At 43.3% G+C, this 72,089-nt stretch overlaps 1 long non-coding RNA gene across 1 annotated transcript; it reads right to left on the bottom strand.

Annotated features, from left to right (window-relative positions):
• Nucleotides 1–24,776: 24,776 nt before the first annotated feature.
• Nucleotides 24,777–55,666, bottom strand: LOC119853603. The gene is made up of 2 exons (XR_006279868.1): nucleotides 55,590–55,666; nucleotides 24,777–25,417 (listed from the first exon to the last, which is right to left on the bottom strand). It is a non-coding gene; the product is annotated as an uncharacterized LOC119853603 (long non-coding RNA).
• Between the last annotated feature and the right edge of the window lie 16,423 nt (nucleotides 55,667–72,089).

Raw genomic sequence — 72,089 nt, 5'->3', positions numbered from 1 at the left:
AAATGGGCAAAATATTCAAGGGCAGCATATACCATGCATTTATATAATGGGATCACTATTATCCAGCATTGCTTTTCATTATACCACTCACCATCTTGTTTCCTTTTTTTTTAAATAATAAGCTGTCCACAATGACACTTGTGTCTTCCCCCCCCCCAGCGCGATTACAATTAATTTGTTTCTTCTCTTGTGCATCACCTTGTACTTTGCGACAAATTTCATTTGCCACCATATTTTCAAGAGGAGGAGTGAGTGCAGCAGGTGAAGACCTACCTGAGCTAGCTTTGATCTAACTAGCTTGACGAAGAAGAGCAGAGAAGCTGCAGCGGCATAGGTTAGTTGCCTGAGCACATACCCAGAATCCCAGCAGGGATTGTGCTGTCCATGCCCCTGCCCCGGCTGCTCTGGTTTCCTGCTACCTTTATTCGAGCTAGCTAATCAAAGCTAACTCGTGTAGGTCTACAAGTGCTGCCGTCGCACCTCTCATTGCAGGGTAGATATTCTGTTTGGTAAGACCCATCTGAAATTCCTTGCAAATCTCTCTAGTTTTGACAAATCTACATAATTTTATTTTAAAATCAAGTATTTATATCATTATCTTACATCTCCTTTCCTCTGCCCTGTGATATACCAGCACACAACCAGGCCTGGATCCAATGGAGAGCCTTAAACAAAGAGGAAATCCAGAGACAGACTTGCAATTCAAGACCATGAGTCACTTTTGAATAGTCTTCCAGACTTCCTACTTTTGTATGCAATAGGAGATGCTATTTCTGTTTCCATGTATTGATGTTTGTATGACTTTGCTGTTCCTCCTCAAGCCCAACACCAGTTATTCTTTCCCCTGATTTAAAATTTAGTCTTCAGAATCTATGTTCGAAAGCCCTTTCTGCTCTTACTTGTTTATTATTCTGTACTATACCATTATACAGAGATGGGCTGAACACTTCTGTAGTCTATTCAATAGACCATCCACAGTCAATCAGCAAGTCCTTGGTCATTTACCCGAGAAACCCATCAAAAATTATCTCAACATCCCTCCATCAGTTGAGGAAGTTATGAAAGCCATCAAACAACTGAACTCTGGCAAAGTCTCTGGAAAGGATGGTATTCCAGAAGAACTGTATAAAGTAGGGGAACTAAAAACTAATTTCCCCATGCTAATTTTCCCCTGACTGTTACTCACGCCTTCTTGTCAAGTGTTTGAAATGGGCCACCCTGATTACCACTACAAAAGTGATTTCTCCTCCTGTTGATAATAGCCCATTTTAATTGAATTGTCTCGTTAGAATTGGTAAGGAAACTCCCATCTTTTCATGTACTATGCATATATATCTTCCTACTGTATTTTCCACTCCATGCATCTGATGAAGTAGGTTTTAGCCCACTAAAGCTTATGCCCAAATAAATTTGTTAGTCTCTAAGGTGCCACAAGTACTCCTCGTTGTTTTTGTATAAAGTAGCAGGCCCCAAGGCCATCGAGGTGTTTCATGACATCTTGCATAGCATTTGGGAGGAAGAAGAAATGCCACAAGACTTCAAAGATGCTAGTATTGTATCACTGTTCAAAAACAAAGGCAGCAAAGCTGACTGCAGAAACTAGAGGCATTGCTCTCCTCAGTACAGCAGGGAAAATACTAGCTCACATTCTATTGAACAGACTCATTGCAAACATATCTGAGGAGAATCTGCCAGAAGCGCAGTGTGGTGTCAGACCTGGTTGTAGTACTATGGACATGATCTTTGTCATAAGACAGGTCCAGGAAAAATGTGTAGAGCAGAACATGGACCTGTATGCAGTTTTCATTGATTTGACCAATGCTTTTGATAGGGTTAACAGAAAGGATTTATCGCAGGGGTGGGCAAAGTTTTTGGCCTGAGGGCCACATCGGGGTTGCGAAACAGTATGGAAGGCCGGGTAGGGAAGGCTGTGCCTCCACAAACAGCCTGGCCCCTGCCCCCTACCTGCCTCCTCCCACTTCCCGCCCCCTGACTGCCCCCCTCAGAACCTCTAACCCATCCAACCCCCCTGCTCCTTGTCCCCTGACCACCCCCTCCCAGGATCCCATGCCCTTAACTGCCCCCCCGGGACCCTACCCCCTATCCAACCCCCCCCTCGCTCCCTGTCCCCTGACTGCCCTGACTCCTATCCACATCCCTGCCCTCTGACAGGCCCCCCTGGGATCTCTGACCCATCCAACCCCCCCACTCCTTGTCCCCTGACTGCCCCCTCCTGGGAGCCACCCCCAGGGGTCCCCCTCCAACCCCACCTGCTTCCTGTCCCACCCTCTCCCAGGACCTCCCGAGCCCCTGGAACACCACCCCCATCCAACCCCCCCTGCTCCTTGTCTCCTGACCACCCCCCTCCGAACCTCTGCACCATCCAACCACCCCCTGTCCCCTGACTGCCCCCCAGGACCTCCTGCCCCTTATCCAACCCCTCCTCTCCCCGCCCACTTACCAGGCCACTCAGAGCGGCAGGACAGGCTTATTGGAAAGCCTGGGAGGTGGGCGGGCGCAAGCTGCACTGCCGGCATCGTTAAGGAGGGGCGGGGGGCGAGTCTCTCTAGCCGAGAGCTCAGGGGCCAGGCAGGACTGTCCTATAGGCCGGATGTGGCCCGCGGGCCATAGTTTACCCACCTCTGATCTATGGACTAATCTGCATAAACTGGGCTGCCCAAGAAGGTTCATACAAATCATCCGTTTGTTCCATGACCACATGACAGTACAAGTGCTCCCCAATGGGGACTTTTCTGACATGTTTGAAATCGCGAATGGAGTGAAGCAAGGCTGCGTACTTGCTCCAGTGCTGTTCAACTTGTTTGTTGTCTGTGTCCTCAGGCATGCCACTAGGGACTTGATCAGGGGATATACATCCACTACTGACTTGATGGCTCCCTCTTTGATCTTCGAAGACTTAATGCTAAGACCAAGACACTGGAGAGACTTCTCATCAAGGCACTTTTTGCAGATGGCTGCGCCTTGATGGCCCATAGATAAGCTGAAGCATCCCAGCTCTTTGGCCTCCCCTCAGTCTCGGGAAGACAGAGGTCTTGTTCCAACCAGCACCTCATTCCAATGCCCCAGTGCCAGCCATCTTCATCCAAGGCACACAGATGAAAAATGTGGATCAATTCAAGTATTTAGGCAGCACCATCTCAAGTGACTGTTTCCTTGATAAGGAAATCTCCTCCAGAATTAGTAAAGTCAGACAGGCCCTTGGCCAACTCCAAACAAAAGTCCTTAACCAACGCAACATTCATCTCTCCACCAAATTGAAGATCTACAGTGCAGTGGTTCTACCATCTCTCCTGCATGGATCTGAGATGTGGACTCTTTATAGATGTCAAATTAAACAGCTTGAGCAATTTCACTTGTGCTCCCTCTGCTCAATAATGAGCATTCTCTGGCAGGACAGAGTGATCAAAATTAAGGTCCGTGAGAGAGCAAACACAACCAATATTGATGAAATGTTACTGAGAGCACAACTTAGGTGGACCGGACATGTCATCAGAATGGAAGACCACTGTCTCCCAAAACAGATCTTGTATGGGGAGCTGAGTCAGAGCAAAAAAAAGCAGGGTTGTATATGTAAGCGCTTCAAAGGTAATCTGAAGAGCAATCTTCAATAGACTGGCATCAATCCCAAAGAACTTGAGCAAATGGCTCAGAACAGGACTCACTGGTGATCTCTGACAAGATCAATATGTAACAGGTTTGAGCAGGATCGACAAATTAATATCCAGGCTGCACAGGAAAGGCACCACAGAGCTGCATCATCAAACACCTTAAATACAGACTTCCCATGCCCTCAGTGCGGCTGACTCTGAGCATCAGGGTTTGGACTTCAGAGTCATATGCTTGGCCATAGATGAGAACTGTGACAAGGTTGTCATCATCATCAGCGATGGACTATGAACACATATCATATACTACAAATCGTTGCTTATCTTTTACCTGGGCTTCTGGTCTCGTGTTGCCTGTTTTAGGACATATATTTAGGAAGAACATATGTTGCCCTAAAGAACACTGAAGGATCACAAAATGATCATTTACTAAGAGTCTCTCCTGGCTCTTTTCAACTGAGTGGCCCTGGTTTTTCACCAAGGCTGTTCCCGTGGCTCCTCTAGTAATGCAATGCAGCAGAGATACCGTGATCACGGTTTAGTTTGCATCACTCTGACACTCCTCTTTACCACTCTCTAGAAACAAGACCCATAGACTTGGAGGATTATAAGTAAAACTGTTATTACTGTTGAAAGAAATTTGGGATAGGAAAGATGGGTAGAGGTAGAATTGCACGTGGAGTGAAGTGTGGGGAAGGGAAATGGTGGAAATTTATTCATAAATAAATGAACGAAAGACCTGCAACCTGACTTTAATTTTAAGGTGTGAGATCTCCATTGGCATGTGCCCTTTCTTGAGACGATGCACGGTGAGGAAGAACATACGTACAAGGCTGGTGTCCTTGGACCCCAAAATAAATAAAATCTTTGCATCCTTCCTTAATCTCAGGTTGTTTTATTGGTTTCAGAGTAGCAGCCGTGTTAGTCTGTATTCGCAAAAAGAAAAGGAGTACTTGTGGCACCTTAGAGACTAACAAATTTATTAGAGCATAAGCTTTCGTGAGCTACAGCTCACTTCATCGGATGCATTTGGTGGAAAAAACAGAGGAGAGATTTATATACACACACACAGAGAACATGAAACAATGGGTTTATCATACACACTGTAAGGAGAGTGATCACTTAAGATAAGCCATCACCAACAGCGGGGGGGGAAAGGAGGAAAACCTTTCATGGTGACAAGCAGGTAGGCTAATTCCAGCAGTTAACAAGAATATCAGAGGAACAGTGGGGGGTGGGGTGGGAGGGAGAAATACCATGGGGAAATAGTTTTACTTTGTGTAATGACTCATCCATTCCCAGTCTCTATTCAAGCCTAAGTTAATTGTATCCAGTTTGCAAATTAATTCCAATTCAGCAGTCTCTCGTTGGAGTCTGTTTTTGAAGCTTTTTTGTTGAAGTATAGCCACTCTTAGGTCTGTGATGGAGTGACCAGAGAGATTGAAGTGTTCTCCAACTGGTTTTTGAATGTTATAATTCTTGACGTCTGATTTGTGTCCATTCATTCTTTTACGTAGAGACTGTCCAGTTTGGCCAATGTACATGGCAGAGGGGCATTGCTGGCACATGATGGCATATATCACATTGGTAGATGCGCAGGTGAACGAGCCTCTGATAGTGTGGCTGATGTGATTAGGCCCTATGATGGTATCCCCTGAATAGATATGTGGACAGAGTTGGCAACGGGCTTTGTTGCAAGGATAGGTTCCTGGGTTAGTGGTTCTGTTGTGTGGTGTGTGGTTGCTGGTGAGTATTTGCTTCAGATTGGGGGGCTGTCTGTAAGCAAGGACTGGTCTGTCTCCCAAGATCTGAGAGAGTGATGGCTCGTCCTTCAGGATAGGTTGTAGATCCTTGATGATGCGTTGGAGAGGTTTTAGTTGGGGGCTGAAGGTGATGGCTAGTGGCGTTCTGTTGTTTTCTTTGTTGGGCCTGTCCTGTAGTAGGTGACTTCTGGGTACTCTTCTGGCTCTGTCAATCTGTTTCTTCACTTCAGCAGGTGGGTATTGTAGTTGTAGGAATGCATGATAGAGATCTTGTAGGTGTTTGTCTCTGTCTGAGGGGTTGGAGCAAATGCGGTTATATCGTAGCGCTTGGCTGTAGACAATGGATCGAGTGGTATGATCTGGATGAAAGCTAGAGGCATGTAGGTAGGAATAGCGGTCAGTAGGTTTCCGATATAGGGTGGTGTTTATGTGACCATCGCTTATTAGCACCGTAGTGTCCAGGAAGTGGATCTCTTGTGTGGACTGGTCCAGGCTGAGGTTGATGGTGGGATGGAAATTGTTGAAATCATGGTGGAATTCCTCAAGAGCTTCTTTTCCATGGGTCCAGATGATGAAGATGTCATCAATGTAGCGCAAGTAGAGTAGGGGCATTAGGGGACGAGAGCTGAGGAAGCGTTGTTCTAAGTCAGCCATAAAAATGTTGGCATACTGTGGGGCCATGCGGGTACCCATCGCAGTGCCGCTGATTTGAAGGTATACATTGTCACCAAATGTGAAATAGTTATGGGTCAGGACAAAGTCACAAAGTTCTGCCACCAGGTTAGCCGTGACAGTATCGGGGATACTGTTCCTGACAGCTTGTAGTCCATCTTTGTGTGGAATGTTGGTGTAGAGGGCTTCTACATCCATAGTGGCTAGGATGGTGTTTTTAGGAAGATCACCAATGGACTGTAGTTTCCTCAGGAAATCGGTGGTGTCTTGGCAGATGGGTACCCGCATGGCCCCACAGTACCCATGTACCCATCGCAGTGCCGCTGATTTGAAGGCATTGGCACCCTGACAGCAGGATTGTCTGGCTATGTAGACTCCCTGCTCAGGCCCTTCGTTACCAGCACTCCCAGCTATCTTCAAGACACCACTGATTTCCTGAGGAAACTACAGTCCATTGGTGATCTTCCTAAAAACACCATCCTAGCCACTATGGATGTAGAAGCCCTCTACACCAACATTCCACACAAAGATGGACTACAAGCCGTCAGGAACAGTATCCCCGATACTGTCACGGCTAACCTGGTGGCAGAACTTTGTGACTTTGTCCTGACCCATAACTATTTCACATTTGGTGACAATGTATACCTTCAAATCAGCGGCACGGCGATGGGTACCCGCATGGCCCCACAGTATGCCAACATTTTTATGGCTGACTTAGAACGCTTCCTCAGCTCTCGTCCCCTAATGCCCCTACTCTACTTGCGCTACATTGATGACATCTTCATCATCTGGACCCATGGAAAAGAAGCTCTTGAGGAATTCCACCATGATTTCAACAATTTCCATCCCACCATCAACCTCAGCCTGGACCAGTCCACACAAGAGATCCACTTCCTGGACACTACGGTGCTAATAAGCGATGGTCACATAAACACCACCCTATATCGGAAACCTACTGACCGCTATTCCTACCTACATGCCTCTAGCTTTCATCCAGATCATACCACTCGATCCATTGTCTACAGCCAAGCGCTACGATATAACCGCATTTGCTCCAACCCCTCAGACAGAGACAAACACCTACAAGATCTCTATCATGCATTCCTACAACTACAATACCCACCTGCTGAAGTGAAGAAACAGATTGACAGAGCCAGAAGAGTACCCAGAAGTCACCTACTACAGGACAGGCCCAACAAAGAAAACAACAGAACGCCACTAGCCATCACCTTCAGCCCCCAACTAAAACCTCTCCAACGCATCATCAAGGATCTACAACCTATCCTGAAGGACGAGCCATCACTCTCTCAGATCTTGGGAGACAGACCAGTCCTTGCTTACAGACAGCCCCCCAATCTGAAGCAAATACTCACCAGCAACCACACACCACACAACAGAACCACTAACCCAGGAACCTATCCTTGCAACAAAGCCCGTTGCCAACTCTGTCCACATATCTATTCAGGGGATACCATCATAGGGCCTAATCACATCAGCCACACTATCAGAGGCTCGTTCACCTGCGCATCTACCAATGTGATATATGCCATCATGTGCCAGCAATGCCCCTCTGCCATGTACATTGGCCAAACTGGACAGTCTCTACGTAAAAGAATGAATGGACACAAATCAGACGTCAAGAATTATAACATTCAAAAACCAGTTGGAGAACACTTCAATCTCTCTGGTCACTCCATCACAGACCTAAGAGTGGCTATACTTCAACAAAAAAGCTTCAAAAACAGACTCCAACGAGAGACTGCTGAATTGGAATTAATTTGCAAACTGGATACAATTAACTTAGGCTTGAATAGAGACTGGGAATGGATGAGTCATTACACAAAGTAAAACTATTTCCCCATAGTATTTCTCCCTCCCACCCCACCCCCCACTGTTCCTCTGATATTCTTGTTAACTGCTGGAATTAGCCTACCTGCTTGTCACCATGAAAGGTTTTCCTCCTTTCCCCCCCCTGCTGTTGGTGATGGCTTATCTTAAGTGATCACTCTCCTTACAGTGTGTATGATAAACCCATTGTTTCATGTTCTCTGTGTGTGTGTATATAAATCTCTCCTCTGTTTTTTCCACCAAATGCATCCGATGAAGTGAGCTGTAGCTCACGAAAGCTTATGCTCTAATAAATTTGTTAGTCTCTAAGGTGCCACAAGTACTCCTTTTCTTTTTAGGTTGTTTTATTGAAAACTCAGATTCACAAAGAAGAAAATCCTATTAAGCTACCCATACACCATAGCAGTAAAGTTTGTTTTAAAAAATCTCCCTCTCCTACGCAGTCCCAAATCATTTAGGAGGCTTTTATTAGATTTCAATTAGATAGCTTTCTTTTGTCACACAGCCCGGGAGCACGAGACACCGGCTAGCGAGAGGGAGAGGGAAGGTGGGGAGTACTGACTGAGGAAATCAAATGAAAAACCAAGCAAAACAAAATATTTATAGAGGTCAGTTTTTAATCTGAAATCAGTTGAAGATAAATTTCTGCAAGGTAGAAGATCTTTCTTTCATCAGCAATCCTGCCTACAGACCTGCAGTATGTGAAAGACCAGAAAACAAGAGGGCAGTATATCTATAATAAATTACTGGAGTTTAATCACTATGTCAATTTACCATAACATATCTACAAGGACCAGAGCTATAAGAGCTATTGTGTCACTACACCAACATGTATTTACAGAACTAAGGCAATTATTGCTGCTGCTACTGCTGCATTGAGGCTATTAGGAGTCCTTGCTTGATGATCAATATTACTGTTTATTTTCTGGAAGACTCCATTTTTTAAGCTTATAGGGATGGATTTTGCTCTGCTACACTAATATAAATACAGAGCAACATGATTACTTCCATGGACTTACTCCAGATTTATACCAGTGTAACTGAGAGCAGAACTTGCCCTGTTGTTTTCAGGGTAAGACATCACGTTTTCTTCCTCTTTCCTCACTGAACTACTATAAACACCATGTATTATATCCCCCACAATCCTCAACAATATATCAGAGAAAGCCTTTTAATTTAGGGATGGTCTCAGTTAATTTGTTACTTGTTTCTTCATTTATTGTTTATTACTCTTGTCTGCGAGCACAAATAGCAGCATATGGTTTCCTTACAGACATCATCTCACATAAAGATTAGTTAAGGCACTGTGATAATGTTGCCTGGGCTGCACTCCAGTCATATTTAGGTATTTTGCATAGCATTCTCATTTCCTTATGGATTCAGGCACAGGCGAGTTGGAAAATAAGTCCCAAAGGAACCTACTCAAATGTATCTCATCATGTATGAGGAACTGCAGCGAATAAGATGATGTAATATCGATTGTCCATTAATAAGGAGGATGGGAATGTCAGCCAAAGGAATTAAGCTCATGAATAGCAGATGATGAGGAAATAATGAGAGAATGGGTGTAGTAAATGAAGACATAAATGCATGTAATACGAAGCAAGGAGCATTTACTCTGACCCCCAAGACTTGCTCTCACATTAGTGTACAGTGTTAATAGTATAATGATCATTAAGGTTGTAATCTCCATTACAAGAAACATAAAGATTCCTCTCACTTGTACAACACTGTGCATTCCTCTTCAGTGTTAATAAAATTGGTTCCACCAATAGTTATGATTCCTTGGTTTAATCATCTTTGAGTATATTATGCTTTCGAATGATGCAGTTGCACTCAGAACAGCGACCAGTCATCTTCATTTCAACAGCTTGTTTTTTTCCAGTGCCTCAATACAATCCCTTTTAGAATACATAAGGGCTGTCATCATGGCCCATTTAAATAGCACTTCAGAGAGGTTCAACGTGTCAGCACAGATGCACCAGTGGTTGCTTTGCTTTTTTTTTCTCTCTCTTTGATAAATACTACTACTCCTTTATAGTGGAGGACTACTTAGGAGCAAATCCATATCAAGTGAATGTATCAAGAGTCCTTCCAGACCAACACATCTGCAGCATACTTTCTTTCCTTAGTTACATACCTTATGCATTCAGGTAGATGGGGCAAGGGTCTGGTACAGCTAATGCCACATTTTAAAATATCTAAGTGCTTGCTTGGATTTTAAAGGAAAAAGAAGTGTGTGTCTACACTCTGGAACACAGCTACAGGAGAACTTCTGACCTTGTTTCTTCTTCTTACCCCACTATTAAATCAGCAGGGTTTCCTCTTTTGAGTTCTTATTGTTACTGAGAAAATGGCGCTGTGAGGAATGGCTTGAATGATAAGTGATTAGCTTCACTAAATCACACACACACACAATTCTATAAGTGCGTCTTTATTTATCTAGCTATGAGTGTGGGGGGGAAGGGTGTCTTACCTTGTCCCCTGTCTGAATGCACCCAGGTCTCTGTTTTTCCCACTCTCAGCAATTAGTTTAGCTCTCCAGCCAAACTTCAAAGTCCTCCTCCTCTGGGGTAACAAAATCCCAAACAAGAGTCCAAATGGATTGTGAAGTTCCTTTGCTGGGTCAGAGCTCTCTCAAGAGCCTGTTCATCTTCACCTTTTCACCCAGCCTCTAGTTGAAGTCTTTCCCCTTGATTGCAGGGCTCAAACTCGGCTGGGTTGTAGCAGGTGAGGGACCCTGCACTATTAATTAATTAATTTATTTAGGCTGCAGCTTGTTCTCCAGAATCTGAAATTCTGGCCCTTATGGTTGTGGAGAAAACTAAGTATAAGCCGCTACAGCAATTCCTGCCTGTACCTGCAGAAAGCCTGAAACAAGAGGAGAGAAGTGTACATTTCCTCAACCATTTCAATACATTAGCTCAGATGCCCAATTATGGTAATTTAAAAATCGACATCATTAAAATCCTGTCACTGATATAAAAGCATAGAAGGAAGGAGAGAAAAGACCACAGATATGCACAATCTGCTGTGAGTGGTGTCTCAGTTTGCTGCCAGGAGTGGATAGAGTTTGGCATCATGTTTTCTCCTTTTCATTCCCACCTGTGCGGCCTAAACAGCAGAGGCAAAGAATGGAGCCATATGGTGCACAAAGAGGAAACCAATCCCATAGAGCTCAGTGAGACATCCAAGACCCCCAACCAGCAAGCACTCCCAAACAGTCTGGAACAGGCCTGGCCAATGGTGGGCATATTGCTAAGCAGCTTTCCCTCTGGCTCTAATGGCAGCTGCTCCTCCATCTCATGGAGGGTCTCTGTACATTCATGCAGCCATCACTGCCTCTGTAATTTGATGTAATACACTTAGATTTCTGTAAGACATTTGACTTGGTACCACATAATATTTTGATTAAAGAACTAGAACAATACAAAATTAATATGGCACACATCAAATGGATTAAAAACTGGATAAATGACAGGTCTCAAAATGTCATTGCAATCGATGATCATCATCATCAACTGGGTGTGTTTCACAAGGATGGGTTCTTGGCCCTGTGCTATTTAGCAGTTTTATCAATGACCTGGAAGAAAACATAATATCACTGACAAAGTTTGCAGAGGAGACAAACATTGGAGGAGTGATAAATAAAGAAGAGGACAGGTCGCTGATACAGAGCAATCTAGATTGCTTTGTAAACTGTATGAAAGCAAACAATATGCCTTTTAATCCAGTCACATGTAAAGTTATACATCTAGGAACAAAGAATGTCGGTCATACCTATATGATGGGGGACTCTGGATGGGAAGAAGTGACTCGGGAGTCATGGTGGATAATCAGCTGAACATGAGCTCCCAGTGCAACGCTGTGGCCAAAAGTGGTGATGCAATTCTTGGATACATAAACAGGGGAAATATTGAGTAGGAGTATTTGGCACTGGCATGACCACTGCTGGAACACTGTGTCCAGTTCTCCTGTCCACAATTCAAGTAGGATGTTAATAAACTGAAGAGGGTCCAGAGAAGAGCCACAAGAACGATTGGAAAACATACCTTATAGTGATAGCCTCAAGGAGCTCAATCTTTTTAGTTTAACAAAGGTTAAGGGTGACTTGGTCACAATCTGTCCTAGACAGGGGACAGAAATAGGATAACAGAGGGCTCTTCAATCTGGCAGACAAAGTTATAGCAAGAGCCCATGGCTCGAAGGTGAAGCTAGAGAAAATCAGACTGGAAATAAGGCTTTAAATATTCTAGTTCAAACAGGAATTAATTCAGCAAAGTCCTGAAGTTATACAGGAGAGCAGAGCAGATGATTACAGCGGTCCCTTCTGGCCTTATAATACACGAACCTATGGATTAGGCTTGTTTATAACCATGGAGATTAGAAACAATTATTTGCAATGATAGCATAGATTCTGACATCTTCAAAAGATTCTGGAAGCAGGAGCCCTAGGCAACATGCTGATTGTGCGTATGCCTTAATCTAGCCTGGGCAAGGGTGTATCTGAACCAGGGGCACTGGAACAGGGGGAGCCAGAGGGCCATGGCCCCACCACTTTAAAAATTTTTACCGGCCATAAGGATGAGCAACGGGGGAGACAAGAAAGAGGAAGACACCTGATTAAATTAGCTGTAGGAAAATGTAAAGCAAATAAAAGGAAATAATTCTGCACATAGCATGCATTTAGCCTGGAATAAACTGCTGCAAGAGGTCATTAGAATCAGTATTGAAGATGGACTGTAAAAAGGACTGGATAAATTTGTAACCAAAATTATGTTGATGTTGTGTATAAATACATCTGATGCTTCTCAATACAAGGTAATTAGCATAGCTATCAGAAATAAACTCTCCCCCTTGTACAGTATTATAACACAATTTGCTAGGTCCATTTGTTTGTGCAAGTTTTTGTTGGTTTTGTTATGCATTTCCTCATTACCCTCGAAGATTGGGTATTGCCCAGTGCTGGAAGCTGGATAGAGGCACTTAATGAACCTGCTCACATTTAAAACAGCAGAAAAACAGATTTTGTGGGATATTTGTCATTTCAGGAGATAGAAATTCCATCAGCTTCTTGGTACTGAACTGTTATGATAGAACAAAATTAACTTATCACAAAAGAGACTATTCAAGAAAGTGCCAAAAACTCTTAAAACACCTCTCAGCCAAGCAGCCATCAGGAAAAGTGTAGCTGTATTAATTTGTTTCTTTCTGACTGGCAGCAGTGATTTCCAAATGTGTGCAAATGATTGCATCACAGGTACCATTTTTTATTCCCTCTGTGAAAGGCGGCCATTTTAAAAAGCTTCAGGAATTTCAAAAAGCCATTATTATTTTGAGTATTGTGTATGCTTCAAGAAGCTCTCTGAAACCAAAACAAAGCCATTGCAGTTAAAGTGGTGGCAGCTAAGTCAGCTGCATGGTTGCTTTTCATTCCCTCTGTGAGATAAGAGAATCCAAGCAATTTTAGAACCTTTTGAAACTCAATGTTATTTTTTTAAAGGTTATCTGAAAGCAAAACAAGTTTTTAAAGCAGCCACAATGGCCTTAATAGCAGTTGCCAGCTTGGGCCACTTCAGATCTGTGCACAGAGGAGAACTTTACACCCTAATCTTCTCCCATAGGGTTGCAGGTGGATCAGCGACCTCGGCAGCACTATTGCTTCCTCCCACTCTATAGAAGTCACCCTATGTGATGGAAGGGATGAAGAATGAGTGAGTTTGGGAGAAGGACTGGGAAATCTGCAGTCAGGAACAGGAGTGGCATGGGGAGGAGATGCACATTTTCCCTTTCCAGCCCCAGGGATCTCTTCCATAGACCGCTTTCCTTGGGGTTTCTGAAGGCAATTGCAGCCAGGAAGAGTGTCTGATGCAACTGGGGCTTGAGATTGGATTTGAACTGGTGACTTAAGCTATACAAGGCAAATTCTGAACCAAAGTTTTACTGAACTATAAGGTGGTATTCCACCTGTACCACACAGGCAGTGAACAAAAACATGACTGAGGAATGCAGAGACAGCTCTGAGAACAGACTGCGTTGGTACTTCTCTATGGTGCATGTTTCTTGTTTTTAGGGTATTTTTGCGATTATCTTTAACTAAGGACCACAAATGGGAAAAGATATGGAGAGAATAGGTAGCAGTTGACAAATGTGGGGGGATTCCCCAGGTGGCATAGAGCCAGCATGACAGCTACATGGAATTCCCTTAAAGCCCCCACTGCACAGGGAAGGGAAACTGGCCAAATTCCTCTGTGCTACAGCTATTCTTGGCTGCAAGAAGAGACCTTTGAGAATACAGGCAGCCAAGAGTTAAAGCAGCCCTGTAGCTCATGCCTGAGGCTGACCTGGTTCCTAGCCATCCCTTTAATGGAGGAGGCACAAAGGTGATATAAAGCCCCTTCCCCTCACCACTGTTGCCTCTCTCACACACCACAACCAGATGCTGTGCCAAGTGGAGCTCAGGTGCACAATGAATCAGGACCATGAGTTTGATAGATAATGGGGGTGCGTACCTCCCATTGTCAGAGCTCAGAACTTTTAATTTTCTGGGCATGATGCAAAGCCCATCTCTTATACTTGCAGAGAAGCTGACTTGATATGGATACAGGGTGTTTGACTTGGAGTTATTATTAATTAGTATGAGGTGTCAAGCTTGCATTAATGTTGGAGTACTGGCAATGTGATAGGTTTATTAACTCTCTTAATTTTTGTAGTGAATATTGTCAGTTTAATGACAGTGAAGGGCTTAGGATAAAAGATTGGCTACCATCTAAATGAATAAACAGCTACTAAATCTTCATAGCTCTTGTAGAACAAGGTCAAAGCAATATGTGTATATGTGAAAGAGGCAATTACTTTCACATATGAAAGATGAATAACCCAAGCCCGCGTTACTTGCACACCGAAGACTGCCATTTGACTTGCCCACAACTGATGAACTCATTTGCCGTAAGTGAAGTTTTTCTAAGTCATATCTGTCTGTGAATGTCCTATGACCCCATCATGGTAGTATCCAGGGACCCATTATTATTTTACAGTAACACTCAGAGCCCTCAATCAGGACTGGAGCCCTTTACTTTAGGTTCTGTACAAACCAGTGCTTGAAGTCCTAAAACACTAAGTGTCAGAACGGACGATTTCACCATGGAGGCGCTGGCCATGCATGCCGCAAGGTAGAGAATGAAACCAATAACCAATAATCATTCATTTACTTTACAATTATCAAAAGTACCAGAACTCCATTCCAGCTCCCCCCAGAAGTGCCAGAACAGCATTCCAGAGCATCCCAGCATGACTCAAGCACTGGTACAAACACTCACAAAGAAATAGTTCCTGCCCCAAGGACCTTGCAATCTACAAAGACAAAAGGAGTGGAGTGCAGTCAAATTATATTCAGGTTTATATACTGTGATAGACACAGGCCAGGTGGGTACAACAGAGTAGTCCTGCTGGTATTCAGGAAGTGGGTGGGCAGAGCCCACCCACTGCTAAAGGACCTCCCCCTAGTCTAAGGGGAGGATCCACTGGTCTGGGATACCATATAATTGCAGGGGACAACTAATGAGATAACAGGAACGGGAGTGAGGTCACAGGGCTAAACGAAGGGAACCAGACGGGGACACCGAGCAGAGAACCCCAGACAGTGCCCACCGCTCCTCGAAGGTGCCAAGGGAGCCAGCGGACGCCGCCCAGAGGAACTCTGCCCGGATGCGTGAACGGACTCAGGAGTGGAAATAGGCCCCACAGTCGCAGGACACCCCGTCGGCCAATCTCCTCTCCCTGGTTTTGTAGATGGCCATTTTGGCCAGGGCTAGGAGGAAGTTGACAAGGAGGTCCCACAACTTTGTGGGTACAGCAGAGTAGTCTTATTGGGATCCAGGAAGTGGGCGGGCGAAGCCCGTCCACCGCTAAAGGATCCCCCCCAGCCTAAAAGGGGGATCACAGGACCTAGATGCCCAAAAAATTCCAGGGGACATCTAATAAAATAACAGGGATAGGAGTGCGGTCAAAGGGTCAAACGAAGGGAACCGGACAGGGACAATGAGCAGAGAACCCCGGACAGCGCCCACTGCTCCTCAAAGGTGTCAAGGGAGTCAGAGGACGCCGCCCAGAGGAACTCTGCCCGGATACGTGAACGGACCGAGGATCGGAAATAGGCCCCACAGTCGCAGGACACCCCGTCGGCCAATCTCCTCTCCCTGGTTTTGTAGATGGCCATTTTGGCCAGGGCTAGGAGGAGGTTGACAAGGAGGTCCCACAACTTTGTGGGTACAGCAGAGTAGTCGAAGGCAGATACACTGGCCACTGGATAAGCAGTTTTCTGTTCCCTGACTGACCAGAGCAGGGGCTTCTCCAGGCTAACGAGAACACCTGACTCCAATTAGCCTGCAAACAGTCAGGTGAGGCTGTTAAGCTAATGTGAACACCTGACTCTAATTAAGGCGGCTCTGAGACTATAAAAGGGCTCACTCCGGTCAGGCTGAAGAGAGCCAGGGAGCCAGAGGAGAGGAAGTGCGGCTGAAGGGCTCGGTAATGAAGACACCCTGAAGCCACTGAAAAGGGAGCCCTAAGGTCAGGGTGAAGAAGAGATAAGTGGGAAAGCTGTGGGGAAGTAGCCCAGGGAAATGTAGCAGCTCTGGCAGCGTGAGGTTGGCTGCCAACAGCTGCTGCTATTAGGGTCCCTGGGCCGGAACCCGGAGTAGAGGGCAGACCCGGGTTCCCCCCCAACCCGCCACTACAGAAACACCTCCTGGGAGGGGAAGGCAGACCCCTGTCAGGACAGGAGGCTAAACTGTTCTGGAATAAGCCCATAGGGACAACAGAGGCTATGGGAGTTCTCTCACCAACCTCCTTGCTGGCTTATGATGAAAAGGGCTCCGTAGACTACAACCCTGGCCCTAGTGAGAAAAGGGCTATGTGGAGGGTCGCAGTGAGCCTCTGAGGCTAGCATAAACTGCCTGAAAGCATGGGACCCATGGGGACTAGGTCGGAGCTCTGCAACAATACACATCAGAAGCCTGATCCAAAGCCCATTGAAGTAAATGGGAAACTTTCTGTCATCTTCAGTGGGCTCTAGAGATGGCCCCAAATACATTTAATATGCCTATTTTCTTTAAATAATTAATAACACTATCTGAGCTAAAATTGATTGGCCCTCAACATGTCCGTCCTTGTATCCACATACAGGATTAGCTGGGCAATCGTTGGGCCATATTGTCTAGCTCCTTTGCAAAAAGACTTATTTCTGAGTGTCAGTCCTTGGATATCAGTTGTGGGGGTAAAAACTAAGACATGTTGCCAAGGAAACATTGTCAGACCTGCGGGCAGCCTCATTTAATTAGTATGTTTACACGTGAGCAACAATTTATGATTTTAAATTACAGAAATGTTAAAATATGCACAAAATGGTTTAACAATCCTACCTGGTATGAGCACACCCTGTTGAAACCAGCACACATCTTATAGCATTCTATCTGATAAATCAAATAGCTTCAGTAAACTCATGTACAGTAAAAGCTTTGTTATCCAGCATGTTGGGAGAATGGGGGGTGCCAGTTAGTCAAAAATTTTGTTTAACTAAGAGTTATATGGAGGAAAGGAGTTTGGGTGCAGGAGGAGGCTCAGGACAGGGGGTTGGGGCACAGAAGGAGGTGCGGGCTCTGGGAGAGAGTTTGGGTGCAGGAGGGGGCTCAGGGCAGAGGGTTGGGACATGGGAGGGGTATCTGGGTGTTGAATCTGGGTGGCACTCACCTCTGGGGCTCACACAAGCAGCGACATGTCCCTGGCTGCTCCTAGGTGGAGGTGCGGCCAGGCAGCTCTGCACGCTGCCTCCACCCACAAGCACCACCCTGCAGCTCCCATTGGCCGTAGTTCCTGGCCAATGGGAGCTGCAGAGCCAGCACTCGGGGCAGGCTGTGGGCAGCGCATGGAGCCCCCATGGCCATTCCTCTACCTAAGAGCAGCAGAGACATGTCGCCATTTCCGGGGAGCCATGTGGAGCCAGGTAGGGAGCCTGCCGGCCCCACGCCAACCAGACTTTTAATGGATATTAGAAATGCCAATTTCTAGAGCTTTCCAGTTGGTAAAGTGCTGGATAACACAGCTTTTACTGTATGATGTTTGGATTCAGAAGCTGAGTTTTCCCACTATAAAAAAAAATCTAAACAAAGTTGGCATTAATCAAGAAGCCAACCAGGTAAATATTACAACCAAAACAAAAAGCATCAAAAGCTGTAATGTTTCACATTTTTATTCAGCTGTGAAGCATGAATTATAACACTGCGGATGCAGGAAAGACAGATCTGACTCTGGTCGGCTAGTTGCATGTTTTCCATTGTGAGAGTGAATGTCGTGCTCCTGAAAATGAGGGATTAATGGCATTGATTTCAGTCAGACCTCACGCAGGCAGGTGCTGTACCAGCTTCCATCACTCATCGCTTAGAGTGCCCCTCTGTATTGATCTGCCACGCCTCTGCTATTCCACTCCTGGTTCTCTTACAACTCCATTCTGCATGCTCTTCAGTGTCTCCTGTGAGGTGCATAGTGCCCGCAGCTTACACTGATTTTACAGGAGTTGAGAGCACTCAGATCCTTGCAGGGGGTGTTCACTTCCTGTCAAAATGTGGCCCTTTAGATAGGAGACTGTCAAGCTGTACTACGTGGTTTTATCATGTGCACAAATAGGGACTCTGAAGGGACCAAAAACCTCATTTTTACATCGCCAGAGCTGGGAAGTAAGCCCAGGTCTTCAAAGGTGTAAGGTTAATGTTACATATAGGCATAGAGATATAAGCAAACACCTACATTCATTGGCTTGCATCATCCCCCCGAGATTCCCACACATAGGGAACCCTCAACTCGCAGAAGGGGGGTTCAATTGCTTCCATGGCATTACTCCCCCCAGTTCCATACCAGGGATTCATCACTGGGTCCACTCAGGAGGGGGGCATGGAGTCTTGTTGAGCCAGAGAGGACACACTGTGCGGGTCTGTAGTATCTTTTCACATAGCATGCCCTCTGAGGGCCCCTTTGGGGCAGCTGTGGCCAGGAGTTCCCAGCACTGCAGCTCCTGTGAAGCCACACTGCTGCATGTGGCAGGGAGCAGATCAGAGATGGTAAGGAGCTATTGGGCCTGTGTATGGATCTTCCCGGCCTCCAGAGGAGCCGGTGGGGGTCTGCAAGGTTTGGGACCTGCCATTTCCACTCAGAGTACATTTGTTCTGTAAAGAGAAAAAGACACAACAAAGGCACAGCAAATTCCACCACTGCCCCCACCTTATTGGGAGGTTCTACACAAGCAGATCCTCATGGAGATTTTTCTCCCCTAGAACTTCCTACTGTGGGTTTTACTGAAGAAAATGATGATCTGGTCCATTATACTTATGATCTAGGATGTATTATTGCCACTGTAATAACTGACAAAGTGCCCAGCTCAATGCATGACACAGGCCTGGTGCTGGGGAATTTCCCAATCTAAGGACTCCCAGGGGAGTTAATGGGCACAGAAGCAGGCCCCGTAAGACTGAAAAGCATCAAAGCCACACACTGCCAAAACAGGACTATGGGGCCAAATCCCATGAGGCTGAGTGCCCTCAATTCCTACTGCCTAGAGGGCACTCCGCCTCCTGGAGGATCAGAGCCCAAAACATAACTTTAAAAAAATGTAATATACAAGTACATCCATAAAATGCATTTGCTCTTTTTGGCACCTTGCTCATTCAGGTGCTTCCAAGCATTCTAAAGCTCTTCCCTCTAAGAAAAGGGCAGAACAGAAGCAATCATTATTGCAAGAAATAAAATGATTTAAATTGATTAATGCATTCAAGCACCAACACCAGCTTGCATATATATATATATATATGGATTTATCAGCACCTACTTGCACAGTGTAGGTGCAGGAAATGCAAGTAGCTCTAGTCAGTAAGTATAATATTCTCTGACTTATGTCATTATTTCTGCTTAGTTTTTCAGTTCATATTTCAGAACACAAAGTCCTGAACTACATAACCTCATGTAGATAATAAAACTGGGGGAAACAGTCTATTATTCTGGGAGGGATCAAGGAAAAAGCAATGGACAATTATCTTTTCTTCTCCTGTTTTCTCTAGAGATCATACTGCAAGACCATCTTAGCAGCCAAAGCTAGGTTTGGGGAAAGAAATCAATCAGAGCTGATATTCAACCAAAAGCAGCTCCCCGCGTTGGGAGATCCCTTCAAAATCCACCTCTGGCAGGATTCTCAGTCTATTGTCATGCTTGACCGCATGACTATGTAGCTATGCGAATGTTAGACTGTATTTTCTTTGCACTGCACTATTACCTTTCCGGAAGTCTGCTGGAGGCAGCTGCCATTTTGTGTTTAGTTGATATGCAGCAACTTACAGAGAAGACACATTTTCCTCTCATTTGGGCCTTATAGTCTTGTAGATGCTTATGCACGTGCTTGACTTTAAGGATCTGACAAGTCCCATTAACTTCAGTGGGACTAGTCACATCCTTAAAGTTCAAAATGTGCCTATATGGTTGTAGTTTTAGGACCCTGGAGACTTTTACTTTTGTTCTTTCTTGTTTTGCTTGCTTCCTCTTCATCTGCACCTGAATCGATTAAGTGACTTTCCCAACATCACACAGCAAGTGAGCATCAGACCCAGCCGTCAAGATGGGGCAGTTGGGAAATTTGCATTCAAGTCCCTGCTCCACCACAAACTTCCTCAGGTTTCTGTGTCTCGGATCACCATCTGTAAAAGGGGATAGCCGCACCTCTCAGGGTGGTGTGAGGGGAAAGACATTAAAGACTTACATATTATGTTCTGTTTCCCATGGTTCTGAGACTTTCCCCATGGGTCAACAATTTTATTTTTCCACTGGAGCAGAGCTGCTGTGGGAGGGTGTAACCCATGCCTGCTTGGTGTGGCGCTCTGTCCCCCCTAGTGGCACGTAGACCATCTAGAGATTGACAAGTCTGCTACAGCCTTGGCTGAGAGGCATATGGCTTTTAGCTCGTGCAGTAGAGGCTCATACACTAAGCTTCAGAGGTCCCAGGTTCAATCCTTCCAGCCAATGACCCCGGGGTCTGTCGGCCTTAAAAGGGCATCATAGTGGAAGGAGAAGCAATCTCTCAGGGAGCTAAGTCCAATGCCAGGCACAGCTTTGAAAATCAGTACAGTGACCTCAAAATGTTTCTCCATAACAGCATGTGAAACTTACCTAGCATCTCTCATTCCCAGACCGCAGAATGTGTTGTGAACATTAAATAAACTCATGTGAGGCATTATCCCCATCTTCCAGGAAGGGGAACTGAGGCACAGAGAGAGGAAGTGACTTTCCCAACATCGCACAGCAAGTCAGTGTTGGAGCCAGAAACCGAATGCAAGAGTCCTGACCCAGCACATTGTAACCATTGTAACCACTAATTATTCCTTCAGTGCTTGCCTACAACGCCCTCCCCGCAAGGACTGCCACTGGATCCCACTATAAGCCCAGCTCCAAAAGCCTGCCACACCCATTAAAAAATCTTTCCTTCAGCACATGGAGGAAACCACTGTATTCCAAAATGATCCCTTCCCCCCAGTTCTGGTCACCCTACTTCCATCCATCACTCTGCTGTCCTGGATACTCATCTCTGCTGATAGCTCAGCCTTCAATGAGCCACTGTTTTTTAGCTTCTTTTGCTGATGGCTGAATGTCATTGCAACATGTCAGGGGATACAATAAATATAGTAATTGACAAAGGTTCTGTCTATCGTCATGTTCCTGATTCATCCAACTTTTAAAATAACTGTTTATTTGAACATTCTGAAATAACAATCTATCTTGATGCTTCCTTCCCCTGCGCCCCCCCATCCCCCCGCCCATTGTATGAAATGTATTGTATGAAATCTCTCATTCCAAGCTGGCTCTTAGTTAATGTGTGTGATTTATGGAAAGAAATAACACACGCCTCAAACAGCTAACCAGATTCACATGTTTCCTCCCATTCTTCCCTGCTATAAAGGATGATTCTTCAAGGAGTGGACTAGCTTCTTGAAAGGTGCTGAGCATTCTCAAAGCCCACCACACCGATACCCTGGGCCCTGATCCTGTGCGGTTCTGAGTGTCTTCATCTTCTCTTTATGATTCGGGGGACTTTAAAGCACTCCGTAAACTTGAAAGATCGGGCCCATTGCAAGTATTGTCTTCGTCCCCTTTAACTGTCTGAGGGAAATGAGTGTGTAGAGTGAGATCTTTCTCAGCCCCAGAGCAGTGATGGACAAAATGGTTTGGGAGAAAAATGCATCATCCCAAATTCTAGACTCAGCTGATTAAAACATGTTCACATGAAGTATTTCATTCTTTGTCCACAGACGCCTTCCTACCTGTGGTGAAATCCATCTTGAGCCCTAACAGATCTGCTGTGCAGACTGCTCTCCATCAACCTCTCGTGCCCCAGACTCAAGGAGAGAGTGCATTATGGGCAGCCTCTATGGGGCATGACAAATTCAGACAGAACACCTGGGCATAGCTCAGCAGAAAGACTTACAGCCCTAAAGAAACCACCCCAGCTAGAACACCAAAGTTGGAGGGTCTGATGGGGTTATAGGAGAAGGTGCTATGGGGCCTGGGAGGGAGAGCTGGGGAAAAGGAGGATGATGAGGATCAGATTCTCCCCTCTCATGTGTTTCTGTTCTCCCATTCTGAGGCAGGGGGCACTGTGAGGATGTGGCGTGCATCGCATCTGCTGGGGAGTCACACTCTGAAGTCAGGAGTCTGGCAAATACTAACACCTTCAGCAGTGAGGTGGCCAGTTTCTGATTAAATTTAAAAACAGACAAAAAAACCCAAATCTTTAACAATCCAGCATTTAAATGACAGGAATGAGTTTGGGGAGCTGTTTGCACTGATGATATGCAGCCTGCGTATTCCCCATGTTCCTGTGCTCAGGTCCCTGCTGGGCTGAGACAAGGCTAGACTGGCTTTTATTAGCTGATTGTTGTAAAGTTCAGTCTCTGAACTTTACCCCTAAATAGCTGGTCATTGGGATTTTTATTTGTTAAAGAAGACATGACATATTACTACTCTGCTAATGTATGTCTTGTCAGTTTCACTTGCTGTTGCCCCAATTCTAGAAGAAGCCACATAATCAGCTAAATATATTTCTATCTTTGTCTGTTTCTGCCCAACTTGGTCTTTTATGTATAGAAGTGTTCATGCGCCACCTAGTGGCTTTTTGAGACATTGGCTCTACTTGTGTCTTCAGTGCCACAAAGAGCATGGTCAGAAGACTCCATTTTGCCCCACTTTCACATGGGCTTGCATCCGTGCTCATTTGCCTGGTCATAAGGAAAAAGGCCAGCCTGGCTATAATATTACCAGAAGGTGCTCAGGAAATGCAGTCCCTTGCACTAAGTTATTTACCAGTCTTTAGACGTCTGTCTCAAATATCCATTCACTAAGCCAAGTTTTCAAAATTTGGGTCCTATATAGCACCCAACAAAAATAATGCATGTTCACTGGTAGTTGAATGTGCGAAATCTCCAGTTGCACGCACCAGCTGGGAAAATGCGTGTGCAAACTGTGACTAGTTGCCAGCCCATTGAAGCACAATGGGTCTAATTCTCAGCTCTAACAAAATCTTTCATCAGGTGAAACTCCCATTGGGTCAGATCCTAAAAGGTGCTGAGCCTCATGCACCTTGCCCACCCACTTCCAGCCACCAGTTCTGCATGTGAGTGTAGAGACCCTGTGGGCCAGGTTCACTGCCACTGACCTGCTCTCCCAGCCATGCTACCTCCTTACTGCTGGCTCTGAAGCTGAGGGGACAACTGGAACTGAAAGTTTTGGGCCGGAACGCCCAGTCGAAAAGGCGACCTGGCCGCTCCAGTCAGCACTGTTGATTGAGCCGTTAAAAGTCTGGTCGGCTAAGGCAGGCTAGTCCCTACCTGTCCTGGCACTGCGCTGAGCCCCGGAAGCGGCCAGCAGGTCTAGTGGTGGTGGGCCACGGGGCTCCACGCGCTGCCCCTGCCCCAAGCACTGGCTCCGCACACCCATTGGCCGGGAAATGGCTAATGGGAGCCGGGGGGGGGGGCGGTGCCTGAGGGCGAGAGCACTGCATGTAGCCTCCTGGCCCCCTGTCTAGGCACCAGACCTGCTGGCTGCTTCCGGGATGAAGCGAGGTGCCAGGGCAGGCAGGCAGCCTGCCTTAGCCCTGCTGCACCGCTGACTGGAGCCACCCGAGGTAAGCCCACACCCCTGAGCCCCAACATCCTGCCACAGGACTGAGCCCCCCCAAACCCAGAGCCCCCAATGCACCCCAAATCTTTCATCCCCAGCCCCACGCCAGAGCCCCCACCACCAGCTGGAGCCCTCACCCCCTCTCACACTCCAACTCCTAGCCCAAAGCCCCCTCCTACATCCTGAACCCCTCATTTCTGGCCCCACCCCAGAGCCTGCACCCCCCAGTTAGAGCCCTCACCCGTTCCTGCACCCCAACCCCTTGCCCCAGCCCAGTGAAATTGAGGGAGGGTGGGGTTGAGGGAGCCACCGAGGAAGGGGGAATGTAGTGAGCAGGGGGGTGAGGCCTCGGGGAAGGGGCAGGGCTAGGGTGTTCCGTTTTGTGTAATGAGAAACTTAGCAACCCTAAACTGGCAGGAGAAAGGTGTCGGGGCAAATAGGGTCCTGAGCAAAGAGGCAAGTCTGCTGGTTCAAGTTCCACCCTAGATTCCCAACCCAGTCCACCTTCCTTTTCTATCAGAAACCCTCCCATCTCCTGCTATCATGTCCCTACAGACCTAGTTGTTTTAATATATTTCCTTCTACAAACCCCTCTTCAAGAGTCACCCAGAACTCCATTGCCAACCTCCACCCCCACCACTCCTGCTCTCCGGTCAAAATTTGTTCCTTTGTTATTTTAATATAAAACAAACATTCAAACATTAATTATACATACTTCTAAAACTCCACAATGAACCAACAAGACATACAAAACAAAAGTCTATATTATCATAACCCTCATGCTTCCTAACATCCTCTACCTCCTGTCACACCTTACTAACTTCAGGCCAATTTCTATTATTCTTGGAAATCAGCGGCATTCCTTTTAATTGATGCTGGTGTAAGTGAAGCAGAATTTAGCCTTTATCTTGCAAGGCCACAGGGGAGGAATCTGCCTTTTTTTACTAGTTTGTCAGTAATGAGTCATGCGTGTAGTGCTATAGAAAAAATAAAATACAGTCATAAAGTAAATAATAGTTCCTCCCATGATTCTTTCAAGCCCCAACAATCTCCCCATTTTCCCTTCCAGTCCCCTCTTCACAGGAGCGTCAGAATGCTATATCCCAGCTAAGATGGGAGGCCACAGCTCTCTCGGGAGCTCCTGGCCAGTTCTCTTTCTACATCATGTAGCGGGATTCCTGCAGGATGATACAAGCTGCTTCTTCCTGGCCAGGTGCTAAATGAGTCTCCCCTTGGCAGCCAATGAGTAGAGAGCAGAGCTGGTGCACGCTAGGAAGTGGAAAGTGGAATCTGGAGACTCTAGGAACAGAAGAATACAGCATGGATCAGGAAGGTATGTTGCACCTAAGAGCCAAAGGAGCCTGTTATACAGGAGAGCTAGGGGAGGTTTTAGGAGATAGTTCCTTGCTTCTCTGTGTTATCTTTTCTGTTTGAAGATAATAAACACCCTCACTTTTATTGCTCCAGCTCAGATCTATTATTTTACCTCCCCATTTATTGCAGGAAGCCAGGGATTCAGAGATAATATGGGTCCCAGCAGACACTCCCACTCCTGTTTCCAAATGAACTAACTGCATTCTCAGTTACTCTGTGCCAGGTGGAAACAGGTCCTCATGCAGGTGCTTGAGTGTGGCGAGTGCAAGAAACCTGCCCCCAATTACAGCCCCTGTATTTCAGGAAGTAAAGGGAGTGCTCCTTCTCTTCCACCCTCCCTGCTCACTACGACATCGAGCAGGTGATATGACCTGGGAGGTGGGGGACTAGCTCCCCCTAGTGCAAATCAACTCTGCGCTGACCCAAATGCAGGGTTGTGCCTGAAAAGCACAATATAGCCCTTTATCTTTGCAAGCATTATGGCCTTCAGAATTTTGATCTCATCTTGGGATATTTTTCTGGTTAGCACACTTGGGCTGGGCTTTTCCAAAAAGCCTACAGGAATAAGGCACCCAATTCCTATCAAAATTCAAAAGGCACTGGGTGCCTGCCTCCCTTTGGCTGCTTTGAAAATCCCAGCCTTGAGGGTTTGCTTTTGGAGTGTTACAAGAACAATTAGCTTGCAAATAGTTTTGGGGGTTTTTTTGGCTGTTTGAAGAGGGAGAGAAAGTAGATGGGTTTCTGCCACATAACCCATTTACTCGAACAATCAAACAGACAGGGACAACCATGTGTTTTATTTAGCTTTTCTCATCCAAAAGCAGGTAACAATGCTACTTCACAAGAGTTGACCTCCTGTGACCTTGAGCAGATTAAACACAGCTTAGTGCCAGGTGGTCCGAAAAGAATCACAAAGTTTTCTCATTGTAGCTGGGTACTTACAGAATCCTCATTAACATAGGGTCTAAGCACCTCACAGTTATTAATGGATTTTATTCCCTGAAGACTGGGACATATTTCCTTATTTTACAGATGGGAAACTGAAGCACACACAGGAAGTCTGTGGCGGAGCCAGAACCTGAACACCAATCCCGTGAGTCTGAATCCAAGTCAGTGTCCTGTCCACTAGACCAGCCTTCCTCCCAAAACACTGTGCATTGCAATAGCACTTTGCAAACATGCTGACATTAATCAAAGCTCCTTTCTAAACTCCATCCATCCCTGGCTCTAATAAAGTATACTGAAAGACCAATCAGGGCACATTTAGGACTCCCCACCTGATCTTGGTGGAGGAACATTGGAGCTTAGGCCATATACTAAATCATTTACTCACACCCTTTTAGACCTTGATTTGCCTCAGATCTTTTTAACGAGCTAATAGTTAAAATAGCCCCCTATAATTATGCTCAAATAATGCTTGATTATTACAGCATAAGTATAGAGGTATATCTTAACTATACATAATTTGCAGCTCTCCATTATGCTAATGCCCAGATGTCTGAAGAAATGACTTAGAAATACTAGCAAGTTATAAAATATCTCAACTGGTGCTCTTTACATCTATGAGAAATGATGAGTGTATTTTTTCCCTATCTCTGCCAGTTGTCCCCCATTGATTATTTTTTTGACACCTCAGAGATAATATTCAAAACAATGGAAATAAAAATAGGTCATCTATCTTCCACCAGGCTCTGATTTTGTTGACTCTCTCATTATCAAATGTCCCTGATTCTCTCAGAGATCTTGGCACCAGCATACAGTTCATGTGTCCAAATCTCTGTTGGGTGCAAAACAAATAATAAATAAACCAAAGCGTTCTCAGGGGTGATTAAACATAAGGCCTTGTCTGCATTTGAAAGTTGCAGGTTTTGTTTATGTATTACATGATCCTGAGCAACTGCTGCCCAAGCAGGTGCATCCACACTGCATTGTTATCCTGCGTTGAGCTACTACCCGCTGGACTCATTACAGCCACACAGCACTGCACTGTTTCAGAATATCCTGGGCAGATCTCTCATAGTGCACTGCTTTGCCTCTAGGCTCTATGCATTCTGGGATTTTTCTGACTGTGCATTGCGGGGATACCTGCTATATATCTTATTATGAACACCATTTTCAAAGCACTGACAGGCAGCTTGGAGAAACACTACTGAGTGCTGAGATCCTAACGGTGATTAATACAGACAGGCTGTTGCAAATGTATCTCAAGTCATGCAATGACTTCTGACACAGGCAATTCAGGGACCTGAGAAGCAGGAGGAGTATTAACGCAAGCTGTCACTTCTGCATGAACTTTTCCTGGAGTGGCTTCACTCTATGAGCTATGTAGCTTCTGGACACGGCTAAATAGCACTGACTGGTGGGACAGGGTAGTGCTGCAGACCTTGTATGACCAGCAGTGGTGGCATAACTTCAGGATGTCAAAGGCCACTTTCCTAGAAATTTGTGCAGGGCTCTCCCTGCAGTTGCAGTGCTGGAACACCTCCAGGAGAGCTCTCCTCAGCGTGGAGAAGGGTGTGGTCATCACTATCTGGAAAGTCACCACCACCGATTGGTATTGGTCAATAACTAACCAGTCTGGTGTTGGTAGATCAACTCTAAGGGGGCTGTCATGGCAGTGTGCATTGCTACCAAGAACGTGCTGTCCCCACAGGACATAGGACTTCACAATGCACAGGAGGTTATTGATGGATTTGCATGGTTGGAATTCACAAATTGTATCGGGGTCATTGATGGGACCCTGATGTTCCTGTTCTTTGCCTTAGAGTTCATCAACAGAAAGATGAACTTTCTCCATAGTGCTGCAGGTCCCAGTTGATCCCCATGGCAGGTTCATCAGTATTAATGTGGGCTGAGCTGGAAGGGTCCATGACTTCAGGATCTTTAGAAACTCAGGCCTGTTTCCTGCAATGAGAAATGGAATTTTTCTTCCAATTATTATGGGCATTAATGGTGTTATGATCACTCCTGGCATTCTGGGAGTGCCCAGCCACTCTGGTCTGGAGTTGTACCTAATTAATAAGATTAAGATTCTGTCATGGGTGTTTTTAGTAAAAGTCAGGGACAGGTCGCAGAAAATGAACAAAAATTAATGGAAGTCCGTAAGCTGACCAGATAGCAAGTATGAAAAATCTGGGGGAAAGCGGGGAGGATGGACTAGTAAGAGCCTATACAAGAAAAAGCCCCAAATATTGGGACTGTCCCTATAAAATTGGGGCATCTAGTCACCCTAGAAGCCCGGACCTTTCTCCTGACTTTTACTAAAAATACCCTCCACAGGGGGATAAACAGAACACTGCCGGGGCTTACAACTGCTACAGCCCCACCGCTGCTCCTGTGGCAGAGGCTAACTGCCGCTGCTTCAACCCCAGAGGGACTGACCCAGCTCCAGCCACTGCTTCAATGGGCCAGAGACCACTGCTTCTGGGGCAAGCTGTCAGTCAGCTCTTTAGTGGCCCAAGAGCTGGCCACGGCAGCTGCTGCTCCAGGAGCCCCAGGGCTGGCCACCAGCCAGCTATTCCAGGGACTGCTGCTCTAGGGCTGGCCGCTGCTCCGGTGGCCTAGGGCTGACCACTGGCCAGCTGTTCCAGTGGCCCCGGGGCTGATAGCTGCTCCAGCCCTGCCACAGAAGAAGTCCTGGAGATCCCAGAAAGTCAAAGAACTGGTGACCTCCGTGACAGAACCATATCCTTACTAATTAACAACCGCATGTGCACCTATACAGGCTGCTGGTATGAGGGGTGGGAGGAGGAAACAGGCCAACAGGGACAGGCCATTAGTTGCAGGCTTATCTCTGCAGGATGCCAGTAGGCTGGGGGCTGATGGTAGGGGAAGGAGGGGGAATGGGGGGCAGCAGAGGCAGGCTAGTAATTACGTGTGCACCTCTGTAAGCCATCCTAATGTTGGAGGATGTCACCTGAGGTGTGTCTCCATAAGGCAGAGAAAGATCTTGCTCAAAAAGGCAGTGGGCAAACCAGGAAGATACCCCACACTGCTGTTCGCCAGGATGGTAACTCCAGAGCTGATGCAGGAACGGAAGGGAACCACAAGTGCACAGGCAATGCCAAGACAGCCGTGTTGCCATCCCATCTGCATGCCACACTAAAGCACTATCTTTGCCTTAAGGTTTCCTTTTTGGTACCTGTGGATTGGCATAAGCTTCAATACAAAATAAACTTAGTTCTGCAGTAACCCAAAGCTGGTCTATGAATGTCGTAACATTTCTTTCCTTCTGGAAATGTCTGTATAGTCTGAATGGGGTGAGTTACCTCAAAACAGCTCCAGTTTGCTCAAAGCCCAGGGTATTAATAAAACTGAGTCAGAAAAATGTGTCTGGTGCTTTCCTTTCCTGTATCTGCCACTAAAATAAACACTCCTGCCATTTGGGCCATCTCATTTCTCACCCACACTGTGCTGCCATCTAAAAGTGGGGGAAGGGGCCTTTGATCAGGAGGGAAGGAAGCAATAAGCACTGTGGTAAAGGGAGTGTGGGGTGGGACCTGGTAAGCTTCAGCCGGGGTTTGTGTGTTTGCAAATTTCGGAGAAATATATGGTATGGAGTTTTTAAAAGGATCTGGCGCTGCCACCATTTTGAGCACCAGGTGTGGGGGAAGGAGAGAGTTCCTTTTTCTACACTCAGACTCTGCGTTTGCAAGGAGGGAAGTATTGCCTCTCAGAAGCACCCAGGGGTGGTGTGTAATTTTCCCAGGTTACTGGGTGGGGGCTCAAGCCGGTTCTGTGTTGTATTGTTGAAAAGGAAGCCCTAGATATTGCACCCAGCCCTGTTTGCTGCTGGCTCCACCTGCCAAAAAGGGTTACATTTTAGTGACTGCTCTTCCGCTGGGCCTGGACACTTTCCCCTTCCCAGAAAACAGTGAAGCCAGGACCTCAGCCTGGGGCCAGTCAGAAGCACAAAGAATGGCTGTTAAATTATAATAATTTTTTACTTTGGGTGCGTTAATTTACCAGAAGCTGGAATCACAAAGGGGCACACCTGGCTGCACACCAGCATTTAAAGATGTCCAGTCAAGATGACCCCAAATCAGTAGAGGGTACATGGGTAAACAGACAAGCTGACCCCAGTAGCTAGCAAAGCAGCATGGGATAGCAGTAGGAGGAGTGCTGAGAGCAAAGCAGTTGTTTCAGAATAGGGATGCATCCACATCTACTGTCTTACAGGAAAACTCAGTAAACCCACTACCAGAACTGGACTCATGATGCAAGTAAAACGCCAGACGATTCACAGCAAAAACTTCTGTGGGTGGATGCAAGGCAGTTCATTGCAAAAATACTCGTGTTAACCTGCAGCAACTTTCAAGTGTAGACAAACCTTAAATCCCTCTGTGTAATGAGACTCCTTTGGATTTAACTGGGCCTACAATCTGCTAAAGAAATGGCCCATGGCAAACTTCTGAGCTACCCATGCTTCTCTGTTTATGGTTGAAAAGATTTTCTGTTGTGATAATGCCACATACACTACCTCTGTTTTAGAAGGGAGAAGCAGTGCAGGGAACAGAGGTGTTTGTTCATCATCCTCTGGTTAAAATAACAGGGTGGAGGATTCACTGACGTCCCATGGACATGAAGCATGCCAGTATGTTTCTGGTTTCCCCACAGCTGCAAGGGCTGTGTGCTTTCTGGATCTGTCCAGCTAGAGTATCTCCACTAGTATTCCTCTCAAATTCAATTTAAGCCCTGTCTAGGGCTGTGAAATGACAGTAGCATGTAAGGTGGGCAAAGACCTAAGGACCAAACCTTTTAAAATCTATGAAAGCTCTTCTCAGTTACTGTACATTAGCATAGTTCAACTGAAATCAATTGAGCTGTGTCAATTTACACCATCTGAGAATCTGGCCCCAGCAGTCTGTGAACCTTGTAACCCCACTTGCATGATAAATGGTGATGATCAGAATCTTAGGGAAAACATAAGCTTCTAAGTTCCGGATGGGGGTGCAAAGGCTTGTGTGTTGTGCTCCCTTATCTATACATGGGCTGTGTTCTTTTGTAATATGAGGAGCTGCATTTACCTCCTTCATCTTGTGTACAAATCAAAAGTGTTTCTCATCTCACTTATTGCTGCAGAAAAGGCTTTCCTCCAGGTGACCTGGAAATGTTGGTCTTGCACATTAAGAGCCTTCAGCTTAAGAGACTTTTCAAAAAAAACGTTTATGCCATCATATCAAAACTTTTAAATGCCTCCCACCTTCCCTGTGCTCAGCCATTCTCCTCAAAATTTCCTCCTAAGCCTCGTCTTACACCACTTCCCTAACACATCTACAAAACACAGGTAGTCCTCTGCCATGCGGGGAGGAATAGCTCAGTGGTTTTAGCATTGGCCTGCTAAACCCAGGGTTGCGAGTTCAATCCTTGAGGGGGCCATTTAGGGATCTGGGGCAAAAATTGGGGATTGTGCCTGCTTTGAGCAGTGGGTTGGACTAGATGACCTCCTGAGGTCCCTTCCAGTCCTGATATTCTATATGATTCTATGTGACACCTACACACCACATTGCTTGTATTTGTACTTGACAGATGCAATTTACATTTATACTAAGGTCCCTTTACACCACCTTGGCACTGTAAAGTTGCCTTGAAGAGGACCTAATGTAACAAAATAATTTATGCTCACTTTACGGCCCCATTAGACTGCTAGTTTGTCTATTACATGATGAAAAACCACTTGCCTCTCTCATGATGGAGTTGGAAGGATTAACTAGTTACAAAGGTAGATGAATGCAGTCAGAGGGTTTTCATAAATAGTCACTCATGTTTTTAAAGGAATTTGCTTTGGACCCCACACTCCTTCCCATGTTTGCTTTCTTGAATATGCACGTGACAGTGTTTTACCAACGCAAGTATTCCTGAAAAGAAGATTTTGGCCTTACAATCGTGAGCAAAAAGGTTTGAAATTTGCACCCACAGGTTTTAATGCCAGAAGCCCCCAGGTACTCATCCACTCAGCAAGCAGAAACAATGCCACATGATGGATTCACATCAGCACCAGCCAATGCAGCTCAAATAGTGCACAGCAACACGTCAGGGATCTAGGGGTCTGTCTGTGAGAATTACCAAGCAGTGAAGGTGCTTGGCACAGAGTGATCAGTTTACTCCCTATCTGAAACACTGAACAAAGTAAGATTCACTGGTTAATTCTACCAAGGGTCGCTGATATATTTTCACTGGGTACAGTAAAAACACAAATCATTTTCAGTCCAACTTTTTGGTCAGGATCCTCCTGTTCATTAAGGCCACTTTAGTGCCATGTAACAGGTCCAAATAAAGATCCGACAAATCAAATTGTTTCGGCCAGAGTGACTTGCCCAGTTATCCATCATCGTGTTAATTAGAGCTTTAATCAGATTAATGCATTAAATAAATCAGATTTTAAGAAATCCATTGAACAAATAAAACAAAGAAGCGTATTTTAAATAAGGCTAAGACTTCCAGTTTCTAACCAGTAGGCCTAATAAGAGCCAAAATCCATTACTGAGCTTATAATACAGGACATATTCTTCAAAACAAGAAACCATCTGGGAATCACCTCCTGTGACCTCCATAGCCAGGCTGGAACGCACAATAAGTGCTACATGAAACGAGAACATGGAAACTTCAAAATGGGAAGGATGGATGGAATATTTGGTCTATTCATTTTCCCAATCCAGCCAGAGAAGTGGAAAATATTCAGATTAAAAACTCATGCAAGACCAGATGCTCTTTAACTGGTTCCACTTCGGCAAGTGCATGCACATTAAAGTTTAAAAAAAATTCAAATGAGCTAGCATAACTGGAGCTCAGGAAATAGGTGCATTAAACAAATGCTGACAGGGCATGCATGAGCACATATGAGCCATTGTGTCTACAGTACATAATTCTTATAGTCTCTATTTGCATTTGGAGAGATATAAATGATCAGATGCTGCAAATATAATGGCCCTTGAATCTAACTAATTTGGGACCTAATCCTGCATTTATTATTCAGGCAAATCTCACTAAATATGCAAACTCATCAGCCAAATGCATGCCCATACCTGCATAGCCATACGATGTATTATAGCCCTGAGTCTACAACAGCGGCCACAGATGAGCGTGAGAAACAGGATACCATCCATTTCTTTGAAATGTGTTTTTGTTGAGTTCCTGATTGAGCCCTTTCTGTCTAGTATAGGGAAAAATGTTATCTCCCACCAGGCTGCTGAATCTAAAAGCACAGTGACATCGATGACATTCATGGGGGACATCTGAATTCTTCCCTCAAGCTGGTGCTCCTCGGCGCTATCTTGAAAACAAGTAGAACGAACCACACGCAGGTTAGTAGCTGCTCTTTTAAATCCAGTAATCTAGCATTCATGCTGCAGCTGTCGGACAGCTAAACTACAACAGTTACAGCAGGACTCCAAATCTGCTGGCTCAAAAAGGAATGTGATATCCTCACTGTGCAGTTCTCATTCTATCACTGTTCTGAAACAGAAGCTAATGCCATCAGTTAGCTTCTTAGGAAAAGAAGCTAATGTGTTTCCAAGCAAGTCAGCAAGACATTCCATCCAGTCACATAATGGCAAACTTTACCTCAGTCAATAGAAAATCTGTTAAGATCGGGGGAGGTTATTAGACTCAAAAAAACAGATCATACATCATGCCCTCATTTTTTGATCATCAAAATGAAGACAGTATCTTCTTGGAGATGTAAAACAAATCCTTCAGCAAAGCTACCAAGCAAAGCAAAGGCCACTTTAGTGGATTTTTTTTTTCATATTGCTGTTTTCCTGCTTCACAGAACATAAGGACATTAAAAATTATGTTTTGTGGTGTAATAAAGTGGATGCCTCAGAGGTTTTTGGAAGCAGAAGCAGATTTTTTTATTTGCATGCAAAAATTCATGATGGAAATAAAAACATGAACACATGGTTTCATTGTTAAATCTTTGTGGTTTAGTATATTGCTGACTTATAACAATGTAATCAACAAAATGAAACATTTGAAACTAAACAAGAGGATGAACATTAACATATGATACACATTTTTAAAAATTCTCATGGAGTAGGTATATGAAAATACAGTTAGATACCCAGCCCTGAGTGTTTTGGTCTTTTGTTCATGATTTTCAAAGTCTATGTTTTTTGAGGTCACCAGGAGTTAAAGAGTATAGTTTCATGTCATTCAAGGTCATTTCTTGTTTTGTATACCCCAGTGATTTTGGTATATACTTACCCCAGATTTCCTTTGTTAGGAGTTTTTAAAAAAAAAAAAGTTTTGTAAATTTCCCTCACTGTGTATCTGGTGTTTATAACTAGATGGTGCAGCAATTTAAGAAGCAAGAGAAGCAGCATATTATCCTGACCATCCTCTAGCGGGCTTATGGCAACACCCTTAGCCTAAGAAGTAAAACAAAAAAAAACCCGCAAAAACACAAAAAACTGCAAACAGATTTGGTGACAATATAATTCACTTTTTATTTTCCCAAACACCAACCTCCTGTGTTTGTGGGTCTCCAGGAGGTGGCTATGACACAAGACACTCTGTTTTTAGTTAGCCAGAAAGACTCCAGCAAAGCTATTTTTTGAAAGGTTGCTTTCATTGGCAACTTGGGTTGCTAAAGTATAAAGCATTAAATTGCTAGCTGACACTATGCAGTGTTTACTAAAGAAACTGCTGGAGAAAAAGAATTCACTAAGCATTCTAAAGTGTGAATAGGAATCTCTTTGTAGTCTCATGTGGAGTTAAATAAAATACACACAATTAAGGTTTACAATTGTTACTAGGAGAGTAGTAAAAATGAACTGCAAATTAAAATATTGTTTACGCTGGGAGTTGGGTGAAACATTGTTGAAGCTGGTAGGTATAATAGCCAGCTTTCATTCAGGATAAATATAAGAAGTAATGAAGCTAGTTTATGGAAGATAGCTGAAACAATGGGAGCCACCACCCAAAAAACACGCAAGATTCGTCAGAAGCAGAGCTCTGAGAGGTGGTGTTTCATGGGGGGGATAAATGCACACACAGAGAGGTGGGTATTGTTTTGGTGGAATTGTGAGAGTGAGAGCGAGCGCAGTTGGAGCTTGAAATACCACAGAAGCAGACAGAGAAAGCAGCAGATAGCCAAGGACAGCCAGAGAAGCATTGTAGCATGACCCTGAAAGGTAGGAGAGAGAGCTTTTTGGGCAGAGTGCTGGCTGAAAGGGGCTTGGAACTGTGATCAAAGAAACTGCCTCCTGTTTTTTATTTCTACTGTGTTCAGTGAAACAGGATTTTGTACATTCTTTGTAAACAAACAGGATTGCTCCAAAGAAATATCTGACTACATCATCAATTTCTCCTAGTACAGAAAACAACCCACAAGACCTCAAATAGTGGCTCAGCACTTAGGTCAAAAGGGGTAACAATATTTTGTGCTTAACATCCTCCTTAAGCAGACTAAAGGTTAGGGAAGAAGGGGTATTCAGCACAAAAATATACTTTTACTAACCTTTCTAACTTTCTTTCTTCTGCCCAGGGTTTATCTGCAGTAGGAAAGTGAGTGGTATTTTAAAATTATATTAGCATGTTTTAGCTAACTTGTTTTAAACCGCAACTAGCTAACATGATTTTAAAACCTACCTGCCTTTGTCTACACTAGTTAGTAAGTGGTGTTTTTAAAACACACGATAATTACATTTTTTTTAAAAAAGCACAGCACTCATTTTCCCAGTGTAGTCAAACCCTCCTGGTATTTCCCAGTTCACTGAAGATAATTCCATGCAAAGCCATGATGAGCTCTATGATATTTGTGACAAAGAACTATGCATGCTGGGATACCTTCATTGAACCATGAGGATTTCACTGGGGAAACCAAGAATTTGGTAAGGGGTTCTTAAAATTTCCGTTCTGAATACCCCACCTCAGCCGGGGTAGATTGGCAAATATTAACCAGGCCTCTCCAATCTCACAGAGTAAATGAAGGGCTGGCGTGTCCCTGTTCCAACCCTTTGATTTACAGGAGAGGCAGCTGGGTATTCACAATGCGCATGTGTATGGCCAGTCCTTTTTTGAATCCTGCTAAACTCATTATCCACGGGCACAATTGCTCCCACTAGCCTGTGCAGGCTCCACATTGCCCCCTTCTTAGGGCAGGGTCTAATTAACATAATCTAGGGAAGATCTGCAAACACCTGAGGGAAGAGAAATAATGCAAAGGACCCAAGACAGAAGAGAAACATGGGCAGGAAAAAAAAAAATCAGAGATATTCAGCTTGAAGTAATACAATCGTGCATAATAAAAAAATAACTGAGGGGGAGTAACTGGAGAAGTATCAGTGTTGCAAGAGACAAAGAGGTGATGGTGGACAGGAGATACTAACTTGCAATGTGATTTGGTAGCAAAAACGGGTAATGCGATTTTGGGCTGCATATGTAGAGACAACTTATCAGGGACAGGAAATGGAAGGGCACAGACTTTATTAGACCCAATCCTGCAAGCCCTCCCTACACAGAGAGCACGACACAGTACTATAAACATGTTATAAATGCACAAACAGATGGATGGTGTTTGGCCAGAAATCATAAAGTGTGATTTTTGTCCTTACTTATCCAAAGAGGTATTGATAAATTGTAAGGAATTCAGAGAAAAAGCAACAAAAAGGGTGAGGAATTGGAGGCATCGGGCCAGATCCTCACCTGCTATTTCATTGCTTTGGCGGAGCAATGGCAATTTATACCAGCTGTAGGTCTTTCAAAGAAAAGTTAAAAGAAAAGGAGTACTTGTGGCACCTTAGAGACTAACAAATTTATTAGAGCATAAGCTTTCGTGAGCTACAGCTCACTTCATCGGATGCATTTGGTGGAAAAAACAGAGGGGAGATTTACAATTTACAATCTCCCCTCTGTTTTTTCCACCAAATGCATCCGATGAAGTGAGCTGTAGCTCACGAAAGCTTATGCTCTAATAAATTTGTTAGTCTCTAAGGTGCCACAAGTACTCCTTTTCTTTTTGCGAATACAGACTAACACGGCTGCTACTCAAAGAAAAGTTAGTGAAGTTCAGTAGGTCTAGCTTGACTAAGCAATGACTAAGGAGGCGACATTCAAATACTTGTAGATTTTTAAGTTACCACTTATGAAGGAGACTATTTAGCATAATAAGAAGCAATACAACTAGCTGTAATTAGATTAAATTGAGAGCGAGATAAAGAATTTAGGCTGGATATCAAGAAAAGCTACCTGACAGTGAAGTGTGTTAGTCTGTGGAATAATTTTCCCAAGGGATGTGGTGAAAACCCCAACACTTCAGACATTTAAAACTAGACTGGAGATAAATGGACAATCCTGTAGAAGCAGAGGGCCTAGATGATCTAAAAGTTTTTACTTCTCTAAATCTGTGAGTAACATGAGTGATCCCTTGCCATTTCTTTTTTTGGAAAGGCTCACACAAGTGCAGTATCTTCAAAGGAATTCCATCTGACAGTGCATAAAAGTGATGCATTTTCTTTGATAGCTGCAAAGTACATTAATGGTTCACTGAAAGCATTTCAGAGCCCAGGTGAGCAGAATACTGAGAGAAGTGCCATCCTTAGAAGTATTGCAGGGAGACTGTCAACAAGATTCCATCCTACAGAACATGCTGGATTAGGAATTAGAACTTTAGGGCCTGATTTTCAACTGAGCCTCAACCAGGTGTCCACTTTTGAAGGTGTACACAAAAAAACCCTATGCCTGCATTATTGGACCACTAATATATCGTGAGAGCAAATGTCAGTCGAGTTGTGTACAACTTATACACAGTAGGTTGCAGAGCAGGCTTGTCTACCAAATATGGATCTGGCTACAGAGTTTCCTTCCCAGACATATACACCGGAGACATGTTTATTTGAAGATCCTTTAATATTTTGCCAGGTATGGCTGAAGTTAGCTTAAATATGATATACTGCATACACTGCCACCTAGTGGTTGAACAGTATAATATAGTTTAACATTCTATTACAGCTCCCCCTTTAAGTTCTACATTCCAATCATTCACAAAATTTATACTATCGTGCTGTCTTTTGATTTCAGTACATGTCTATCAATCATCTCTGATTTATACTGGTTTTCTAATTACATTAACCAAACTCATAACAATTTGGTCATCTGGCTGTCCATTAGTTGCAACAACTGGCTTTGGTCAGTTAGAAATCCTTGAGTCGTCTTTTTGTTCTGCATCTGCCATCTGTAGAGTTTGCTCTATTGACTGTTCTTTCTGAGGAAAGAAACTGTAGATGTTGATGGGTTTTGTTGAACTCTCCATTGTCAGTCTTTATCATATGATCTGGGCATTGAATTATTTTTCTTTACAACAGCTGGAGTTGTCCATCCTTTCTCTCTATACAGTTTAACACAAAACTGTCACAAGATTCTGGATGTGGCTGTTCTCTAACTGAATGTCTTTTATAAAAAAAGTGTTCATATGCTCTTTTTGCTTTTGTATCTTATTTGGCTATCCTCTTCACGTCTGTCATTTGGAGATAGATTTTTTTCCCCCCCAAAGCTGGAAAAGTAGTTCTGAGTTGTCTTCCCATTGACAGATGTGCTGGACTGTTTCCAGTAGCTGCTATTGGTGTTGATCTGTAACATAGAAGAGCAAGAAATGCATCTTTCTGCTGTAGGATTTTCTTGGTTGTCTGAACAGCTCTCAGTGTCTCCATTTGCTTGAGGTTAATGTGGGCTGCTAATGATATTATCAAAATAATATTTTGCTTGGAATGACTTAAATTTTGCTACAATGAATTTTGGTTGGTTGTCTGTCACTAGTTGTTCTGGAATACTGAAGTGAGCAAAATGCTCTTCAATTTCTCAGTAACATTGAAACATGTTACGTCTTTCATATACATTATTTCTATATACCTGGAAAAATAATCCACAATGCTCAGGTAATAATGCCCTCTGAAATTGCATAAATCTGCAGCTAATATCTTCCAAGTTTTGTCTGATATTCTTTATGGTTCAGCATCGTCTCTTAGGTTATTTGTACTGGATCTCCTTTCAAAAGTCTGATATCAAATTCTCCATCGAGTTCTTCCACCTTTCTCACTAGGCCCATCATAGCTGCCATGCTGAGGCTGCAAAGGTTGTAGGTCTTTGTTCCTATCATCATATGCACTCTGAATGCAAAGCTTTTTTCTTTAAGTTGTTTTTGGCCCATGCAGGTCAGAATACCTCCAGGGCTAATCAAGGCTGTATCAGGTGATTTCATCTCTGGGAAAGGTTGAATGTGATTGTAAACCTATTCTGAGATGGTCACATCTGCTCCTGAATTAATTTTAAAGTCAATAGCCTTTTCACGAATAATCATTTTCACTCTCCAGTCAGGCTCCGTGTCATCAGCCCATGAATAATGGCTTGGGATCATCTGTAATTATAATTAATTCTTTCACTGCCTTTATATGGCAAACAGCTCCAAAATGTCCATATTTTGTACATTTATTACATATTTCACCTTTAGCTGGACAAACAAGTCTTGAACTATGAAATTTTCCATATCTTGTACTTTACAAAGACTTTCAGAATTAGTTTTCCTGGAATTTCCTCCTAGCCTGGGGGATTTTATGGTGATGTTTTAGCACTCAAGATGCATAGGTTTAAGCTTCTAAGCTAGTTTGTTTTTCAGGTTTGTCAAGTTTGGTTTGCTGTTTTACAAGTTTAGACTTGTTTTGCTATTTGGATAGCTGTGTTTAGGGCTAAATCTGTCTTCAATTGTAGGTGCAGTGAAAGGTTCTTGTCTACAAGACCTATAATTAGCCTGTCGTGATTTTGGGAATTCAAAATGTGAAAATATCAAAGTCTCTCAGAATGCATGCAAAGCTCATAGAAAAGATTCAACATTTTCTCTTGATTCCTAAATTTTCTGGTAAAAACATGCTCTTTCATAAACCACATTTCTGAGGTATAAAGTATGCCTCAAACATAGCCTTTCATTGTCATCTTGGGACTGACTTCAGTAAAACCAAAAGATTTAGAAATATGCTGTGCCTGCTTCCCCATAGCATAAATTAAAAAGCATACGTGAATGTCTCCAGTTTCCTTGTGGAGTTTGTTTGCAATGTGAAATCTTGTAAAATTTTGTTTTCAGTTTGTCCAGTCTGTAGGTCTATCAAAACTGAAGTTCCCTGCAACATTGAAGAATGGTATGTTGATAGACCAATCCCGCAACCTTTGTTGCTGCTTCCTTCTAATGCCAGAGGAGAACAGAAACAGTTTACTTTTGACACCATGTCATGTACACCTTGTACACAGTAGGTTGCAAGTTAGGATCTTGTACCAGATATGGATTGGCTACAGAGCTTCCTTCCCAAAGAGGTACACCACAGATGTGTTCGCTATAAGATCCTTTAATATTCAGACAGGTTTGGCAGAGGTTATCTTTAAAACTACTGCACAGCACCATCTAGTGGCAGAAAAGTTTACTACAATTTAGCATTCAATTCAAGCAGTTAGATACCTAATTTTCACTTGTGTGCTCAGATAAATTACTAATTGCTGGGTGCAAAACCTGTACACAGAGAGGCCATCAGACTTCAGATGTTGAATACTTAAATACTGTTGAATATTTAAACACTACACTTGTTGTTCCAATTGTATTGAAACAAGTATTGAACTTAACTGTCTAAAATAATCTCAATCCTTCAACTGAAGTCAGTGAAAAAACTCCCACTGGCTTCAATAGGAGTAGTAAGACAATCTTTAGATAAAAAGAAAAGGAGTACTTGTGGCACCTTAGAGATAACAAATTTATTAGAGCATAAGCTTTCGTGAGCTACAGCTCACTTCTCTAAGGTGCCACAAGTACTCCTTTTCTTTTTGCGAATACAGACTAACACGGCTGCTACTCTGAAACCAATCTTTAGATATAAAGTCCTTGGAATAGATGCTATGTCTTCCCACATGTTTTGTACAGTGCTCAACAAACAGTAAGATTATAGTAAGCATGTACTGAAGGAGGATGTGCAGTTGTTTAGTGCCTCCAGCTATGAGTTCTTACATATGAGAAATGTGTAGAGGAGTAAGAGGTAGGAGTACGGTATTGGGTTCACATAGGGAAACTAAGTTTTCCCAGGTGTCCTCAACACTTCAGCACCACCACTAGATATCATTGGGAGTTGGAAGGTTGTGTCCAATCCATCTCCAGTGAAGCCAATGGGAGTCTTTCCGTTGCCACCAATGGAAATTAGATCAGGCCCCCTGGTAGGATTCAGTAGATTTACTACCTCCTGGACTCAGTTGACCCCTTCACTGAAACTTTGCATGATTTCGGCACTTCCTTTCAAATGTGCAGTGGTCTCTGGGATGCATATGAAGGAAAAGCCCAGAAGCATACAAGATTTCAGTGGATTGCCCTGGATTCAGCAGTTAGGAGGAGACCAGAGTACTTTCAGAACTTGGGTTCAAAAAGAGAACTCTGAGTATTTATTACAATCTTCAGGACTACACACAACCTTGTCCCATCCTACCAATGTCCTAGTCATGTCACGTTCTTAGCATGATTGCTACCACCAAAACTAATGCCAAAAATGCCTTTCAACTGTAGCTGAAAATAAAGCTCTTGTCCTCCACTGACTGCACCTTATTTAATCCTCTACACCTATGCTCAGTTGGTATAAAATGCTACCAGATCAGCATGGCAGTGCTTTACGTGACCTTGGCATGGCTGTAAATGGCTACATGAGGCCCAAGGCAATGAGGAATCAGGCCCTTTATTTTCATTTCTTACATTTCACAGTTGATTGATGGCGAGAGGAACTCTTTACCTTTTGAACTTCCAAACTGGTGAGCTGAGCAGAAATGTGCAGCTTGTCTTTCATTGAAAGAACTGGCTATTTTAAGCTACAACTTATGAAGATGATTAACTGTCACATGCATTTAGCTTCATCAGGATAACTGACACGCCTGTCAGGAAGTTGGTCTTACTGTTCAACCTTGTGTACCAGGCTTAACCAGTGTGATTCAATCTCACTCCAACTTCTCAAAGGAAAGCAGGAGCTTTGAGTCTGTAGGACAGATCCCAGAGTTCTTGATGCAATATTGTAAGTCTTATCAAGCAATGTTACAATGTTTAATAAATACAAACACAGAAGTGATTGTACCTTCCTGATTTGGCAAAGTTGTCCGAGTACTTAGAAGGGCAGTCCAGATCAGCTTCATTAACATGTTTCATTTCAGAAACGAATGATTGGCATCAGGGTATTGGAAATTCAATGGAGAACAGCAAAACTGAATGAGCTAATATGATATAATAATAAGTGCCAAATTTTTGTAGTGCCCAATTCTCCTGTTTCCTGACTGATGCAGCCACGAAGATGTCAGACAAAATAGGGAATAAATATGCCAAGAAAATTTGGAACCTTAAATTTGGCAAGGACCTCATCAAGCCTGAAAGCCCCTTTCAAGAAACACAGTGGTAAATATTAATCCTTTGCCCTTATATTGGAGCCTTCCATCTGATGATCTCAAAGCACTTTACAAAACTGTGTAAGCATTATAATCCCCTTTTTACAAGCTAGTAGATAAGACTATTTAGAAGCATGGCATTCACAAATGAACGGTTCATGCCAGATGAAGCCCAGACCAGGCAGCAACAGTCTTTTTGGCAGTCTCTGGGACAAACTCAGTGATGATGATGTAAGTGATGCTTTAAGTTACACATTAGGCCCAGTCCTCAGGACCATTTTTCAGTTTGGTGCTCAGTATCATTAAGGGAAAGGGCAGCAAACGTCCCTGAAAGACACCTCTATGCACCACCAATGCTCAGGCTACCAGGTGCCAGAGCAACCTTAGGGCTAATGAGCAGAGGTGGGACAGCAGTAGTTTGTGGGGATGGAGACAGCCAGGAACTGCTGGGATTGGGAGCAGTTGGGGGTGGAAAGTTTAGAGGGAGCTGGAGCACTGAGGAGTCAGGGAGCCTGAGCATGCGATGGCAGTGGGAGCGGCAAAGGGCTGGGGGACTGGAGCATGGGGCTTTCAGGGGGGAAAATGAGCAGCAATTGGTAAGGAGTTTGGGGACATGAACAGTGGAGAGGTGGGCAAGAACAGGAACAGGGGGGACAGGAGCATTGGGCCTCTGGTGGGAGACCAAGGTCAGGGTCCCAGAGCAGTGGGAAATTGGGATAGATATTAGGGGCAGCTCAGCATTTTGGGAATGTGGGGGGCACCCTCACCAGGCTTCAAGTTGCTGCTCCCTTTTCACAGAGACGAGCAGGCATGCAGTGTGCACACACAGCGTGGAGAAAAGCAGCCACTCTTCTCCCCTCACCGTACAACGTATGAATCTCAAGATCTGTTCCCGTTCCCCTTGGCTGCCCCTTTCTTCCCCCAGCTGTGTGGAAGAGCCCGGCTGGTACGTGGGAGAGTGACACACCAAAAGGGAATGTGTGAATGTGGTGAGAGATGTGCCGCGCTTGGCAGAGCTGCAGGAGGCACAGATGTTCTCATGATGATGCTCAAGAGTTTTATGTGAGCAAAGGAGGACTCACATGTAAATCACTCCCTGCCCCATCATATGAGAACTAGGGGTCAATGGCATTGATGGCATATAAATGCAGAGCATATCTGAGCAAGCTTTTCCTCATACAGCCTGTAGTCAGTCTGTGGAATTTATTGTTGCAGAAGGACAGACTCAGAGTGTGTTGCTGGATCTTTGTTTGATAATTCTATTTAACTCAGAAACAGCTACATAGATTCTCACCACTTTCCCCCAAAATCCACCTGTGGCCCGTGAACAAACAAGAGAAACCAATTAGTACTTTTTTCCCTTTTTTGTAAGGTTAGAAGCACCTGAAAATAGAGGCTTAGAAAGCAAACACTTTGTCAGCTAGCTATAATCTCACTGCCAGCTCCTGTGATAAAATAGCAGATAAAGATGAGGAAGTCTGTAATCTAGTGTGGCTTTTATAGCTGCTCCTGCATTAGAGGAGTAAGACACTTAGTTCAACAGCAGTAGTGAGAGGCTCTCTCTATGGAGGACAGGCAGGCAGAGTGTGCCTGGGGGACCATGAAAGCGGGACCTACTACAGCAGTAACTGCTACACCCTTCTAAAATAGTTTTTTCCTGCAACATACTTGGCAATACACAATACATGGAATGCCTGGACTTAAGGTTTTACCAACTGTCAAGGTTCCTTCCCTACTCTGAACTCTAGGATACAGATGTGGGGACCTGCATGAAAAATCCCCTAAGCTTATTTTTACCAGCTTGGGTTAAAACTTCCAAGGTACAAACTATTTTACCTTTTCTCCCTGGACTTTATTGCTGCCACCACCAAGCGTCTAACAAATATAACCGGGAAAGAGCCCGCTTTGAGAAGTCTTTGACCCCCCAATCCCCCCAAGCCCTACACCTCCTTTCCTGGGGAAGGCTTGATAAAAATCACCACCAATTTGCATAGATGAGCACAGACCCAAACCCTTGGGTCTTAATGAAAAAGCAATCAGGTTCTTAAAAGAAGAATTTTAATTAAAGAAAAAAATAGAAGAATCACCTCTGTAAAAATCAGGATGGTAAATACCTTACAGGGTAATCAGGTTCAAAACATAGAGAATCCCTCTAGGCTAAACCTTAAGTTACAAAAAAATATACATTCCATTCAGCACAACTTATTTTATCAGCCATTTAAAACAAAACAGAATCCAACGCATATCTAACTAGATCGCTTATTAACCCTTTACAGGAGTTCTGACCTGCATTCCTGCTCTGGTCCCGGCAAAGGAAACAGACAGAGAGAACCCTTTGTTTCCCCCCCCCCCTCCAGCTTTGAAAGTATCTCGTCTCCTCATTGGTCATTTTGGTCAGGTGCCAGCAAGGTTATATTTAGCTTAACCCTTTACAGGTGAAAGGGCTTTTCCTCTGGGCAGGAGGGATTTAAAGGTGGTTAGCCTTCCCTTTATATTTATGACACCAACACTAGCTCAGAATAGCCCGCATAGCTCATTTTTTGCTTCAATATCCATGAAAAATGAAACTACCCCAAACCAATGCAAAAAGTCCCCAAAAAAACAAAAAAAACCTTTATGACACACCACTATGTATGGTATATGACCAGATTGTTAGTGGCATAAATCAGTGTAGCTCTCTTAACTAGGATTTGGCCCTCCATATACAGTTCAGTCAATATTTATTTAGCTATCTAAGGTATTATTGGAAAAGTAATCATTACAGTTTTTCATAAGCTGGAGATGCTACAATTTCTGTAAGAGTTATGTTTATGAAAAGACCCTCTCAGAATACAGCCAGGAGGAGAAAGACTGAGGAAAAATTCTGATCAGATTAGTGGTAGCCACTACATCCACTCCCAGTAAAGTCTGCAAACTGGATGTTCCATCTCAGACCTCATTTGTTCTATCAACACAACCTGCTATAAACTTGTTAAACTACAGTGACCAAAAAGTGAACGTAGTACCTTTTCTTTTTGCGAATACAGACTAACACGGCTGCTACTCTGTAGTCCCTTTAGAACCTCAAGCTGCAAAACCCACAAGGGACTGAAAATGTAACAAGGGGAGAAGTGAAATGTTTTTCTGAAAGCCATTTTCATTTATTTGTAGCACCTGTTCTCCTTGGAGATATATGCTCTGTACTGAAAATATAACACCACCAAACTAGGCAGGGGAGTGCTACAGACAAGCAAAGAGGTAGATGGGTTATAAAAATTAGCCAAATCACAACACAAATAGCAGCAAGATCTACTTAGAACTCAATAAACGTTTTTGAAATGCCAGCAAAGTGCATGGCAGAAAGAAGGTTCTTACAGGCAACTTTTAAAGACAGATTATGCAGCAGAGATAGGATATTGGCAGTTTTGAAGATGACAGTTCTTCAAAGAAATAGCAGCATGACATTTTTTGAGATCCAACAAATAATTTTAAAAGGTTAAATTGAATTTCTTTTCATTAGACATTATACTAGGTGGAATCTGTACAAGGAAATCAGAGCAGTGGATGACTGACCTTTATTCTGATGAAAACTTTAAAAAAAAAGTGAGAAGCCACCCTATTTATGGAAGTTAAATCAGCTGTTGAGACAGAATTACTTATACAGACAAAATGATTTCTGACTGGTGGAAGCTTCCAAGGCTCAAATTTAGCAGAATACTTAAGCACATACTTAAATACATCCCTACTCAGCAAAATACTTGTTTAACTTTAAGCATATGCTTAAATCCCATACAATGAATGAAATTTAAGCTCATGTTGAAAGTGTTCTGCTGAACAGCGCTGGAATTTGCTTTTAAGGTTAGGGACATGGTTAAGTGATTTCCTGAAATACGATGAGAATGCACAAGAGATCATCTCTATCCATTTGGTATACGAGAAATACTATTATTGCAATGAATTCTTTTCAAATAAAGTAATTCACCCCAACATTTCCCCCCCATAATGAACGTGAAGGAAATGGAATTTAAAAGTTAGATAATCTTGGTACGAGTATTAATTTGTTGGTTTAAAAAAAAATTGGTAAATACAGGGATACAATGCTCAGCAAGCTTGGTTTTCTAGGATGAAAGGGTTTTGAATTTATAAAAGGACAAAAGACCTCTGAACCTGACAAACTATGTTTTCCTTTGTACTTGTCTTAATCAAGAGTGCTGCAGTGATCAAATTTCCTCCCAGTGCGAGACCTTCTGAGTCGCATTTAAATGTGGAAGGAATTTTTTTCCTGAGAAGAAACAAAGGAGGCTCCTGAAAATGGAACGTTATAAGGGTTCAGTCTCCTAAACACATTAACACTAGCAAACATTTTACTGAGGGATTCTGAAGACATCACCGTAACCAGGAGTAAGAACAAAGCTCAAGTGCTTTGTGTGGAATCCTGAGCTCTGAGCACACCCTTAACATGAAATATACATTAGCCACATAATGCTTGATACAGTGATTTTATCTCTGAAGTTTTTCATGAAATTTCATGGTCCTTTCAGGGGGAGCCTGGATTTTGGAAGGGCAGGACTGCCACACATTAGCAGTCCCCATTGGAATGGGGAGACAAGGTGTTTGATGAGTCAAGTGAAGTCTGACTGACTTGCCAAATTTCTGGGACAGTCAATATGGAGAAATGTCTGATCTAGTACTTTGTGTTCAGCACTTAGGAAGTAGGGCTGTGGAGCCACCACCATTAGGAAACACAATCAGCAATTGGATTTTTCAATGGGATACTTTATATGGAGCTTTGGCATTGAATTGTCTGTTGCCTGGGGTACCTTCAGTGGCCTATTTTTTAACAAAAATAAGTAGTCATGGAATCAGTAAGGCCCATCCCCATAGTAATATTCATTGTCCCACAGTAATTAAATATGTTCTGTTCATTTGTCTGCTTTAAAACAGTGCATCAGATTCTCAGCTGGTGTAAATTGGCATAGCTATATATTTTCCATTTGCTTCTTTCTTTGCAGGTGTAGATGTACTTTATTTAGCATATGTGCCAGTGTGAAGAACTTATTTCAAATTATTCGGGAGACTTAGTTGCCTAAAACTAGGCAAGAGGGCAGGCCCTAACATCTATTTTGTGGGGAGGGGCAAACCTGCCACTCGCCTGGCAGAATGATCAGGACAGGATTGTTTCACCTTGAAGGAGAGCCTTGCAGAGAAAACTTCTCCCAGATTCCAACAAGTTTTACCACAAGAGGTGATGATCCAGATACCTAAATACATGACCCAATTTTCAAATATTAAGGTTTCAACTTAACATTTTCTATACTTCAGTGCACAGATCAGAACACATTCTCCTCTGATCTTCTCTCAGAGATGATTACTCAGTCTTTTTACTGTGACCATAGTTTGCAGCGTACATCCCCTGAACTCCTCCGAGCTTGAGAAATGGTCACTTGTTCGGGTGAAACAATCACTTGTTGCCTAAAATTAGGCACCAAAATTTATATTTAGGCACCTGAATAAATGACTTATTGACCATTGAGAAATGGCAGCATCTCAGTCCTTGCAAATACTTAACAACCCTGTCATCAAACAATCTGGAGATCTCCACAGCTATCAGAATTCCAGTCCTTGGGTTAATAGTTGGTCTTCTCAGATGCTAGTGAAACAGAAATCTGTAGGCTGTATCCAAAGTGGTACACAGATTGGGATCAGCATATTAAATATCCATTTCCTGGCACTCAGTCTATCGGGCACTGTCATCTCCCCGTGAACCCAGGTAAGTCAGGCAAGAATTCACAAACCCTTCCATCACTAAGTGTTGTCCCATTCTCTCTCTGGTCACAGACACAGAAATCCCAGTTTGCAGCAGCCAGCTGATAGCTAACGGTAAACGCCACAGGTTCTGTAGCTTGGAGGGGTAACAAATGTTTCCCCTTGCCCATACCTCCCTCTACGTCCATAAAACACTGTGGACCAACTATTATTCTAATGGAGAGCTTCCCTGTAAGTAAAGCAAGAGTAGCACTGACTTGTATCCAAAGTGGCACTGGTTTTGAGAACCAGCCTTCACAGCAGACATATCTCTTGGTCCTGCATCAATCAGTTGCTGAGATCACAAGGCTGGCTTTAACTCCTGTATTTATAGTGTTCCCCCTGCCCAACCCCGATACCTGCTTTGCACTTTGACTGGCTTAGCTCTCAGAGGATGACTAAGGTGTGACTTACCAGGTGCATTGCCAACCATGAAAACTTTCTACCCAGCCTCAGAAACAGCTATTGAGCATGTCTAGTATTGCCACCCACCCTATTCTGGATGTTTCTGGGTCCTTCCAGCCGAATTGCTCTGCCCTGCTTTCTGCAGGTGTTTAAAGACACCGAGTATCCAACTCAACTCCATGTCTCCTCCCTACTGCTTCTCTTCCACTCCCCAGGAGAAACAAAGCCAAACACTCCCGTTTAAAGTATGTGGGCTGCAGAAAATTGACAAAACATAAAATTTCTCATTGTAATTTATTTCCCCCCCACACACACAGAAAACAACCCCATTTTCCAGCAAGCCAATGATTTGCGCAAAGAAGGTAGATCTCATTTTGGTTGTGCATTTGCAATTGTCAATGCAAAGTTGGACACTGTTTCCAGTGGTTCCAAACTCTAAGGTGTTCAGTATCTTCAATTTCCACAGGGTTCAGTGGAAGTTGAGAGTATACCACACTGTACAGGTCTGGGGCGGGGGCCCATTCTGACAAAGATTTAGACAAATGAAAGAGCCGACTAAAATAAGCAAGCCACAGGATTGGGGGGGGAATACATAAAAGTAGGAGGAACCTTAGCCATTCATTTTTGTGCTTTTAAGATGGGTTTGTATTAAGAAAGAAAGAAAATCTGCAAACATTTGATGTCAACATTCCATTTCAGGCAATTTCAAAGGCTCAGCAAATCCCTTCTGGGTTAGGCAAAGCTGTAATGCAGAGACCATTATGAAGTTCTCTTAGGGGATTATGGAAAGTCACTCACAAGTTTCATACACAGGCTGTGATGCTAAAAATAATATCCTATATCTTGCTAGTAACAGGCTTAATATTTCAAATAGCAATAGTCTATAAATGTTACTCCTTGGAGAAATATACGTTTGTTTTCTTTTAGATCTACAGCTGGGAGAGCAAAGCACGTGCAAATTTTATTACCTTGCCAGTTTTCTCTCTCTTCTGGGAGCTATGGATTTTACCATGTAGACAGCTGTGTTCAACCTCAAAATTAGAAATCATTTTGGGGAAAAAAGGCATTTCAACCCAGTCCCTTCATTTCATTCAAAAGTAGTAGACTCTAAAGATACAGGCACAGTTTTAGAAGTAAATTGAAGACAAAATCTGACAATGTTTTTCAGACACGTAAAACAAAAATTACTGTTCTCTTAAAATGCGTCTATTACTTCTGATAATCTGTCATAACTTGCAAGGAAATTAAATATCAATGAACACTGAATTTAAATTAATTTTAAAAAAGTGAATACATAGAGCAAAGAGCGATATGATCTGGTGGTCTGAACACAAGTCTAGAAAACCTGGAATCTATTTTCTGTTCTGCCATTCAACTGGCTGTGTAGCCTTGGGGCCAAAGTTTTCAAACTTGGATGCCTAAACCTAGCAGGCCCTACCATCTGTTCTGTGGGGAGGGGCAAACCTGCCATTTGCCTGACAGAATGGTCAGGAAGGGATCATTTCTCCTTGAAGGAGAGCCTTGCAGAGAAACAGTCTCTCAGATTCCAACAAGTTTTACCATAAGTGGTAATGATCCAGGCACCTAAATATATGACCCAATTTTCAAATCTTCCAAACACCAAACCTCCCAGAATTGTGGGTGCTCACAATCTCTTGGGGGGGGGGGGAGTTCAGTCACTTATTCAGGTGCCTAAATATGAATTTTGGTACCTAACTTTAGGCAGCAAGGGTTTCTATGGCACCAATGGCAGTTAGGTGCTTAACTGCCATTGACTTTCAGTAGGAGTTGGAACTTAACTGTCATTTGTGCTTCTGAAAATCTCCCCCAAGTATGACAATTTTGGCCCTGACTTCCAAGCCTGAGTTTCCACATCTATAAAAGGAGAACAGTCATAAGTACAGGAATATTGTAAGGATTTATCAGTTAGTATTAGTAAAGGATTTTGTAGATTATACAGTGATGACCTCCATGGCTAATTTCACAGAGAATGAATAAGACAAATGTGGGGTCACTGTCTTGAGCATCCCAATATACAGTAGCCTCATAAACAGATTGATGAGTGCATGCATGAATCGGCATGTATTTCCTGTGTGCACAGACATACTGCTGTCGTCACTCAGCCCACTGTATGACTAGCACAGTCTTTAAAAAGAAACCACCTTTTTTCCCACATGCACAAATATTGTATGTGCGTGCCTTACGCATTAGGCATTGGCCAAATGGCTTGCCCACACATTTCTGAAATGTGCCCTTTTAAGTATTTCGGTGCCAAGGAAAGGTTACTGACTAAATTTTACAACCCAGTCCATACCTATAAAAACTAGCAGTTAAGCGTAAGTGTCTATTTGAAGGAATAGAGATGAATCAGTAATATTAGAGTGATTAGCCACCTGCCTTAATTGATATGTACAAAACCATATGTGCTTATAAGCTTACAAATACTAACTCACACTTATCACCATCTGTCCAAAAAAGCCACAGTAAATTTCCTTTTCCTAAATGCAAGTTTGTCATTTTAAAAAGATGTGGGGGAAAGTATTGGTAAGCAGCGATGTACTGTATCCTTCATCAAAGGCATATGATTCTCTTACAGAAGGAATTTGTTTCAGAAAAAGCAACTTTAAGGGCAAATTATCATCCAGCTCAATGCAAACATGCTCAGAGGACTTGAAAAACTAATTCCAGAAAGCAAAATAAAACCACACTCATCACCATGGTATCAAGCACATTAAGTAACTTGACTATGCATCTATCGTGTTTGTGTTTTGGTAGGTGTCAAATATAAAGGGAAGGGTAACCACCTTTCTGTATACAGTGCTATAAAATCCCGCCTGGCCAGAGGCAAATCCCTTTCACCTTAAAAGGTTAAGAAGCTAAGGTAACCTCATTGGCACCTGACCCAAAGTGACCAATGAGGGGACAAGATACTTTAAAATCAGGGGGTGGGGGGAGCAAAGGGTTGTCTGTCTGTGGGATGCTTTTGCTGAGAACAGATCAGGAATACAGCCTTACAACTCCTGTAAAGTTAGTAAGTAATCTAGCTAGAACATGCATTAGATTTTCTTTTGGTTAATGGCTGGTAAAATAAGCTGTGTCTTTTTGTAATTTAAGGTTTTGCCTAGAGGGATTCTCTGTGTTTTGAATCCGATTGCCCTGTAAGGTATTTACCATCCTGATTTTACAGAAGTGATTCTTTTACCTTTTCTTTAATTAAAATTCTTCTTTAAGAACCAGATTGATTTTTCATTGTTCTTAAGATCCAAGGGTTTGGGTCTGTGTTCACCTGTACCAATTGTGAGGATTTTTATCAAGCCTTCCCCAGGAAAGGGGGAAGACATCTCCAGGTGGGCTCTTTCCCTGTTCTTTGTTTAAAATGTTTGGTGGTGGCAGCATACGGTTCAAGGACAAGGCAAAGTTTGTACCTTGGAGAGGTTTTTAACCTAAGCTGGTAAGAATAAGCTTAGGGGGGTTTTCATGCAGGTTCCCACATCTGTACCCTAGAGTTCAGAGTGGGGAAGGAACCTTGACAGTAGGGTTGGATTTTTTTTTTAATATACATGTTGGTACGTGAAAGCAAGGTCAAAGAAACGTGTCTTGCGCTTGGATTGGAAGGTGGCAAGGTTCTTGTGGCAAAAAACAAACAAGAAAGAGACCATTAACAGCTCCCTTTGTTCCCTTCTGTGACGTTCTCCAGACTGGTGATCTGCTAGGTCACTCGATTCCTCAACTCTGGAAGGCAGTCTTACCCTGCTCTGCTGTGAGAACCCTCACTCCTGGGCTGTTCACACACAGCCTCTAGCATGTAAGCTGCTCGTTGGATTGTGCAACTGAATGACATGAGCCAATATCTCCTGTCCCAGACAACCCTAGGAACCTCCATCTTGCAGTGTCCAGTTATGCTCGCTGGACACTGCAAGCTTATACGAGTTCATCAATTTAACAAAGAAATTGATATGCACCAGGCTTGTTATCCCAAGGGGAGTCTCCGACACTTTAAACCAAATGCACTGCTTCAGGTAGAACAAACAGATTAACCACAAAGATAGATTTTAAGTGATTATAAGTCAAAGCATAACAGTCAGATTTGGTCAAATGAAATAAAAGCAAAACGCGTTCTAAGCTGATCTTAACACTTTCAATGCCCTTTCAAACCTAGATGCTTCTCATCATAGGCTGGCTGCCATTCAGCCAGGCTCTTCCCTTTGATCAGCGCTTTAGTCGCTTAGTGTGGTGTCTGTAGATGTAGGTGGAAGAGAGGAAGAGCATGGCAAACGTCTCTCCTTTTTATCATGTTCTTCCTTCCCTCTTGGCTTTGCCCCCGCCCCCCCTCAGAGTCAGGTGAGCATTACCTCATCGCAGTCCCAAGCTGACTAAAAGAAGGGGGGTGACTCACTCCAGAGTCCAACAGATCCTTTGTTGTTGCCTAGGCCAGTGTCCTTTGTTCCTGTGAGGCTAAGCTTATCCCATACGTGAACTGCCCCTCTACTTCTGGAGAATTTTTGCCTAGGCTTGCTTTAAGCCATGAGGACACATTTTCAGCCTCATAACTATATACATGAAATTACAACCTATAACATCACTATAACGTTTACTATAACATTACCATTACAACAAAAACTGATGGTAAAATTTTCAGAAGCACCAAGTCACTTAGGAGCCTAATAAGGTTAACACTTAAAAGTTTTACTGACATAGCAATGTTGGTTAGGGAGGTGATTTTGTGTCTGAGTGTGTTTGGCTTTTGTCGGTATAACTTATTTCACTCAGAGCCAGTAGAAGCTATATTGGGAAAAGCACTTTTTTTGCTGGTATAACTTATACATACATTAGGAGGGTTTTGCCTGTATACCTATGCCAGCAAATATTTTAAGTGCAAACAATGCCCAAGTCTCATTTTCAAAAGTGGTGTTTGAATTTAGGAGCCTAAATCCCACTAACTTTGAAAGAGAGATATGCTCCTAAGTCACTTTTGAAAATGGCTTTAGGATTTTAAAATTTTTACCCTGTCAGTCTGCAAAGGGAGACTCATTGAGTTCCACTGTGCTGAAGTCTGGTACCTTTGACGTAGAGCTTCAGGAGACAGAAATTTAAAGTTGGAAAAACTGATAAGGATTCTCCAGACTCTGACACATGGAGGACACCTTCATGAGGAAGGGAGACAGATGAATTATTTAACTTTCAAAAACATTGACAACATTGTCCATTAGCAGCACCATAAAGATTGTATCTGTTCTGCAAGAGGAAGCTAATAACTTGTTATAGTTTAATCGCAATAATTCCACTGACACTGCATTGGGTCTGGATGACATGAAGACCTGATATAATAATATCAGCCCATCATGTTCCTTCAGTGACTTAAGGACAGAGTATCTGATAGGTATCTGCTCTGATCATGTTAGACAATACCCATTTTCCACCAAAGAAAAGAGGGCATGGGTAGGTGGAAGCATATGAAAGAGACCGTTATTAGTCAGGCCCTAGCAGTTCTCAGACGACAGTGCATCCGAGGAGGCCTGGAACAAATGTCACTCATTGCCAACTTAACAAGTGTATCTAGAATAACTCAATACTGAGAAACTGATAAAAATGGCAGGGATAGCAGCAAACCAGTAAGTATTCTGAAATTCAAGGAAAGACCCTACATGCCCTGCCCTGCCCTGCCCCACCCAACTCACCCAATTCCCACAGAACTTTAGGAGCAACAGCTTCAACCAAGTAAGGCACCATAGTGATAAAAGTAGGTTTTAAACAAGTTTTACTTGGAAGCTGGGTAGGTCACACTCACACCTTATTAGATGCATGGGGCAGACAAGATGAAAGTGTTTGGACTTATCCATTTTGAGAGAAAAGGCGGCTGCAGGATACTGAAAATAAAGGGATTCCGAACCTATGCCCCCCCAAAACAATATTTAAGATAAGCAATTCCTGAAAATGTGTCTGAATAAAAATCAGGTCAAAAGGAAAGGACACAATTCAGCAAGATGCTTAAGCAAATGAGTAGACACAATGATTTCAGCGGAGCCATTCACATGTTTAAAGTTAGGCATATTCTTAAGCACCTTGCTGAAAAAGGGCCTAATGGTCTATCTCTGAGCAAGTGCCTATTATAGATTAGTCTACACTGGAGGTGCCTTGGTGGCACCCAGAGATAGCAGTTCTGATAAGATATTTTACTGTACATTTACTGTAAGCTGATACTCAGTTTAAAAAAATTAGCACTATACAAACATCAGTGTAGTCCTTATGAGATGGACTAAAAGCCCTATGAAAATGGATAAATAGGAATTCCCAGTTTTACCCCCTGTGAAAGGAAGCTGATGTTAGTCTGGTGGGTTCTGCACTTTTCTTGGTGGGGAGCTAAGATACCACCCTTTTCCCCTGTTCTTGGGGCATCAGTGGCCCAGGAAGGTGGTAAAGGAGGGAAGCAGGGGAGGGGTCTGGGTTTGCTCCTCACTCTGAGCCCAAGCCCCTCTCAACACCTGCAGGTTCTTACCCTCTTCCCCCTTGGGTGAGGTACCTGCAGTCCTTAGATGCTGGGGAAGGGAGTCTCCCTCCCATACTGAGGCAGGGTTTTCCCCCCCTTCAGTTCTCTGATTTTCCAAGCTCTAGTCTATCCTCTGCCTGCAGCAGAGGGTTTATTAGGTTCCTAATAGGGCCTTAATTGACTGCAGGTGCTCCAATTAACCTACAGCCACCTTCCCTAGTCTACAGGGAACCATGCCTTAATTAGCCTTAACCTTATATATTTCCCCTCTAGCACTCTTCCACTGTTCCCTGGCCTTCCTGTATCACACCCTACACCAAAAAATAGTGGTTTAGGAATAAAGGAATTGCCAGACTGGATCAGACTTGAGGTGCATCTAGTCCAGTGTCAGATCTGCAACAGTGGCCAGCATCATATACTTTAGGGAAAGGTGTAAGAACCCAGCAGTAAGTAGTCGTGTATGATTATGGCAGAATTTGCATAAGCCAGGTTTGCAAATACACTCCATGTCACATAATCATCATAGAAATGTGTGCTTAAAAATGGGAGGTGCCTGGGAAGTCCATTTTAGTGGGACATCTTTGTGAATTTGCCCTAGATAATAGAGATGGCTGAAAGGAGATTTCCTTTTGTAATTTTATCTGACACTGAGATGGAATTAAAGAGCCATTGTCAGCATAGCTGAGAATGATGAAGCTCTGAATTATTCTTTACATTCAATTTCTTAAATGTCTAATGGATGAATTGGTCTCCTACAACACAGAGCAGCTTTAACTGTTTTCTAATATATTCAAATACAAATAATAAAAGTGCAGTTACGGCACAATCAAAGTGCCATTTCTGTTCATTTTAAATACCACTGTAATTAAAGTGCATAAACAGTAACATTCATAAATCTATATGATTTCCTATGGATTTTTGTTCATGTTGTCCATTTAATATTTCTCAAGGATTCCTTTTAGAAGAAAAACCTCAACTTCTGCTATCACTGAAATCTCATTAATTGGGACACTTGTCTGTCAACACAACTTCTCCTCTGACCTAATTCTAGTGCACCATCATTTTTCTTATATGAATATTCTGGAACTAAAAGCCAAGAGATTTGGCAGTAGGTCTTATATACCAACATTTCCATAGATCTAGTAACACAGACTAACCATTGTTATTCCAAGGTACCACACAATAAGACTATTTTAACAGGAAATGTCAAAGTACTTTACAATGATGGGTCAATATCATTATCCCTGTTGTACATTAGGAGGTGGGAGTGAGGGCAGGAAGAAAGGGACAGCCCTAACTCTAATTTTCCCTGTTTTTCTCAGTGAGAAAAGCACTAGCAAATACCCCCATGCAACCCTATTGATTTTACTGGGATTGCACAGAACATATGGGCTAGGCTACATTACAGCAGACATACTTACATCAACAGAGCCCCCTAGAGGAGATGCAGCTCATAATGGCAAAAAGAGGTATTGTGACAGCATAGTTATATCACCTCCTCGAAAACATAAGTTATACCAGGAAAAGGACTCCTTTGCTCGTAATGCTGCATCTACAAATTGGTTTTTACCAGGAAAGCCATGTTGGTCAGGGATGTGTTATTTCCACACCCCTGACTGACATAATTATGCCAACAAAACTTTGTGGTGTAGCCCCGGGCTAAGTTGGCATAGAATTTACCTGTTTGAAGGCAGAATTTTCCCATTATGCTCTGTTAAAGTTGACAGCGTTTATATTAATTTAAGGTTATATTTGGCGATCATCTTCTCAGAACTTCATTTATAAGTTAACTTATGTATGTACAGCAGATTCACTTCAAGTAGCATTTCAAACCCCCTAACGAACCTTATTTGCTGCATTACAACATTTTCACAGTTCATCTGCCTTATTGATCACCCACACACACAAACAGAAGTAGCATCCAGTACAGCTCTCCTGTCTTAGTACAGCCTCCTGTCCCACTGGAGTTCCATAGGGTGGCTTGCCCAGACCCTGTCTGAATACCATGTGGCAGGGAGTTAACTGCCTGCTCAGACCTTGCACAAGCGTACAAAGTGGACTAACGAAGCAGGGCTGGGGACTGAAGGCTGGGAACCCTATAAAGGCAGCTAGCTGGTGATCACAGAAGCCAAGCTCCCTAACCAGTTGTTAAAGGGCTGGTGTGCAGCTTGAGCTGGGATTTTTGTGTTCAAGGAAAAATCTTCTGTTTCTTTAGTTATAAACTGAGCACCTTAAACCCAAGTATAAACATCTAAGCTGGGGGGAGAATGGGGGAGACAACTTTCTGGATAAGAGACTGTCTTGCTGTTGCTGAACTCACTACACCAGTTTGCAACACAATAGGTCCTGCATGAAATCCTGGATGCGTGCATTGTGTGGTGTTCAAAGAGTTAGTGAACAAAAATAGCCATAACAACAAGTTCATAGACTTCAGCACTTGTTCTACTGTAATCCCAAAACTTGGTAGGCAGGCCTTTGTGTAGGTTATTGCCATTTGAATGTTGTATTCTATAGCAGGAACAGACCTGGATCCTTTCTTGCATCAATGACTCGCTCAGTTTCCTAGCACCAGCATAGTATCTCATTACATCAGGCTTCTTGTAGATTGATAAAGTTTTGATAGCAGCTCTCCATGCAGTGGTGCCTGGAAAACACAAAAGAAGGCATAAAACAAATTTATGAAGCTGGATTGACATGCGCTGAAGGAAATGCCAGTTTTTATGGACTAAAGAGAAATACTTCAGGGAAACAATGCTTTGCGGTATAAATAATGAATACGCATCCTTCTACCACAGCAGCTACCTGTGGAATAGCTCTACCAACAACACTTAATAATATTAGGTTATTTTTTTATTATCTTGCTTCACTCTGTAGTAATGCCATCAGGGGAAAAAACATATAGACAAACAAGTGACTAAAAACATTTTCTCTGAAGACCATGGGATACCCAAGACATTTTTCAAATTTAATAAAGAAAGATTGAATTCACAGACTTCTCCTGCATTGAGATTTCTACATTTTGAACTTCCATTCAGCCTCAGTACCTTTGCCTCTGATCTTGGCATAAGATCATGGTTAATTCAGATGTGTCCAAAAAGACAGCTCAGTAATTTCTTATGCAAAGAAAATGTTATCTGCTTCTGAGCATAAAGTCTATTGGAAAAAAAACTTAAAATTACAGAGAAAAAATATATTTTGCCCTTCTTTGGACTCCTTTAAGCTGGTTATTCTTTTGCTTTGGGAATGCAGCTCTTAAAACTGTTAATCATCTCAGAGAGATTAAAGATGGAGCAAATAAAGAGGAAGTGAAAAGGTATTATTCATGTCCATGTTAACCAAAATGCTCTTTTTAGGGAGGGAAAGAGGGGGAAGTGCTGCTCTTTGACTTGAGAGCTTACCAAGCCTGAAAAAGCCATATGGTTCAAGAAGGTTCATAGCAAATGTGTCCTTCATGGCTGGAGAAGTACAGTACATATACCCAGTTGGATAGTTTGCCCTTTTAATGTGTAAGTAATGTGGAGAGATAAAACATCATTACAGTGACTGAATGTCAAGCTTATTTCACCATGAATTGTGAGCGGTACATTCATGAGCTGATTCAAATTAAACTGCAAAGTTGATATTACAACGCAAATCCAGCAAAATAAGGATATTCGGATTTATGGCTGAACGTCGCTCTTTTTAACTCCTCAGTGATTTTAAAAGCAAAATCTCTATGGGCCAGACAGTGCACAGAGGACTGAAGGGTCAGACATAATCACAATCATAGGCATTAGGTATAAGAGGCCAAGGGAGGCTAAGCCTCCCCAAACAGCTGGCCTGCCGCCTTCGGATCACACCACTGCTGAAAGAGTGGGCAGCCCAGGGTGGTCCCGCCCGCACTCTGCCCTGAGGCCCCACTCCCACTTGTCCTCTTCCCCCGTCCCTGCTCTACCCACATGGGGGCCTCATGGGAGTGGGTGAAGAGGCACGCACAGGCAGTGAGCGAGCAGCCAGACCTCTGGCGCACAGGCAGGCGGGGGGACCAGAGGAGAGCAGGAAGATGAGTGTGCACACAAGCAGTGAGCAGCTGGCTGGCCAGCCAGTTCAGCTGGCAGGCAGGTGGGGGCAGCCTGGGGGGGTGGGGAGTGAAGAGGTAGAAGTGACAGGCAAGGGGGGCCGGGGAGGGGGCAAAGAGGTGTGCAAGCAGTGAGTGACCGGCTGGCCAGCAGGAGGGAAGGGGGGGCCTGGGAGAGAGGGCAAAGAGGTGCAAGCAGTGGCTGGAGGGGGTCTTGGGGAGGGGGCCAAATGGGGCAAGGGTTGGAGTGTGGGCAGGGCTTTGGGGGAGGCTGGTGAGCAGGGGCAGGACTCAGGATGGGGGCTCAATCCAGGTGCGCACAGCCTCCCCAGATGGAGGAGTCATGCGCTGCCCATGATCACTCTCTCTCCTAACATTTGCCAGGATACAAGTCAGTCCAAAGGGGCAAGGAGGGGTAGAGAGAAAGTGAGACCATTGTGGGACCACCATCACACCAGTCAGGAAAAGCTAAGGGATTGGTCCAGCAGGCACAGTCCCTTTAAACACCTGGAAATTCTGTGCCTCAGGGCTGCATACTCCTTCCCAACCTCTTGGAACTCCACTGGAATCAAGCAGTTCTGCACAGCCAATAATAAAATTCTCATCGACCTCAATGGAAGCAGAGTTAGGCCCACAGAAAGTCAAACATTTTGAATGTCTTTAAATAAACATGTTAATTTTTAACCCAGATAATTAAGTATGTAGAGGGTTAGCAGCAGTACAGTATTGCAATAGCACCCATTGGCCTCAGTCAGGATCAGGGTCCCATTGGTGCCAGTGCTGTACAAACATGTATAAAAAAATATGATTGAATGCCCCCCTGTATTCATACCCTACACACCACTGTAATAAGCTTTGTACAAAATACGCCTTGTGAGGTATCATTTAAAAACTAATAACTCACTGGTCAATAGTATCATGGTAAAATGTGTGTAGCAATATTATATGTAAAGTTATGGATTTCCCCTGAATGATGTTGGTGGCACATGTTCAAAGCCTCAGCCCCATTTAGGCAGGACTGATCAAGAAGATCCTAAACAAAGAAATGTTTACTTCAGTTTACATATAAGTTGTAAACAGGGTTCTCAGATAGCAAGAGGGGGAAGACAGGAAAAAGCTGCTTGTCAGCAAACAGAGGTGAGAAGAAACAGCATGCATCCTCTTTCACCACCAGACGCTATGTTGCCTTCCCTACTGTTTGAATGAACTTTAACTAGGGTAACCTCAAGAAAATGCATTCCAAATGGGAACTGAACTATAAAAGTGAGGGGCAAAAACACCCCAAGTTATCTCTCCCTATCCACCTCTGTCCTTTTCACCTAAGAAGACAAAAGGAACAGTCATTGGACTTTTGGAGCAGATCCTGGCTTGAGAATTTGGTCGGCAACGCTACTGGGAACACGTGGTAAGGGATTTCACCTTGAACCACGTCTAGTTTGTTAAGTTTAGTACAAGGAAGCATTTATCTTTATTTCTCTTGTAACCATTTCTGACTTTAATGCCTTATACTTGTGGTCACTTAAAACCTCCTTGTAGTGAAATAAACTTGTTTTATTCTTTAATTACAACTAATCCAGTGTTGTGGATTTTTTGGATAATTCCATTTAAAATATCAGACTGCTGTATGTTGATCCTCTTAGAGAGGCAACAGACCTAATGTATCTGGATTGTCCAGAGAGGGCTGGACAGTGCAAAACATACTTTGGGTGGAGGGGGGAATGACCAAGTCAGGGAGTGTGGTTGGGGCTACCCTACAATTGGTAACCAAGGCTGCTGGAAGCCAGAGTATGACTGGTGTGTTGCTGACAGGCTGCTGGGGTCAGAGTTGATAAAGCAGGGCTGTGGCTGCACACAGACACTCAGGATGAGACCTGCACGCTGTTTGGCTGGTTGTGAACAGCCCAGGTTGGGATCTTCAACAGCAAAGCATTGTGATCCACCTCAGGTTGCAAGGCAGGTGATGATACAGTCCCTCACTGGTCTGGATTGCATGCTGGGGTGTCATAGACAGTCCCTGCTCTGAGATTTTAGCATCAATTATGAGATATTGACAACCTATATGACACAGTGTAGGTACTGTTCATGCCTTACTTAGGGCTGCTTGATAGATCATCATCATAGGATGTTTTTCCTACAAAGAAATCTGTTCTTCTTTTTCACATATTTTAACAGACAATTTTTCCATTCAACTTTGTCTTCTAGATATTTTTAGAACTTTAAGATTCTTACTTTGGAGAGTAAGAGAAAGTGCCTCCTTTTGAGAATAAGGTAAAGAGCTCAGCTATTGCTTGGTGCGTTTGAAGAGTTTTCATGCAAAGGAAGTGTTTGTCTTGTGTCAAGGTTTTTAAGAGATGGCAACTTGCCTCATCCGGGCTTCTTTGTTTTTTGCTTCCAGCAATTCTTTGGCAATGCCGTTCATGTTTTCAGATACAATACTGCAAAAGTATCAAACATCCTATGAAAGGAACAGGTCATGCTGGATAATACAATGCTGTTCATTTTTATAATATCATTCTTCATGCAGAGAATTACAAAATGCATGACAGACAGATAGGCAGAAGCAGCCAAATCCCGATGTCTTTACTCAGTCAAAACTCCCCTGGGGTCAGGTTTTCCTCTTTCTGAGAAGTTAAATCTCTTGTCCTAGCCTGGTCTGCTGTGCTTTATGGGGAAGTCACCAGAGGTAGGAAAGGCAATGTTACTGACACCTGGCCTCCCTTTGGGTTTCTGCCAGGGAAGTGAAGCTTTAACAATTGCAGGGCTCCTTAGAAGCCTGACAGTGAAGGCTGTTGAGGTGATGCACTGACAGCGCATCCTCAGCATGCTGTAGGATAACCCACTCTGTGGTTAGATCCATGCAATTTTTGGGTGGCACTGGCTGCCTGCAGCTCCTGGAAGGAAGGATGTTGTGGCTCCACAACTTCCCCTTTTGGCACCTTTCTGCTACTGTGGACCCTCTGCCTGGAGTTATGCTGGAAGGAGCTGGTGTAACCCACAGCTGAATCTAGCCCATTGAACCCAATAGGAAAATCCAAACAAGTAAAGGCCAAGTAAAACTGACTAGAAACTTCAAGATTTGATTCAAGCTGAAAGGAAGGGAAGGTTGAAGGGAGTGATTTACAGATCGTGAGTCAATGGTTTTGAAGAGGTACAAACTCATGAGGTGGCACCAGTGAGAGAGCTCTGAAGAATCACACAGAGGAGAAAGAGGTGGTCAAGGCTGGAAGACAGGACTGAGCTAGCAGAAGTGTAGGTGGAGGGTTGAAGAATGGGAGTAAGTAGATGATCCCAGATTCAGGAAGTGTGTGGCTGGTTAGTTTTGCATGGAAAATAACTTATTGAACAATATATTAAATCTCCAGCATATTCTGAGTTACTCCATCATCAGTTTGTGATCAAATGCAAAGTTTAAAGGAGAGAAGTTAGATTCATACCAGAAGACAAGAAAGTTTGAGACACCTGGTTCTCTCTCAAGCCCCTCAGATAGGCTAGTGTGATGAACATTATCTATGCAGTGGTGTTGTAGATGTGTCGGTCCCAGGATATTAGAAAGACAGGGTCAGTGAAGTAACATATATTTTATTGGACCAATTTCTGTTGCTGAAAGAGACAAGCTTTTGAGCTTACACAGACCTGAAGAAGAGCTCTGTGTAAGCTCAAAAGCTTCTCTCTCTCACCAACAGAAGTTGGTCCAATAAAAGATGTTACTTCACCCACCTTGACATTATCTAGAAACAATGAGATTAGAAGGATGAGAGAAGAGTACGGGATACATGCTCAGAATCAAGTAGCAAATTATTAATATCTGAAGAAGGGAATCTCCGTACCATGGAAGAGCTCAAAGCTACTTGAAAGGTTACGTGCTGGAACTAGCGGTGCTGCCGCTCCCCCTGGTTTGAAGTGATTTCCGTCATATACAGGTTTTACAGTTTGGTTCAATGGCTCTCAGCACCCCCCACTATACAAATTGTTCCAGTACCCCTGCTTGAGAGCACAGATATATAGGATTTGCTACAAACCAGATCCAAAAACTGATGCAGTAATTCCATTGCCTGTCTCTGGTACTTGCCAACATTTGATGCTTCATAGAAAAGCACATTTAAAAAATCCCCAAAAGCAATGTATTTGGCCAATTGTGCAATATTTCTGGAGGGAAAAATTCTTTTCTGATCCCTGTAGTAATGAATTTATAACATGAAGTATGAGCTTTGCTTTTACCACATTTTAGCAATCAGAGCAATAATGTTACCTCTAGCCTAGTAACATCCAGTCTGAATTTTCATATGTCATCTCATGGTTTTATACCATCATGTCACTCTACTGACTTCAGTAGAGTTACTCCTGATTTATACTGATATAAATAAGATTAGATTCATAGCCTCCTGTATTTTATGGCTTAATATCAATACTATGTGTGTCATTTTCACCATTTACTTAGTATATGATGCAGCAGGCAAGCAGTTAAGAAAAATATCATCTAGGGTCTAAATTACTTGAATTGCAAATGGTGTTTGTTATGATATATCAAATAATCCTTTTGTGTGTGTGTGCACATGCACATGTGTGCATCTATAAAAGATGGAAGAGACAATATCCTTTATCAGAGAGGCATGAACGAGGATTAATTTAAAAACATTAAACTTCAGATGGTATCACAGAGTGGCCGATGTGTGACACAATCAGCTCTTTAATATTCCATTTTTTTAACCTTGCTTGACTCTGTACTGGGTAAAGTCAGTCTGAAAGCGACAGCTACTTTATAGACATTATGACCCCGGGACTGGCTGTTTGCTAACACAATTTCTATTAAGTGGAGGCTATGTTGAATAAAAGGTTTTATTGAGAACAATATAGTCAAGGTTGGGCCTCATTAAACACATTTGTATTTATTGCCCCCTCAGTGTAGGAAACAAATAAAATTACCTCTCCTTTTCAGACGATTTAACTGACACAAAAGTCTGCTTTGATTTTTTTTTAGAACAAAAGAACATAAGAATGACTATATTGGGTCAGACCAATGGTCCATCCAGCCCAGGATCCTGTCTTTCAACAGAGGTCAGCTTCAGATGCTTCAGCGGGAACTAACAAAACAGGACAATTTCAAGTGATTCATCCTGTCGTCCAGTCCCAGCTTCTGGCCGTCGGCGGTTTAGGGACACCCAGTCCATGGGGTTGCATCCCTCACCACCTTGACGAACCTATCCTCCATGAACTTATTAATTCTTTTTTGGAACCAGTTGTCCTTGTGTTGTACTCCAAGGTTCCTAAAAGGAACTACATTTTCAAAATGCTATATACTATTTACATGTGTGAAAACCAAGCATTGTTCCTGTGTTTCTGTGCACTGACTGTGGCAGGCAAAGTTAAATCCATGTAACATGTGTAAGAGTGCACTGATTGCTGTACCCAACATTAGGCAATATCCACCAGGGAAATATTAGAAGGAAAACAATGAGGAAGATGCAAACATGACAGCATCTATCATGGGCAAAGCACTTTGTCCTTTCAGGAATGTCTGGAAAGGTGGTAACACTTTGTGGTTGCTGTCTCATTCACAAAGAGTGAAGCTAAATGCAGATTAAGTTGAATCAATGGAACTTTATTAACCTCTGTATACAGCTCTGTTCACATGACTACATTGCTTACTTCCTGCCTTATTCCCTGGTGCCCCATCAATAACAGTCCCTCCAGATAACAAGGGCCCTCTGACTGCAGTTCCACTGATCCTGACAGTTATTACCAGAAACAAACTAACAATAGCAAAATTTGTTTTCCTTCTGATATTTCCTTTCCATTCCACTCTCTCTTAATTACAGATGCAGGCATAAATATACTGACGCATGAAGAGAAGGGAGTCACCTTACTAGTGGAGAACCAGTGTTGACAGAACCAATTCAATCAGGGTGGATGCAGTCCAGTCCCAATAATAGATGAGGAGATGTCAATACAAAGAGAGGGAAAATTGCTTTTGTAGTGAGCCAGCCACTCCCAGTCCCTATTCAAGCCCAAATTAATGGTGTTAAATTTGCAAATTAATTGTAGCTCTGCAGTTTCTCTTTGAAGTTCTGTTTTTGAAATTTTTTTGTTGAAGGATGGCTACTTTTAAATCTGTTATAGAATGTCCAGGGAGATTGAAGTGTTCTCCTACTGCCTTTTGTATGTTACCATTCCTGATGTCTGATTTGTGTCCATTTATTCTTTTACGTAGAGACTGTCTGGTTTGGCCAATGTACATGGCAGAGGGGCATTGCTGACACATGATGGCATATAGATTGTGTAGATTTGTTCCTGTACTATAGCAGGGAGTTTCTTGAGCAGATGGTGCAGTTTCTTTTGGTACTCCTCGGTGAGACCAGAGGATAGTGGCCTGTAGAATGTGCTGTTGGAGAGTTGTCTAGAAACCTCCTGTTCATAATCCAACCTGTTCGTTATGACTACAGCACCTCCTTTGTCAGCCCCTTTGATTATAATGTCAGAGTTGTTTCTGAGGCTGTGGATGGCATTGCGTTCTGTACGGCTGAGGTTATGGGGCAAGTGTTGTTGTTTGTTCACAATTTCAGCCTGTGCACATCTCAGCATTTTCCTCCTGGCATTTGAAAATTGAGGTGAGGGCAGAGAAAGTTGAAGGGTGGGGAATTGTCGGAATAGGAGGGGCATTCGAGATTTTTAAATTGTCTAGCTCACTGGTGGTGATTTATATTAAAATACAACACAAATAATAAATATACTAATGCAGCAATACAGTTTAAGTTATGACAAGGGCACCTCGGATGTATGGACAGGGACCTTTTATGTACAGAAATGCTGTAGCAGTATTAAAGCTAGCAGACTCTCTTGGCCAGCCACAAGAGGGCAATATAACCAAGCACACCCTTGAGCATTTCTGCCCTTCCACCCAGAACAGAGATGTTGCAGAGTTCAATCCTGCAAGGTGCTGAGTGCTCTGGCCCTCATTCAGAAAAGCCTTTAGGCTCATGCATAACTTTAAGTATTTAAGCACCAGTCCCACTGAAACCAATGAAACTGCTCATGTACTTAAAATTACACACATGCTTACTTGAACTTGCATCACTGAATCAGAGCCATACAAATTAGTCTGAACATTAAAACAAAAAGACAAAGTATGTATGTGTGATATGTTGGCGTAGCCATGTTGGCCCCAGGATATTAGAGACAAGGCGGGTGAGATCATATCTTTTATTGGACCAACTGCTATTGGTGAGAAAGACAGGGACCTGAAGAAGAGCTATGTGTAAACTCAAAAGCTTGTCTCTCTCACCAATAGAAGTAGGTCCGATAAAAGATATTACCTCACCCACTTGTCTCGCTAAAGCTGTGTATGGTGTTCACAGGACATTATCCTTCAATTCTATGAGCTATAGATTGAAACAATGTTGGTTCAAAATTACAAACCACAAAATAATAAATTATGTCCACATACTAAAATCACTTTAATAAAAAAAAATATAAAATGAAAAGATGAGGTTTTAAAATGTTTTTCAAAATCCTCCAGAATAAATTGTATTAAATAGGAACTATTTAATAATAAACCAAAAACATGGATTTTTAACATAATAATAATAAAAAAGGCCATGCTGTCTGAAATATCTAAACTGCTAACTTTATACACACAAGCCAATTGTAGCTTTATATTTAAAGCTATATACCTAGCTAACTAACTCAATATAAGAAGCACCCACTGTAAAGTGGTTTTCATAGAATCGTAGGACTGGAAGATACCTTGAGATATCATCTAGTCTAGACCCAGTATTATCTAGACCAGGCAGGATCAGATTAACCTTTTGTGGGCCTTCGTGGCTGGATCATGGCCACACCCTCCACTTCACCCCAAGACCCTGGCCTGTGCTCTGCTCCAAGGCCCCACCCCTGCTTAACCTCTTCTCCCAAAGGCCCCGCCCACTACTCACATGGGGGCTGAGGGCAGAGAGGAGCGAGCAGCTGTTGAGGGGAAGGGATGGAGAGGAGCGAGCAGGGGGCACGGCCAGGAGGGGTCGGAGAGAAGCGAGCCGGGGGAAGAGGCCAAGCGGGAGTGGGGCCTCAGGGCAGAGCACAGGTGGAGCCAAGGGCATGGCCACAATCTGGATACCAGGGCCCCTTCTGAGTGTGGGCCCAGTGCCACGGCACCACTGGCACCATTGTAAACCTGGTACTGAGACCAGAGGTGGCCAAACTTACTGACCCTCTAAGCTGAATACGATTTTTGCCAGGGTTTGCTGGCCCCACTCGGTCACATGGTACTGCTGGGCCCCTCCCAGCACTAGCTCTGTGGTCATGGGGAGAGGCAGGTGGGAGCTGCGGGGAGAGCTGCTGCTTTTGCTGCTGCCTATCCCCATAGAGCTAAAGCAGTGGCCCCTCCCTGCAGTTCCCAGCTGTTTGCCACTGCCTCTCCATGTGGTGCTAACACCTGGGAGCTGTAGGGGGGGCCACTGAGGGTAAGAGTGAGGGTGTGCCTGGAAGGGCATGACTCAAGCTTCTTGGGGGTGGTGAACCTTCAAATTGTGCCACCTCACTCTCAGCAGACACTCTCTGTCGTCTCTGGCAGAAGTCCTTAGCCACACCACAAGGCAGAAGCTCATAGCTCCTTACCCCCCACATCCCCTGAGTCTGGTACGCAGAGAATGGAGGGAACCGGGGGGGCTCTGCAAGCTGCACTTTAACTGTTCAAAAGCTGCATGCAGCTCACAAGCTGCAGTTTGGTCATCCCTGATCTAGACCATCCCTGACAGGTGTTCGTCTAACCTGATCTTAAAAATCTCCAATGACAGAGATTCCACAAGCTCCCCAGGCAATTTATTCCAGGCCTTAACCACCCCAACAGTTAGGATGTTTTTGCTAATGTCCAACCTAAACCTCCCTTGCTACAATTTAAGCCCATTGCTTCTTGTCCTATTCTCAGAGGTTAAAAAACAATTTTTCTTCCTCCTCCTTGTAACAACTTTTTATGTACTTGAAAACTGTTATATCATGTCCTCCTTCAGTCTTCTCTTCTCCAGACTAAGAAAATCCAATTTTTTCAATCTTCCCTCATAGGTCATGTTTGCTAGACATGTATCCATTTTTGTTGTTCTTTTCTGGACTTTCTCCAGTTTGTCCTGAAATGTGGCGCCCAGAACTGGACACGATACTCCAGTTGAGACTTAATCAGCATGAAGTAGAACAGAAGAATTACTTATCGTGTCTTGCTTACAATGCTCCTGCTAACACATCCCAGAACGATGTTTGGTTTTTTTGCAACAGTGTTACACTGTTCACTTCTATTTAGTTTGAGATCCACTATGATCCCCAGATCCCTTTCCGCAATACTCCTTCCTCGGCAGTCATTTCCCATTTTGTATGTGTGCAACCGATTGTTTTGAGTGCTTATATATGCTAGTGCCCTCTGTTTGAGGAGTGTCTAATCTAAGTGAGAGAATGTGCTACCAAGATAGCATGCCAATACCCTTTGAAAATCACAAGAAAAAGCATGCCCATGACAAAAGCTATGAATAATTGTAAGTATAACAGCACATACAAATATGGGAAGGCCTAGGATAAAGGGGACTGGAATATGTATAGGCTTGGTAATGTAATAATGGTCCCTTCTTACCTTAATGTCTATGAGCCATTCACCTCCTGACAGCTGGTTCAAATCTAAGGTTGGTCAGTAGTAAATGAAAGTAGCTGCCATTTGGTGGCCTATACATAAGGAGTTGATGGCCTCAGTCAGGCATCTGTTCTCATCAATATTTGTACTAGTTGGTGTTTACAGCAGAGGCCAAGGGTTAAATGAGCATGGAACTACCCTCTCATCCTTAAAGTCGGTTCCCACTAGGACAGAATACCTTGAGAGTCAACTGGTATTTAATTAACCATAGTACCAACAACATAATAGCAATCTCACCAATTTTAAATTGAATGCCTAATGGAAATACTTAACATATTAACATCAATTGAGGAGTAAAGGGCTTGTTTTCATTGCAAAGTTAACTCACATTATAACTCGAGTGTTGCCCCTAACTCAAGTCCCATTCCTACCCACATACCCTTAAAGCTAGTTTCAGAGTAGCAGCCATGTTAGTCTGTATTCGCAAAAAGAAAAGGAGGACTTGTGGCATTAAATGCATCCGATGAAGTGAGCTGTAGCTCACGAAAGCTTATGCTCAAATAAAATTGTTAGTCTCTAAGGTGCCACAAGTCCTCCTTTAAATCTAGTGTAGCTTTTAATTCAAGTTAGCTGGCCTGAGAGATGGGTAAGGACTAAAATTCAAGTGAGCACAATTCATCAGCTGCTAACACAACACAGATTAGCTCCACTTGCATGCCGAGAGTCCTCCAATGCTTTTCTACCACTCCCTCTGTGTGCCCAGAAATTGAAGACAAGTTCTCCCACAATTCACTGGGGAATAATTCATTATAGCTCAATTTACTGCAGCACAAAGAACCATGGGATCTGTCCCAGAAGTCCTAATGCCTCACACTAGTGAATGTAGTGCCAGGGTGGACACAGTAGCTTTGTGCGTTGTTTTGCAGTGGTCACTCTCACTTCAGTTGAGTTGAGTCAACTGGAGAGGAGTGACTTAAATTAACTTTGTCTACAGTGAAGTCACACCCAAAATTATACATGGCACCACTGGGACCATGTTTACTCCCACAGTACAGTAAAGGGAGTTAAGGGGGGCTCCAATCCAATCAGCTGATTTCAGGGGGAGAGAGTCAATGTAGGTAGTGGGGAGGCAGGGTGTATAAGCCACAAAGCATGAGTACCACACGGTGGTGCCCATTCAAACTGGCTCTGAAAGTTGCTTGAACACTGAGTTATTAGAGTGGCTTTGTGCTATGACGCTTTAGGACTATCATGTAGGCTCGTGAGGAAGGTGCCATGGCAGTTGGGGAGAAGATGTTAACATGCGCATATTTCTTTTACTTTTCCACTGTCTGTAGAGAAGTGAAATTAGGAGGCACTGGATAGCTTCTTCCTTGTTTTTAGAATTCATATAGAGTGGTTTTAAATAGTTAAATAAGCAGAAATAATTGTGCGTGCAAAGACTAAATTAAAATAATAAGAGAAAGTACATAAAGTTCTTTGTGGCAACCCTTGCCTGCAGCAGCTCTGCAAGTTTCAGATAAACATAGCAAACACTGCAAGAATCACTTAGAGGTTAATCAAAACCTCTAACACAACAATAAAATATTCTCACAGCTGGAGCTAGAGAACTGCATTAATATTTACTAACACAGATGTGTATATTTACATGAAAGAAGAGAATTTTAAGAGGATTTTCCATAAGACAATTAAGGCATAAACATGGGCTGGAAGGAAAATAAGATAAATCTTCCACATATTGATATCTCTGCTAATGTACTAGCCTCTATAAATGTACATTTGAGGCCCTGGCAATAGGTGATGGCACACTGTGGTTTTTATCCTAGCTAAACTGACTCAAGTCAAATCTAGCATTAAAATATAGGACAGAATAATGGAGGACAGTGCTTAAATGTGGGATTAACTTTTTTAACATGAATGTTTTCTGTAAACAAAGTCTCTTGATTAGGACTTATGATGTAATGCACAGACACTGGGACAGCAGCAGAACTCTGTGAGAACTGCTGGATGAAAAATTTGTTTGAAAATAACCAGGGAAAAATGTTGAGACAATGCCCCATAAATCTATTGTTGAGCTCTCAGTATTGGGGCTTCAATCTCGGATAAAATGTCATAGCAAATGGTGGTGGATTTCAACATGAGATCTTGTAGCGCCTGCAAACTATTAGAACAGTAGGGGCTGGTCAGAACATGAATGGGAGACCTCCAAGGTAAGCCTCTGTGTTATAGGAAATGGTGTTGGTGAACTCTTCTCTTCTTTTCTTGTGGAGAGCTTGTCTCCACTAGTTTTTGCTCTTGTTTTGACAAGCAATTAGTGCAAGCTAATTAACTTAAATTAGGATTTGTCTATATACAAAAGTTTTACCAGTTTAACTGAAGGTGTGATGTTGCACTAATTTAGTTAAACCAGTGCAACTCTGCATATGGACACTCTTCCATGGGTGTAAACCTGGTTTACATTGATTTAGGCCTGGTCTAAACTAGGAAATTAGGTTGGTTTAACTATGTCATTTGGGGCTGTGAAAAATTCACACTCCTGAGCGACTCAGTTAAAGCAACATAACCCATAGCGTAGACAGTATAGGTCGACAGGAGAATTCTGCCATTGACCTAACTGCTGCCCCTCAAGGACATGGATTACCTATGATGATGTGAGAACTGTCAGCATAGGTGGCATCTTCACTGAAGCACTACAGTGGCACCACCAGTGGGGCCCTGTGTGCAGCTTCATTCCCCACCCTGGGACCCAGACAAGAAAAAGAACATTCTCTCTTATCTCCCCCCTGTTTTTCATTCTTTTTTTCTTCATCCTCCTCCTATATTATAAATAATAGGAAGTAAATGAAAATAAAGTGAGGTTCTAACTTTTTTT

The sequence above is a fragment of the Dermochelys coriacea genome, chromosome 3 (genome assembly GCF_009764565.3).
Source record: "Dermochelys coriacea isolate rDerCor1 chromosome 3, rDerCor1.pri.v4, whole genome shotgun sequence".
Classification (NCBI taxonomy): Eukaryota; Metazoa; Chordata; order Testudines; family Dermochelyidae; genus Dermochelys; species Dermochelys coriacea.
This window is presented reverse-complemented; position numbering and strand designations above follow the sequence as displayed.